The sequence below is a fragment of the Peromyscus eremicus genome, chromosome 19 (genome assembly GCF_949786415.1).
Source record: "Peromyscus eremicus chromosome 19, PerEre_H2_v1, whole genome shotgun sequence".
Lineage (NCBI taxonomy): Eukaryota > Metazoa > Chordata > Mammalia > Rodentia > Cricetidae > Peromyscus > Peromyscus eremicus.
In genome coordinates, this window is record NC_081435.1 from 33,129,182 (window position 1) to 33,191,714 (window position 62,533).

The 62,533-nt window shown below is 40.3% G+C and overlaps 1 protein-coding gene and 1 non-coding gene across 2 annotated transcripts; one reads left to right on the forward strand and one right to left on the reverse strand.

Moving 5' to 3' along the window:
• The first annotated feature begins 37,893 nt into the window (after positions 1-37,893).
• Positions 37,894-52,304, forward strand: Myot (myotilin). The gene is made up of 9 exons (XM_059246686.1): positions 37,894-38,246; positions 42,623-42,797; positions 43,723-43,824; positions 46,069-46,115; positions 46,656-46,788; positions 47,667-47,874; positions 51,143-51,308; positions 51,824-51,957; positions 52,132-52,304. The coding sequence occupies exons 1-9, from the start codon at positions 37,894-37,896 to the stop codon at positions 52,302-52,304; spliced, it is 1,491 nt and encodes a 496-aa protein (XP_059102669.1).
• A 5,381-nt stretch (positions 52,305-57,685) lies between these two features.
• LOC131896243 (U6 spliceosomal RNA) lies at positions 57,686-57,793 on the reverse strand. The gene has a single exon (XR_009375404.1). It is a non-coding gene; the product is annotated as a U6 spliceosomal RNA (small nuclear RNA).
• Positions 57,794-62,533: the final 4,740 nt, after the last annotated feature.

The window sequence follows — 62,533 nt, forward strand, 5'->3', positions numbered from 1 at the left end:
AAGTGTTTTGGAACTAGGTGGTGTTTTTTACTACATAATGGATGTATTAAATGCTACTAAACTTTCCTTTTGAGATGGTTAATTCTATTCTATATTACATGAAATGCACCAAAATAAGTTTTATCTTCCACATATTTCTTCCACATATGGCCAAAAAACAAAAAAATTTAGGGGTGTATGAACTACAAGGCTTAGGCATTACAGAAATCTTGGTAAATGGTGACCATACCTATTCTTTTTATTATTATTATTATTATTATTATTATTATTATTATTATTAAGAAAATTTCTGTTCATTTTACATACCAACCACAGGTGCCCCTCTCCTCCCTCCTCCCACCACCCAGCCTTCCCCCACAACCCACCCCACATTCCCACTTCCTCCAAGGCAAGGACTCCCATGGGGAGTCAGCAGAGTCTGGCACATTCAGTTGAGGCAGGTCCAAGTCCCTCCCCCTGAACCAAGAATGTATAAGGTATCCCACCATAGGCACTGGGATCCAAAAAGATGGCTCATGCAGCAGGAATGATCCTGATCCCACTGCCAATGTCCTCTTAAGCAGGTCAAGCTAAACAACTGTCTCGCCTATGCAGAGGGCCTAGTCCAGTCCCACGGAGGCTCCACAGATGCCCATACCTGTTCTTAGGCCGGGAAATGCCTAATAGAACATATAGGAAGCTTTTGTTTTGGACTAAAAGACAAAAACCAAGATGGAGCAGCTTGTACTCTATGTGATCAGACTAAGATTTTTAAATAAAGCCACAAATCTCTCTCTCTCTCTCTCTCTCTCTCTCTCTCTCTCTCTCTCTCTCTCTCTCTGACTATAGTTCAAGATGTAACTCTTAGCTACTGCTCCAGAACTTGCCTGCATTCCATCCTGCTCCCTGCCAAGATGATAATGGATTAAGCCTCTGAAACTGTAAGTAAGCCCCCATTAAATACTTTCTTTCACAAGAGTTGCCTTGGTCATGGTGTCTCTTCAGAGCAAGAGACAGTGACTAACACACACACACACACACACACACACACACACACACACAATTCTGCCCATAGAGCAATCATTTTATAGAATGCAATACCATCCCATCATGAACCACTGATGGACACCAATCAGATGTTAAAATTTGTTGAAATTTTAATTCTTTATGCATTTAGTATGCATGTGTGTTCATGTGCATACACATTCCACTGCATATGTGTGGAAGACAAAGAACAACTTGAGAGAATGCGTCTCTCATTCTACCATGTAAGTTCCTAGGAGCAAACTGAGGTTTTATGGCAATGGCTTTTACCCCTTTAAGCTGTCTTGCCTGCCCAAAATTTTATCCCTGACTTTAAGCTCTATCATAGAGTTATAGTAATAAAAACAGCTTGGTATTGGCATAAAAACCAACATGTGGACCAATGGAATCAAATTGAAGACCCTGATATTAATCTGCACATCTATGAACACCTGATTGTTGACAAAGAAGCCAAAACTGTACAATGGAAAAAAGGAAGCATCTTCAACAAATGGTGCTGGCATAACTGGATATCAACATGTAGAAGATTGCAAATAGATCCATATCTATCACCATGCACAAAACTCAAGTCCAAGTGGATTAAAGACTTCAACATAAATCCAGCTACACTGAACCTGATAGAAGAGAAAGTAGGAATTAGCCTAGAACACATTGGCACAGGAGACCACTTTCTAAATATAACACCAGTAGCACAAACACTGAGAACAACAATTAATAAATGGCATTTCCTAAAACTGAGAAGCTTCTGTAATGCAAAGGACACAGTAAATAAGACAAAATGACAACCTACAAAATGGGAAAAGATCTTCACCAACACTACATCTGACAGAAGGCTGATCTCCAAAATATATAAAGAACTCAAGAAACTAGACACCAAAATACCAACACAATCCAATTAAAAAAATAGGCTACAGATCTAAACTAAGAATTCTTAACAGAAGAATCTCAAATGGCCAAAAGACATTTAAAGAATTGCTCAACATCCTTAATAATCAAGGAAATGCAAATCAAAATGACTCTGAGATACCATCTTACACCTGTCAGCATAGCTAAGATAAAAAACTTATGACAGCTTATGTTGGAGAAGATGGGGAACAAGGGGAACACTCCTCCACTGTTGGTGGAAATGCAAACTTTTATAGCCACTTTGGAAATCAGTATGGTGACTTCTCAGAAAATTGGGAATCAATCTGCTTCAAGATCCAATGATATCACTCTTGGGCATATACCCAAGGAATGCTCAATCATACCACAAGGACACCTGTTCAACTATGTTCATAGCAGCATTATTCATAATAGCCAGAACCTGGAAACAACATAGATACCCCTCAACTGGGGAATGGATAAAGAAAATATGGTACATATACACAATGGAGTATTACTCAGCTGTAAAAAAAAAAAATAATGACATCATGAAATTTGCAGGCAAATGGATGGAACTAGAAAATACCATCCTGAGTGAGGTAACCCAGATTCTGAAAGACAGACATGGTATGTACTCACTCATAAGTGGATACTAGATGTAGTAGATAATCAGGCTACAAACCACAGCTCCAGAGAAGCTAGGAAACAAGGAGGACCCTCCGGGGGATGCATGGATTGCCTAGGGAAGAGGAAATGGATGATATCTCTATGAGTAAACTGGGGACAAAGAGGAACAATAAAGGGGAAGGGATGGGAGATGAGAACATGAGGGAATGGGATGATCGAGCTGGGGGAGGGACAGAGTGAGAGAGCAATGAAAGAGATATCTTGATAAAAGGAGACATTTGGGGGCAAGGGAGAAACCTGGTGCTAGGGGAAAATCCCAGGAATCTACAAGGATGACCCCAGATTAGACTACTAGCCATAGTGGAGAAGGTGCCTGAACTGGCCTACCCCAGTAATCAGATTGGTGAATACCCTAACTGTCATCACAGAGCCTTCATCCAGTAACTGATGGAAGCAGATGCAGAGATCCACAGCCAAGCACCAGAATTCCAAGAGTCCAATCAAAGAGAGGAAAGAGGGATTATATGAGCAAAGGGGGGTCAAGATCACGATAGGGAATTCTACAGAGACAACTGAACAAAATTCATAGGAACTCACGAACTTTAGACCGACAGCTGTGAAACCTACAAGGGACCGAACTAGGCCCCCTACATATGGGAGACAGTTGTGTAGCTTGGTCTGTTTGAGGGGCCCCTAGCAGTGGGATCAGGATCTATCCCTGGTGCATAAGCTGGCTTTCTGGAGCCTATTACGTATGGTTGGACACCTTGCTCACCCTTGATGCAGGGGGGAGGGCCTTGGCCCTGCCTCAACTGAATGTACCAGGCTTTGCTGACTCCCCATGAGAGACCTTACCCTTTTGGAGGAGGGAATGGGGGTAGGGGAATGCTGGGCGGAAGCAGAAGGAGGGATGAGAGGGGGATCTGTGATTGATACGTAAAATGAATAAAAATAATTTAAATTTAAAAAAAAAGAAAATATAAAAAAATCTTGATTTCTTTCTGCTAAAGGATAATTTTTGAAGTTAAATTATGACTACCATACATACAAATGTAAATAAAGCCATGTCAAAAGTTGTATTTAACTCATTTAGTTAACAGAAGGACTGTAACTGACATACAATAGACTTTCCTACACTATGCTGCTGTGTGAACCCTGTTCCCACAAAAGTTTGCTTACTCTCCTGGGGATATGCCTCTGCCTGCCCAATGAATGCAGGGGCACAATGTTTGCGTTCCTCACTTCAGCATAGTCAAGGGCGCTGCGCAAACAGCCCCTGTCTGGCAGTGAGACTTTCTATCCCCTGAACACATCTGGTGAAAGTGTTGAGAACTACTCAGTAGGTTTATCATTGCTTCTCTGTCCCAGCTTTGAACCCTGAGCTGTCCTGGAATTAAAGCCTCAGAGAAGCCCAGTAGAGGGCTCTTGAGCAGTATGACCTACAGTCCCTCCTCCTGGTGAATCTCGAATTCTACTTCAGTTCCTCTGGGTCATGATAAAGGACTGTGACGTTTAAAACTGGCTAAGATGCAACTAGAAATGCTGAAATCGATTTAATAGACACCAAACAAGTTTCCTGTGTGTACAGTTGGAGCTCAGTTATACTCAAGACCACATCCATCTGTCATTTCTATTGATAAGGAAACAGTCTCACCACCACCTTGAGGTTAGGTCATTCAAAGAAGTGAAAGACGAAGGCATGAGACACACACGGTTGGATGGCCCACAAGATTTTCATGTCAATGCCCAGTATTCAAGGCACTCAGGAATGTCTCGCTGTTCTTCCAAGTTTCACAATAACTCACACCATGGCAAAAGGCTTCTATTCTCTGACTTTGGGGTCGCATTTGTTCGTTTTTAAAGTTTCATGGAAGCAGGGTGTAGTGGCTCAAGCCTCTAAGCTCACCTCTTAGGCGACTGTGACAAGAGAAGCAGTGTCCGTCCTTTGGAGGCCTGGACTAGGGTTTAAAAAGGAGCAAAAAAGCCTGAAGGCAGCACGGGTGACCTGAAGCTCTCCTTGAGAGTGGACAGCCTGTTGAGAAGCTGCTTCCAGATGCTGAGTCACACATTCCAGCAGGTAGCAGATCTCTGTAGGCTGTCAGCCCTCGTGATCACGTTGCATAAACCACTGTCCTTGGGCTAGGACGTGACATCCTTTGGGGAGGGAGCTGCTGTGTTCTCAAATCATTCCAGGAAGGTTTGCCTTTTTTGTGTGTTACCATTGAAAGTGGCATAACACCAAATCCTCCCAGCTTCTGTCATGACCAAAAAAACAGTTTCGTTCTTTTTAAAGTTATAACAGTTATATAATAGTGCATAACAATTGTCTTAATTAAAAGGTTTCACTGTGGCATTTCCATCCACACACCTCATATCCACCCTTCCCCCTCCTTTTCTTGCTCTCATCCCACTGCTTCCTGCCCCCTTCTCTCTCTTCCCTAATCTTTATTCTCCTACTTGAAGATTTTTGTTTTGTTTTGTTATTTGAGGCAGGGCCTCTCTGTGTAGTTCTGGCTGTCCTGGAACCCACGATGTAGACTAGCAATTCTCAACCTCTGTGTCTCGACCTTTTTGGGGGTCAAACAACCCTTTCACAGAGGTCACATATCATATATCCTGCAGTTCAGATATTATGATTCATAACAGTAGCAAAATTATAGTTATGAGATGGCAATGAAATAATTTTATGATTGGGGTCAACACAATGTAACTGTATTAAATGGTTGTAGCGTTAGGAAGATTAGGAACCACTGTGATAGGACAGCCACAAAGATATATTAAGGGGTGCAATGGAAAACAGACTCACTAATACAAAGCAAGGTAGAGGTGCTGTGGATCTGCTGCTGACCCAGCTTCTGTTCTCCTCAGGGCCGATGAGGACCAACTACAAGCCGCTTTCTGAGGCCCAGTCTCCTCACCCCAAGAGAGAGGGCGACCCTTCTCTCCCTCCTCTTTTGTTTTAGTTTTTTTGTTTGTTTGTTTGGTTGGTTGGTTTTTTGGGTTTTTTTCTTTGTTAGTTGGTTGGTTGGTTTTTTGAGACATGGTTTCTCTATGGAGAAACTCTCTTTTGGAGCCTTTCCTGGACCTCACTGTGTAGACTAGGCTGGCCTTGAACTCACAGAGATTCACCTGCCTCTGCCTCCCGAGTGCTGGAATTAAAGGTGTACACCACTACCACCACCACCAGGCCTCTCCCTCCTCTCAAGCGATCACATGCACAGACAAGACAATGCCCATAGAATCAGATACCCCAAAGCCATCAGTTGAATGGAATGGATTCCCACAACACCACTGATGTAGATCCTGCAGGCTTCCAACTCACAGAGACCTGCCTGTCTCTGCCCCCTGAGTGATGGGATTAAAGGTGTATGCTACCAGGCCCAGCACTACTTGAAGTTTTTTTTTTTTTTAATTCTCCCATATATTACATTCTCTCATATATTTCCCCTCCCTCCCCTCCCCCAAAGTCTCTCCCCTGAGTCCACTCACCTCCATCTCCCTCAGAAAAGAGCAGGCCTCCCAGGGACAGCAACCAAACACAGCATAATATGGTACAATAAGACCAGGCACATATCATCACATCAAGGCTGGACAAGGTGACCCAGTAGGAAGAAAAGAGTCCCATAAACAGGCAAAAGAGTCAAGATTTATTTATTTTATGTATATAGATATTTATATTTATAAATATATTTATTTTTAGATATTTATATTTATAAATATGTATATGGGAATTTATTTACTTACAGGCTGCAGTCCAACAATGGCTAGCTGCGAATTTGTGAATGGAAAGTCCAAGAATCTAGTAGCTGCTCCGTCCTCACAAGGCTGAGTATCTCAGCTGGTCTTCTGTACGTGCTGGGGTCCTGAGGAAGTAGACAAATGGCAGTGAAGGAATGGATGTGCTGACAAGGCTCGAACAAGCAGGTAAAGAAAAAAACGAACAGAACCCTTCCTTCTTCCATGATCTTACATAGGCTTCTAGCAAAAGGTGTGGCCCAGCTTAAAGGTGTGTCTTCCTGCCTCAAGATCTGGATCAAAAGCCTGTGTCTTTCAGCCTCAAGATCCAGATCAATGGCATTTTGTCTTCCTGCTTCAAGATCCAGATCACAAGTGTGCCCTCCATTTCTGTACTGTAGTTCATTCCAGATATAGTCAAGTTGACAACCAAGAACAGCCATCACAAGTGGCTTTATTTCATTCTTCTTTATAGCTGAATAAAATGTGTGTTTGTGTGTGTGTGTGTGTGTGTGTGTGTTATCCATTCATATTTCCAGATGTACCCAGGCTGATTTAATAGCTTAGCTAATGTGACTAGAGATGAAATAAACATGGGTATACAGATATCCTTTCTATCTGATGAATTTATTTCTTTCAAATATATATGTTAGTTCAGATATTATATTATATGTTAGTATTTGAGGAATAACCGTCCTTTCTTCTTCCCCATCAACAGGATACAAGGGTTCTCTTTTCTCTGTATCCTTGCTAACATTTGTTATTAGGGGAGGGGGCATAAACAATTGACTGAAACTAGAAAAAAAATAGTTTGACATTATGAAGCAAAAGTGGTCTATATAAGACATTTAAAAATGCCAGCCGAGGCAGATGGCTGTTGAAATGTTTACAACATGTTCTACTATACTTAGTTTGCAAAAAGAGAAGCTAGAATTTTTCCTTTTATCTAGTCTGTCATCACACTCTCCAGCTGCTGAATGCTGGATGCAGGTACGTCCTTGTTCAAAGTTTGCTATTTAATCCTGGAAACTACAGGGAGTAGAAGCTTCAACTTCTCACAGAAAAATCCAGCATGTTTGGGACGATAGGAACTTTGTGAATGTATTCAACCTGTTTTCTCTTTATTTCAAATGCGCATCTAGCAGTGGGTTGCCATTTGAATGCAGTGTCTTCACCAAAGTTCATGTGTTGAAGACCTAATCCCTTGTTAGCACCTGAAAAGTGATGGGGTCTTGGTGGTACTAACTTCATGATGGACGAATCCACTGATAAATGTATAACTGAATGGACTAGTAAGAGGTAGAGCAGTGTCTCTGGAGGGTGTATCTTGTCCCCAGACCCTCCACGGTGAACAGTTCTTCTCCACCACGCTCTGCCCCCATGGTATTCTGCTTCATCATCTTGGGCCCACAGCAATCAAGGCAGAGGACTATGGACTGAAGTGGCATGGGTTCTCAAAGGATAACTTGTGGGCATGGATGGGTTCTCTCCTTCTACCATGTGACTTCTAGAGATCTTCCTCAGATCATTAGGCTTGGCATCAAGCACCTTTTCCTGCTGAGCCACCTTGCCAGTCCCATGGTCTGTCTGGTTTTTTGAGATAGCATCTTTTGTAGCCAAGGCTAGCCTCAGCTGACAATTGAATAAAATATAATAAATAAAATAAAATACAATAAAATCTGATAGTTCATTTTCTTTTTTTAATTAAGAAAATTTTTTTTTCATTTTAGATACCAATCAGCAATTCCCCTCTTCCCTCCTCCTACCTCCCCATTCTTCCCCCTCCTCAACCCAACCCCCACTCCCTGCCACAAGAAGGCAAGGCCTCCCAGGGGGAGGCACATCCAGTAGAGGCAAGTCCAAGCCCTTCCCCCTGCCTCAAGGCTGCACAAGGTGTCCCATCATAGGTAGTAGGCTCCAAAAAGCCCCCTCATGGGCCAGGGATAGATTCTGATTCTACCACCAGGGCCCCCCCAAGCAAATAAAACTACACAATTGTCTCGCCATGCGGAGGGCCTAGTCCAGTCCCATGAAGGCTCCATAGCCATTGATCCAGCTTTCATGAGTTCCCACTAGTTTAGTTTGGTCATCTCTGCAGGTTGCCCCCGATAGTTTGTTTTCAAATTCAAAGTATTTTGAGTCACATTAGGTCCAGCTAAAGATGACGAGAAAACACTTAGGAGTCTACTAAGCTAGTTCCCCCAACCCAAACTCTGTTCCACCCACACAAACTCTAACTTAGAGGAGAAAATTACCCACAGCTGAACTTGCCTGACAACCTGTAGATGTGACAAGGCCATGAACCTGGCAAGTTTTAAAATAAGCAAGATGTAAAACAGATAAACATATGCATCCTATGTGGCAGAGAGGAAAATAAGACCTATATGACCTGTAACATGGCACCTCCTGATTCCTGAGACAAAGAGGAAGGAAGAGGATTGCATTCGGACTCTGAAAATTGTTCTCTGTGCTCAGTTAGGGTGCCTGCTTTCTAGGCTGAGATCCAGTTGTGCAAGGTCGTAAAATAAGCTACCTCATGTTCACTACACTGAGTTTCCAATGTTCTGATCATAAAGTGAGGCTCTATATTTTTTAACCTACGTAGCTGAGTATGGCCTTGAACCCACAATCATCCTCCTTCCATTTCCCAAGTGCTCTAAGATTATAAGTATGTGCCACCACACCTACTGTCATATGCAATTATTTGTCAACTAAAAATAAAGTCTGTCATGCCAGGGGTGCTGAACAAGCTCATGAAGCAGAGGCAGTAGGATCTCTAAGTTTGTGGCCAGCCTGGTCTCTGTCTCAAAATTAAAATAAAATGAAATCAGGGGCTGGGGAATAGTTTAGTTGTTACAGTGCTTGCCACATTAGCGTGAATAACTGAGTTCAATCCTAGACCCATGTAAAAAAGCCATGTACTTGTAATTTCAGAGCTGGGGAGGCAGACTCAGGTGAATTCCTGAGATTACTGGTTCAGCCTGGTGTAATCATCAAGCCCTAGGTCCTAGTGATGAGAAAACCTGTCTCAAAAGTCAGGGTAGATGATTCCTGAGGAATAACAATGAGAGTTGATCTCTGACCACCACCCAAATGCACAAACTTGCATGTACACACACACACACACACACACACACACACACACACACACACACACACACTAAAATCAAACACTAAAAAAGACCTGTTCTATGAAGATCTGCTGGATGAATTTAACTAGAGAAAGAGGGAAAACTAAGTGAATCAGGCAAGGGGTAACAATAGGTCATCAGGACAAGAACTAAGGATTTTACTAACAATTGGATGATACCCAAATCTGTCTCTCATCCAGGCTCCAATTTGCATAGTGCATTAGGAGATGATGTCAGCAGCCTTCCCAGTAGACTAGCTATCTCAGCACTCCACCCTTGGCAGGAGAACCTGTGCTTTGATTTATATTTAGTGCTTTTCTACTTTGGTAATCCAGTCATCTGAAGAAGAGCCAGCAGCCTGACTATTCTGTGACCTCACTACCCAGATTTATTCCTTAACAACCAGCAAGTTATTTAGTCACCTGAGAAAAGTCTAGAAGGGGGTTGGGGTTCCCCCATCTACAAACTCTCAGAGGTCACAGGGTCTTGTTATGCCAACCCAGGTGGAAGTGTGGGCTTCACTGTTGGTAGCAATCTCATATTCAAGGGAGAAAGACAAAGGAAAGGTTGCTACCAAATCAGGTATGTACGACCTATCGTTTTACCAGCAGGGTGGAGGATGGGGTGAAAAGCCAGAATCTCTTCTGCCTTTTCTGAAGTATTGAGCTTTAACAAGATCAGGCCCATGCCCTGCTAATAGTAAGCCTCAGGTTGTTTTCTAGGACTTCATGGTGGATAGTAGCCACCAAGATGCAGAAGGTGAAACAGCAAGAGATGAATCAACCATTTCCCTATCTTTACATTTGGATTTAACCTCAGATATTTAATTTTGTGTCAGCCTCATCCAGCTTGTAAGGACAGATTTATCCAACACCAGCTGTCCACACATTTTAGAGCTGTAGCACAAAGATAAAATTAGAATCAAGTGAGGATCATATTCCTCAGCAAGAATTCTGTTCCATGTCCCACTGATGCCCTGAGCCACAACTGTCAAACCCAACACCAGCATTATTGTTGTTTTTTCTAGGACTTCCTAAATAGATACAGTTTAGAAACTGATTATATCACCAGTAGAAGTATGGGCCCTCAACACATACGCACAGAATTATAGTCATGGGTACAAATTTATTTCCAAAGTTATTCTCACCAAAGTGGGGGGAAAGCAACATTTTAACAGAATTGGGAGAGAGTAAAGTCAACTACACAATTCTACCCCGTTGGGGAAGTGTTTTCTGCTTCAGGAATTTTCCAAAATTGCATGAAAGCAAAATAGATTGAAGCATGGATAAAATGCAACTGTTCTTTCATTTCAAACAGGAAAGATCAAATGTCATCATCTTGGTGATAGATATAAGATACAACAACATATTATCTTTTTAAAGGGAGAAAAGGAGAATTTAATCTCAAAATTTGATTTGTTAAATACCCAATTTACTGTGCTCTATAAAATCATGTTAATGTTACATTGTAAAGATACATTGTTAATGTTCCATGTTGAGTGTGGTAAATGAAGGGGAAGCATAAGTGACAATAACTACAGAAGAGATGAATAGCCTCCTCTATGAGGAAAAAGCATGCACTCTAACCAAACAATAAGAGAACGTATTGCATAGATTATAAAGAACCTACAGTCAAGTAGCTGCTGAGAATGTAGCAATTGAGGAAAGGGCAATTTTTTTGGCCATAACTATTGAAGTGGAAAATGTGTTCATTTTCCTGTTATACCCACTACTATAGACAACAATAAATCATTCAAAAGCACATCAAAGCTTCCCACTTAGGTTTGTTTCTAAAAACCCACATATATTTCAATGGGGAACTGATTAAGCCAACTATTAAAAATCATGTAAACATCCTGTGCAGTTTAGACTTGCTCATATCTTCATGTGCTATTTTCAAATGATCATATATGAAATGTTACAAAAAATGGAAACGCTGAAGCACAGATAACTAGAGATATATACATATGCCCCATTTACAGAAAAAAATTTATATACATAACTACTTGTGCAGACATATTTTCTGGAAATATATGCAAGAAATTGGAGATTAGAAAGGGTCAACTTTACTTTCACTTTATACTTTCTAGACTCTGAATTTCTAGAGCTTTTGCCCTTCATCTAAGACAACTTTTATTTTTTAAAGTTCTTTCAACACTAAGAAGTTGATTCCAGTTCTCTGGAAAATTTGTCATTGTGTGTATAATGCCCAAGTCCATAAAAATGTCTTTATTCATTGCAGAGTGTTAGAATTTAATTTCCTGAAATGTCTCCAGTAATTTATTTCCAAGGTTTTGATATAGAATACAGTGTGGGGATGACTTTTCTGTCTCTTACAAAATTGCCTTCAGAAACTAAATGTTTGCTCATCCTTGCAACTACATTAATAATATGCTTTGAGACCATTTACAACTGTGTACTCAATCTATTTTTCTACTGTGTATTCAGCTTGTTTAAATTTAATCTGCCTTTAAGAAAGCCATGTAGCCAATATTACTATGCTTTGGACTTCCTATGTAATCAGCTTTTAGAAGCTGGGTTGAATTCATAGCTTTAACTTAAACTAGGCCCCCTCTTTCTCCCTCATGATCCTTCCACACTCTGACCCAGAATAGTGAAAGAGAGAGAGTTAGGTCTAATGTCATTCTCTGAAAGCAGCAGGTTGAAAACAGTCTTGGAAAGAAGAAATACCCATAATAAATGCTAGAAGCAACATGTGGATAAAGGTTGATAACATCTGTTCATGATTTTGAGTACTTTTCTGGGTCAGTAGGGGGTCAAAAAAGTAACTGCCTCCCTTGTAAAGCCCTGGTAAAAAAAAATTTTATAATAATAATTTATATATTTTTATTTCATTGTATTGGTGTTTTGCCTGCATGTATGTCTGTGTGAGAGTGTCAGATCTTGGTGTTACAGGCAGCTGTGAGCTCCCACATGGTGTTCAGAATTCAACCCGGGTCCTCTGGAAGAGCAGTCAGTGCTCTTAACCGCTGAGCCATCTCTCAAGCCCCATAATAAAAATTCTTGAAGACAAGAACTTCTGCACTCCTTTCCCATACAGCTTTTAATGTGCTATTCAATCGTGAGGATGGCCTTCTGTCCACAAGGACAAGTGAGAAGTGGGCAGGGTAGGGCAGGGCAGTTTCCTGTTGGTTTATATGACTCCAAGAGTTAGACTCTTTCTTTAATATGGCACAGCCATGATATTGTAATTAGTAATACAGTATCTTTATATACTACATTAGTAATTAGTGATATAGTATACAGTAAATATTTAGGTATATATTCAATTTTCACATTTATTTACTGGTTGTGTGCCTGTATCTTCGTGCATGTGGGGTTCAGAAGGCAACCTGTGGCCTCTGTGGACTCAGCTCAGGCTTGGCAGCAAGGGCCCTCATTCACTGAGCCATCTTACTACTCATTCACTTGCCTGGGCTAGCATTGAACTCACTCTGTAGCCTAGGCAGACACTCACTTGGTACCTAATCTGAAACTTTTAACCCATCTGTTATATGCATGATAAGAAATAAATATCACTTAAGTACAGATGCTCTCAGACACTCTACCCAATACAGAAATTGGCAATGAATTCTTAATCTGGGATGTCATTTAAATCCTTACCCTCTCAAGACTCTTTGAGAGTTTATCCTAACCAACCCTTCCTGTTAAACCACTTACCACCATGCGGCTTCTGTAGCTCTGAAGATTCAATAAATGTTGTCAGAGACATACATAAACAACACACACACACACACACACACACACACACACACACACACACACACCTCAGTACCTCAAACTCACCTTGTGGCTCAGGCTGTCCTTGAACTTACAGTCATCCAGCCTCAACCTCCCAAGGTCTGGGTTAATAAACCCGTGCCACCACATCTAGCTTCATACTTCACATTTTTCCCCAATTTAAGACTTCGTTCATGCTAGTTTTCAAAGTGTTGTCTACAGACAGGCAGAGCAACTTTCACCCCCAGTTTTGAGAAATGACTAAAAATCTCAGGATCCACCCCCAGTTGTACTTAGAATCTGCAATTTAACAAGATTTTGATGTTCGTATAGATCTTAAATGTTGAGGCCTAATGTGACACTATCAAACAATGCTTTTGACTGTATTATTTACTTCCCCATCAGACTTGTGGGTGCCTTCCCAGACTCTTCTGTCTGCATGGGTATCCTTTGCCACAAGTCTCCTGCCCCAATTTCCTGGCATTCCAAGATGTTCCTTGACCCACAAGCGACCTACAAGCATATCATTGTCCCATTTCTCTACCCTACTCTGTACCTCAACCACTAAGCCTCTCACACCGTTCAACACTGCAGATGTGGCGCTGAGCTACACTGAACTATGCTAATCGAAGAAAGTTAGGAAGGGCTCTAATGCCTCATACCATCAGCCAGCTCCTCCTCTCTTGGCGCTATGCCTCAGCACTTTCCGAGAACATGGTCAGCTATCCTCATATTCTGTAGCATCAGGGCTGGATCCAAGCATAACTGACTTTCTGGCTTGTGTAAATATCTTTATCTCTTTATCACACAGTGTTGCCTTTGCTAGGCCTTGTGTGTGGTTCTTCAAGGCTTTGGCCCACAGCTGTTTCACATCCAAAACCTGGAATCAACAATCTCATCATCTGTTTCCACTGTATTTGACAAACAGCTTTTTACACACCAACACTTCAGTTCATCTCAATACCACACTGATTTCATAACACATCTATGCAACAAACAAATAACACAGTCAGAGGTAAGTTTCTGATCTGATCTTATGTATGTGAAGGCTATTGGTAGGCATATCTGTGTGGATACTTATGAGGTTGCTTCTAAATTCAAAGGTAATTAAGAACTTTGGACTTCTTGTCCATGCCTAGGCCTGTTTTCCTACCTGTATGGAGTATATAGGAAAGATGTGCTACAAGAAGTTCTCACAGAGAGCAGATGGTAAGAGCTTACTGCTCTAAAGGTAGATGGTGATGATTTCATTGATGTCTTTGCCACTCACAATCAGTGTGGCTTTAGGAAATTGTTTTAACCTCTCTAAGCTTGTTTCTTTATTTGTTAAATGAGAATAATAGCCATACCTCTGCAGTGAATGACATTATGTACATAAGGTGTATATAGAGCATGTGCCTAGATGGTTATGTACAAAGAGCAGTGCCAGAATGGTCAACTTTTACAGCTATTAAAAATCAAACTTGAAAGTGAACGTTGGGCATGATCTTTTCTCTTTAATTTGCAAAGCCTGCTTAATGCATGGCTTCTCCTCCTCCTTAGTCCTCTAGTTACATGGCTTTGGCACTCCTGACAGTAACACGACACCCCAACGAGACTATGTGGTCTTAGCTGTCCCTGTGCACAAAGTATTCATCTTGGCAATACCTGCAAATACTGTGTGTGTGTGTGTGTGTGTGTGTGTGTGTGTGTGTGTGTCTGTCTGTCTGTCTGTCTGTCTATCTGTCCTTAGGGCAAACAGAAATGGAACAGCCTCTTAAAAACTGGACATGACTTTATAATATGAAAACTTACATACTAAAATCAATAGCGTTTCTTTTAAAAAGTCATTCTCTTTTACTTATAATATAAATATAATATAAATCACAGGACATAGAAGTTTTAGGATTAAATATAAAGTGTCTTCTGTAGGATGTAAAGACATTAAAAGGGATCTTACTTTCTCTTTTTAGAGGTGGATTTTTTAAAATCTTTTTATTATTATTTAATTTTTTTTTCATAGAATATGTTTTGGGTATGTTCTTTCCCCTCCCCCAGTTACTCCTAACTCTCCCTTACCTCCCTACCCCACCAACTTCATGCTCTCTCTCTCCCTTCCTCCCTCAGCAAAAACAAAACAAAAAAACTATAAGAAAAAACAACAAAAGACAAAAATACTAAAACAAAATTTAAAAGCACACTAAATAACATGAAATTCATTTTGTGTTGGCCAACTACTCTTGGACATGGGGTTTTTCCTAGAGTGTCATTGATACACCCATTGTTACTACAGTGAAGAAAACTGATCTTCCTTTCTCAGCAGGTAACACTCATGAATAGCTTTTCGTTTAGGGGTGGAACTTGGTGTCTATGTTCCCTTCTCCACCTGGGGATGTTTCCTGGTTTGGATTTATGCAGATTTTGTGCGCTATCACAGTTTCTGTGAGTTCATATGTACATCTGTCCTATTGTGTCTGAAAGATACTGTTTCTGTGGATTTACCCACCACTTCTGGCTCCTACAATCTTTCTGCCTTCTCTTCTGCATAGATCCCTGAGCCTTGATGGGAGGGGTTTGATGAAACATCCCATTTAAGACTGAGTACTCCAGAATTTCTCACTCTCTGCACATTGTCCAGTTGTGAGTCTCTCTGCTTTTAGCATCAACTGCAATAGGAAGCTTCTCTGTGAGGGCTGAGTGATAAGTCATTTCATTGCTATGTTCCTTTAGTAGAATAATAGCAGTAAGGTTTCACTTTTGTGCTGTCAAGTATGAGTTCCATCTCATGGAGTAGGCCTTAAAACCAATTTTTAAAAATAGTTGGTTATTTTCATAATATCTGTGCCACTATTGCGCCTGTATATCTTGCAGACAGGTCACTGTTGTAGGTAGCAGAGTTTGTAGCTCATTTGAATGATATTAAATTTCCCCTCCCATAGCATGCCAAGTAGACTCTAGCACAGTAAATGCTCATTACTAAGGATAAAGCTTTTAGCTGGTCACAGGCTCGATTTCTCCATGTTTCATGGCATAAATAAGTGGGGACTTTAGCAATATGTCTGACCTCAAGTTAGTTGTAGAGGGTAATCAAAACCCTGTGATGTTTGTGAGGGGGTTGTCTATGGGACCCCTTTGGCTAATGACTCAACAAAATGTATCCCATTCCAGTCACCTAGTCCTGTACACAGTCACACACACACACACACACACACACACACACACACACACACACACAACAGTGTTTGCAGGTATTGTCAAAATGAATACTGTGTTCACAGGAACAACTAAGACTACACAGTCATGCTATGGTGTCATGTTACCATCATGAGTGCCAGAGGTATGTAAGAAGTTGTAGTTGGTGGCCTAGGATGTCTAGCTGGGGTATTGTCTCTCCTGTTATATAGTGACTCCATTTAATTTCTCATTTGAACATCTGGTTCCCAGTGGTGGGATTGTTCAGGGAGGTGTTGCACCTTCCCGGAGGAAGTATATCAGTGGGGATGGACTTTGAGAGTTCATACCCTCACCCTACTTCCAGTGTACTGTCCCTGTTTCATCTTTGCTGTTGAGAATGTGATCATTCCACTTTCAATTATAGCCACCTGCAGCCATGCCTCCCCCACCATTGTGGACACCCCCCCCCCCCAAACACACCCAAACTATAAACAACTTTCTTCCATAATTTGCTTTGGATCTTGTTTTATCAGAGAGAAGTAGCTAAAATAGAGGAGGAAGAGGGCAGCAGTAGAGGTGATGTCCTCAGTCCTATCCTTAGCTATAGTTGAAAGTTCTCTAATAAAACAAAGTGAGAAATGGCTTACTGTTCTATTCAGAAGAAATTCTATTAGATCCAAGTCCTAAGGTCTGAGCTTTTTTTTTTTTTTTTTTTTGGTTTTTCAAGACAGGGTTTCTCTCTGTGTAGCTTTGCGCCTTTCCTGGAACTCACTTGGTAGCCGAGGCTGGCCTTGAACTCACAGAGATTCACCTGGCTCTGCCTCCCAAGTGCTGGGGTTAAAGGCGTGCGCCACCACCGCCCGACCCCTGAGCTTTTATGTGGAAGAATTCTATAAATTAGGTCTTTTCAAATTAGTTTATATGTTGCTATAATTCTGGGTCCAAGAAATCATAAACACCACAAAGTGAGGAAACATTTTCTTTAAAGAAACAAATGGCTGTTGGAATACTTGCTTTCAGAGCCATAAGCCTCCATGTAGGAAATTCAACTACTCTATAGGCACAATGCTGTGAGAAGTCCAAGTCACATGGAGAGGCCCAGAAAGGTGGGCTTGTATGTGGAGAGTGAGATGAAGAAATAGTGACAGAAACTCAAGTGTCAGACATGTAAGTGAAGTAATCATTTTTTATATGCAGTACCTACTTCAAATGTTGACACATGGATTTGAGACTAACTACCAACTACTTTTAAATTCTGGATTCTAAACATCAAGCCACAGGAGAACAGCCATATGCCCCTGCATTCATCAGGGTGCTCTCAATGAACAGAAGTGATAGATGAATATATATCTATTCAAGAGTATTAGATTGGCTTGTACCAGAAAGACTGAGAATCCACAAGGCCATTTGACTCAGAATTCCCAGTCTGCTGATAACAGCCTGGAGGACCCCTAGAGAGTAGGTTCTAATATCGTGAAGGAATGCCTCAGCAACAGGATGGATATGAACTTGCCACTAAGAGAGAGGACCCCAGGCAAAAAGCAGCTTCCTCCTTTCATCTCCTTTTATATAAACTGCCAGTAGAAGCTGCTGTCCTCATTTAGAGGGGCTGGTCCTGTTTCAAATAATCTAGTCAAGAGAATCTCACCTAGGAGTGCCTTGCTTGTGTTTTAGTGGACTCCAGATATAGACAAATTGACAACCAAGATTAGCCATTGCTGTAGAATATTATATTAAGGTGTGTTACTTTTGTTTATGCTCTGGAACATTTGTTTAGTGATGCAAAGATATATTTGATTAAATAACGTTCACCTGCAGTGAGGAAGCTGAGTCAGCAATTAGTTGACAGGAAGTGGAAGGGAGGAGCCAGGTGGAGAAGGGTTTTTAAGTAGGGGTGAGGAGAAGCACCAGGGCTTTTTTGGAGGATGCAAGCATTGAGAGGAAGTGAGCTACTTGCTATTCAGCCTCTCGGAGGAGCAGAATTCCACTTTAACTTTGAATCTTGAGTTCTTTAGAGGGACAGAGGTTTAATTAAGTTCCCTTCATAGCTTTGAAAGAGTCAGTGCCTGAGGGAACAAAATTCCCTTCAGCTGTGCAGAGGCCTAACCACTACTAGTGGTGACAGCGTTCCAGTTGCCGATTCAGACAGCTGTGGCTTAAAAGACAGCAACAATTTTCTTAAAGGACAACAATTGGCACCCCACGTTGGGTGCCAAAATATTGTTGGCTGTTTTTTCTCTTTTGGGGGCCCACCACCCAGCTCCCAAATAAATCACACATGGAGGTTTATTCTTAACTATAACTGCCCAGTCTTAGCTTGGCTTGTTTCTTGCCAACTTTCCTTAAATTATCCCATCTATCTTGGGTCTCTGGGCTTTTCCTATTCTCTTACTTCTGTAAATCTTACGGTTACTCTGTGGCTTGCTGTGTAACTGGATAACTGGGTCCTGGAGTCCTCCTCCTTCTCTGGCTACTTCTTCCTTTCTCTTCCCAGATTTCTCCTTCTATCTATACTCTCTGCCTGCCAGCCCTGCCTATCCTTTCTCCTGCCTTGCTATTGACCACTCAGCTTTTTATTAGACCATTAGGTGTTCTAGACAGACACGGTAACACAGATTGACAGAGTAAAACAAATGCAACAAACAAAAGTAACACAGCTTAAAATAACAATCCCCAACAAGCCATCACAGTCCCAGACGAGCCTCACAGTTAGTATCATTTTAAAGTAGATTTTGATTATTTTCAAACACAGTAGAGTATCAGCATCAGGGAGAAAGAAGCAGTAACATCCATAACTCATGACTAGGCACCATGTCTCTTGATGGAGAAACCATAAAAGAAAAGACTGTGGACAATGTGGGTCTTAGGAACAAGAAAATAATAACAATAAGGATTGAGCTGCAGAGATATCCAAATAGAACTCTATGTGCTATTTAGAAAATAAGTGTTCTTTTATCATCACTTCATAGAGTAAATGGTTCTGTATTAAATGCCTCTTAGCTCTGGTGGGAACCATAAGAATCAGGACTTTAAGCATTTCACACTAAAGGAGGTATAGATGATCAGTAATGCCTACCTTCATGGCACTGGACAAAATCAAGAAACATAAAGAAAGAAGAAAAAAAAAGAAAAGAAACATAATGAGACACCAAGGAGAAGGCAAAAGTCCTTGTGTGTGGAAATAAACTTTTTTTTTCTGAGACAGGATATTACTATGTAGCTTTAGCTGTTCTGGGACTCACTGTGTAGACAGGCTGGCCTGGAACCCACAGAGATCCACCTGCCTCTGCCTTCCGAGTACAGGAATTAAAAGCATGTGCCACTATGCCAGTGGCAATGAACTTTTTAATAATCTACAAAACAGTGCTTTAGTCTTGGCATTAGATTGCTATGTTAGATCATTTTGAATTATTTCTTTTTCTGAAAAAAGAGAGATTGAGGAAAAGAGACAGAGATAGATGTAAAGGCCATAAGGCAAAGAACCAAGAGATTAAAACAAACAAACAACTAAATCCATTGTTCCTAGAAAATAGTCTCACTAAACTAGGAAAAAGGGGAGGGTGCACCTTGATGGTTCTCATGTTTCAAAACATCAGACATTTTTTTTAAAGCCATCATTAAAATATTCAACTGGAGCTAAGAGTGTGGCTCAACGGTAAAGCACTTCATACTTGAAGTCCTAAATTCAATCTACAGTAACACAATCACATACACACACACACACACACACACACACACACACACACACACACACAGATGGGGGAAGAGAGAAAAGAAAGAAAGGGAAAAAAGAAAAGCACACATAAGTTAAAAACAAAAGTATATATGATATAATTTTTAAAAAATTCATTATATGTATTGCTTTGTGAACAAGTTAATTATCTGAATAAGTCAGAGAATAAATTAGAATAGCATGTTAAACTTCTCCATCAAATCAAATGAACAAGACTTAAAATAATGTATCAACTTTAGTTTATTGTATAAATCCAAAGTGTTCTCAATCATCTGATGTTTTAGAACATAAAATATTGTACCTCATTAACTTTATTTCCCTTCCTCTCATTTTCCCTAGTGGAGCTTTTATCAGATCCTTCCACTCTTCACTCTTAAATAAATATCACGTTGTATTTTTTCAAAGCCCTGAGCCTACACATTCTCCATGAAGCTAGTATAAGCAGGCATCCTAGCCATTCAGGTAATATATAAGGGCATCACCATTGTTCATTTGTATTATGCCCATGTATCTTTTCATCTTTCCAGGGTAAGACTGCCAAGATCTTGGCTCTTCATTTGGTGGAGTCTAATTCTGTTTCCCTACAAAGAGGTAGGGTTACACTAAGCAAAGGTTACCATTTACGTGAAACATGAAGCCTGCTGTCATAACTCATCGCTGAGGTAAAGTTCCTGGCTATTTATTGTCTCAAGGACATCCCCAGTGCTACTACCTAGAATCAGAAGCCACATTTCAAAGTTGGTTACATGTATTACCCACATAGCCTCTCCATCCACGTTTTTGTTTTAATGTTGCAGGATATTTTTTTTTCCTTTCAAAACTCTCCTTTTCTATTCCCTAAAGGAAAATGCATGAGAATCCAATAAAAAGCCAATAGGGAGAGCCCAAATGGTTAAGGGAAGTATTCTTTTAGAAATGACTCATTTGCATGCTCAGTTTTGTTCTACCACTCACTCAAATGAGTCTGAAAGAGCTGTTACCGTAAACAAATAACATTTTAAATGCTTTTGTTAGCTCTTTATCTTCCAGACTTCTGAATTATGGGTGTCACTCAGTGCTGACTCTTTTTGCTTTGGGCACCAAAGATCTTTTTTTTTTAATCCTCTGTTAAGTTTCATCAGCTTTGATATTTTAAGGATGAGGGAAAATATGCTCAGACCCTCAGCATTGTCTCAGTGTTATTTGTTGCTCTTGTTTGGTATTGGCCGCCCTGGGAATTGAACTCAGAGCCTCTGCCATACTGTACAAGTGCTCTACTGCTGAGCTTTGCCATCGGACCACCTTCCACTGCTCTTTATTTTCAGACAGGGTCTCATTAGGCTACACGGGATTGCCTTGAAATCACTGTTTAGCCCAGGCTGGTCTTGAACTTGTGGTCCTCAGCCTTCCAAGAAACTGGTATTACAGGTTTGCACCACCAGACTTGACTCTAAAAAATGTTTTAAAAGAGAAAATGTTAGACCTAGAAGAAACCTTAGGGAGAATTTCACTTCCTACTTTCATTGGACAGGAGGCAATTGAGCCCACAAAGTCCTAATACAGGGCAGATCTAATACTATAAATTTAGACTTGCTTAGTGTGCAGTGAGTGGTCTCTACTTGTGGTAGCCTGAATGAGATGTCCCTGAAGCATGATCCTAATTAGTCTCATTAAATAAAAACCGGGAGTCGCCGGGCGGTGGTGGCGCACGCCTTTAATCCCAGCACTCGGGAGGCAGAGGCAGGCGGATCTCTGTGAGTTCGAGGCCAGCCTGGTCTCCAAAGCGAGTTCCAGGAAAGGCGCAAAGCTACACAGAGAAACCCTGTCTTGAAAAAACCAAAAAAAAAAAAAAAAACAAAAACCGGGAGTCAGATATTAGGGTGAAAGCTGAAAGACCAGAGAAGCAGAGCAGCAGCCATTAGAAACTTCTTACCCCTACCAATCTGATAGAATGGGGGCCGAGATCCTCTCTCCACCTACCTTATGTTCTTGTCTCCACCTCCCTAGTGCTGGGATTAAAGGCATGCACCACCACTGCCCAGCTCTGTTTCTGTTTTAGACTGGTTCAATGTGTGTAGCCCAGGGTGGCCTTGAACTCCTGATCATCCTGCTTCCTTCTAAGTGCTGGGATTAAAGGTATGTGCCACCACAGCCTGGCCTCTCTGGTTAACTAGTGGCTAGCTCTGCCCTCTGCTCTCTAGGCAAGCTTTATTTGTCAGAACACAAACAAAATATCACACAACATGTCCCCAGTGGTCTCAGACAAATTCTTGGTGCCCAGTTGGTGGCACCACTTTTGGAGGTGTAGGAGGAGTGGCCTTGTCGGAATGAAGCATGTCACTAGAAGTAGGCTTTGAGATTTTAAAGAGTGGCACCATTTTGAGTTCACTTTCTCTGCATCTTCCCTGTGGTTCAAGATGTGAGATCTTAGCTACTCCAGGTGCCATGACTGATGCCTAGTGCCACAATTCCCTGCCACAGCTGACTCTTGTCCCTGTAGAGTGATAAACTCAAATAAATTCTTCTATAAGTTGACATGGTCAATATTTTATCACAGCCATAGAAAAGTAACTAACACACTTCCTGTACTACTTGTCTCCATGTATCTATGCTGTGTGGCTTCACATCAGCTCAATACAAGCTCCAGGCATTTGGGAAGAGGGAACCATTGAGAAATGCCCTCACCAGCTTGGACCGTGGGCAAGCCTGTGGTGCACTTCCCTGATTGATGGTTGGTGTGGGAGGGACCAGATCACTGTGGGTGGGGCCACACTTGGACTGGTGGTCCTGAGTGCTGTAAGAAAGCAGACTGAGCAATCCATGAGGACCAAGCCAGTAAGCAGCACTCCTCCGTGGAATCTGCTTCAGTTCCTGCTTACAGGTTCCTGCCATTAGCTCCCCCAATGACTGCCTTCAGCCAATATAAACCTTTCGCTCCCCAAGTTGCTTTTGGTCATGGTGTTTTATCACAACAAAAGAAACTCTAACTAGGGTAGTATATTATCCCCTTTTCATGATCTTCAGATATAGTTTACCTGAGCAGCAGACACTGTCTCAGGTATTGATTGTATTAGCTACCACTGTTTCTTGTCACTGATTCGGTAACTGGGTATGGGATAGGAGGTCCTGCTTGGTCCTCACACCATGGGCAAGATGATAGTACCTGCCACTTGGTGCCCTGTGCTTTAATTTTGATTATGCTTAGAACAGGAAGCATCTTGAATGTTAGGGAACCCCAGTTTAAGCACCCTTTATGAAGGTTATTTTTTCCTTTTCCTTTTTTTTTTCCTCATGGAAAAGGATCACAGACAAAACCTGAGTCCCACTCAGCGCTAACACTTTTTTGCTGGAATTTTCCAACTTCTGCTCTGAGGCGCACCAGGGAGCTTAGAGGAAATTTTAGCCTCCTGTACTAACTGACCTTCTATTTATTTATAAGGCGTGTTTCTTCCAAGAAGTTCCAGAATTTTCCTACACACTCTCCTCCTTAATCCTCCTCTTCCCATGAGGGGAAGCATTGCATTTCTCTCTTCCTGCCATAGCCTGTTTCTCTGCTGTTTATAGGTTTCTCTCCAGAGTTCACTGCTTAAAGGGCAGACTCTTTGGAAGCCACAAAGGTTCTCAACTGATGTAGTTAACAAGGCAAAGTCGTTCACACGGATGCATTTATTATTAGTCCTCTGTGTACCTGCCATGGCCCTAGGGACAAGGGATGCCACAGGAAACACCACAAACTAGCACTCTGATCATCTGCTCCTTATGTCACTGAAAATGGATCATTCTATTAACCAGGGAATTCAGAAACATCAATATTCTTTATCCTAAAAAAAAGAGGAAAGGTGCCCACATATCAAGTTTAAATGGTTTATGCATTCCAATTGCTGCAGACCTGCAGGAATTGCACTTAAAGACAGACCTGAATTCTAACCTCAATTCTTCTACCCTGGTTCCTTAAACACTTAAAAAAAAAGTCACTCCGTGGCTGATATGTAAAATTAAATTTAATAAATAAATTTTAAAAAGTCACAATTTACATTAAGGCATTGGATGGTGAGATTGGGAACTATTAGATAAACTTAATACTAATGATGAAACACAAAAGCAAAATATTTTCTAGTGGGAACTAATTTTTTTTCACTAAGGCATTGTAATGCTAAGTAATTTTTAGGGCTTAGATTTCTCAGCAATGGTTAAAATTTCAATCCTCTGCTTCACAAACCAATGACAATTTATTATCATTCAGGTTAACTTACATCTTTCAATGTATCTGTTCTACCTGAGTCGCATAAGCTCTGCATGAGAGCATGGAACCCAAGTGTTGGTTTGGGGAAATAAATCACCACAGATACAGTTGTGGTTTTGCTTTTGCTGTTGTTTGATTTGGTCATTTTTAAGGATCTGGTTCCAGTTTGGGGACAGCCTCACTCTAATCTCTGAAATTTCTGGCTTTAAAATGAGTTCTAAACTATCAAGCGTCCAACACAGAGGGGAATGTGGCCACTATTAAAATCCCCAGTGTCCATGAAAAAGAAAAAAAAAAAAAAAAAGATCCAGCAGCCTAAGAAAAGCCCAGTTATTCCTCATCCTGACAAAATCATCACGGAGCTAATATGAACACTGTCATCTTCTATGCTCTGAAGGTGGATGTCTCCCTAAAATTTCTGTGTTGGAACCTCATACTTAGTGTGATGATATAAAGAGGTAGGGCCTTTGAGGCATGATTAAGTCATGAGAGCTCCTTCCTCACAAATGGGATTAGTGTCAGTACTGGCTGGTCTTTTGTCAACCTGACACAAACTAGAGTCATCAGAACAGGGGAGCCTCAATTGAAAAAGTGCCTCCATAAGATCAGGCTGTAGGCAAGCCCATAGGACATTTTCCTAATTAGTGTTTGATGGGGAGGACCCGCCCATTGTGGATGGGGCCATACGTGGGCTGGTGGTCTTGGGTTCTATAAGAAAGCAGGCTGATGGGGTTGGGGATTTAGCTCAGTGGTAGAGCGCTTGCCTAGCAAGCGCAAGGCCCTGGGTTCGATCCTCAGCTCAAAAAAAGAAAGAAAAAAGAAAGCAGGCTGAGTAAGCCATGGAGAGCAAGCCAGGAAGCAGCACCCCTCCATGGTCTCAGCTCCTGCCTTTAGGTTCCTGCCCTGTTTGTGTTCCTGTCCTGACTTCTTTTGGTGATGAGCAGTGTTGTGGAAGTGTAAGCCAAATAAATTCTTCCCTCCCTGAGTTGCTTGGGTCACAGTGTTTCATCACAGCAATAGTAACCCCATCTAAGACAGTGTCCTTATAAAAGAGACTCAAGAGGGTACCCTCATCCATATGCCATGTGAAGACACAACATCCAAAGGGCATCATTAATCACAAAAGAACCTTTACCATGCTCTAAGTCTGGCAGCATATTCATCTTTAGCCTCTTAGTTGCCAGAATTGTGAGCAATTAAATTCTATTGTTTATGAAGCATAAAGCCTATGGTACATTATCACAGCAAGCCCAACTGGCTAAAACAGCATCCTTCATCAAAGTAGGAACAGCAATGTGCTTCAGTAAGTTTCTCACTATAATTATACTAAGGACTTGAGAGAAAACCACAAATTCACAGACACTGTCTATGCCTTCTGTCTAAATCTGTTGCTAAAAAATAATACATGAGCATGAGTAATTTATAAAGAAAAGAGATTTATTTAGGCCCACAGTTCTGGACGCTAAAAAGTTCAAGACTGGGTGGCTACTTCTGGCAAAAGCCTAATGCTGCTACACAGCACAGCATAAGTTAAAGAGGAAATTAAGTATGTGCAGGAGAGACAAAAATCCAAAGGCACACTTCCTTTGTAACAACCTAAGTTTGTGGCAATTAATCTAATCCTATAGGAACTGGCCCAGTCCTATGAGAAAGGCATTCATCCCTCTTACAGGCACACCTTTTACCTCCACCGTATTGGTCATTAAATTTCAACTTGGGCACATGCAGTGTTCTCTACAAAACCACCTAAAGTGTTGCTTTGGAGAAACGATTCCCTGTATTTTCTAGGTACAAGTGCTATGGCTGCACAAAAGCAAGATCTGGGTTTTAAATACTGAGACTTTTTCACCCTAAGTGAAGAAACAAGAAAACTAGACTAACAAGCTGTAGGTAACTAACTGGTATACCCCACGATAAATATAATATACTTGAACTAAATTTCACTAAATCCTGATCACAGTGAGACAAAAAAAATTTTTGGTTTTCTTTCTCATGGGTTCCAGGGAAGGCAAGTAAGGCAAGTTCTATACCTGGGGTTATACTTGGGATGTGATCCAGCAATGTCACAGTATGTACTGGATCACATGTGCACATGTATTTGTCACACAAAATATAGGAGAAACCCCACTTAAAAAACAAACTAACAAAGGAAAAAACCCTAAGACTTCCAGGAGGAACTTGGAAGCAATTGTTTAGCTTGTTTCTTCTGGACAATTTAAGCAACTAGAAAAAAAGGAAATTTAAGTGAAACTATTAGAAGGCACAATACATCAATAATTGCTTAAAAGGGGAGGGGAAGACAAAGGAATTATTAATCAAATCTAGAGTAAAATGAGTTTAAAGATTATAATGCGTTCTGCATTCAGACACAGTGGGGCTTTTCCAAGTCGCCTTCAACATGCCTCTTAATAAAACCATACACAATTTGAGTTTGTTTCCTGCACAGGATGAAGAAGAAAATTCCACCAACTCCCTAGTTAATGAGAAGACCAACATCAGATCAAGTTATTCTACAGCAGTTCAACCACTGTGCATTGACTCCCACTGGAAAGGTTTCATTTTTAAGCCCTCTGGGAGGGTCCCAGTGATGGAGACATAGGCCCACATAAGATTTTTTTTTTAAAGTGCCACTGGAAAATGTGCATGAGAAAATCCTCCCAGTGCATATCATTTAAAAGAAATTCCATTGGTCTCTGGGAGTTCTATGGCTGAGTGCCTGTGTGCCAGACGAGGACAGACAGGGTATTCCAACTATCCAAAGAATGAATTCACTTTTAATTCCCAAGGCAGGAAGTGTTCTTTTTTGGAAACTCAAACATCCAACAAGAGCAACTGTATAGGGGAAGAAAATGTTTTACTCAGTAAAATTTAGAAGCTATTTAAACCTTGACTATGCAGTCTTTAAATACTTCCCAGTACCCATTTCTCAAATGCAGTTCCCTTGTGTATCTTAGCATCTCAACTGGAGGCATGACAGAGAAGGAAGAAGGTACGGGGCAAAGCAGCAATTTCAAGCTGAAATTTTAATCAGATGCTTCATACTTTTTTTTTTTTTTTTTTTTTTTTGGTTTTTCGAGTCAGGGTTTCTCTGTGTAGCTTTGCGCCTTTCCTGGAACTCACTCTGTAGTCCAGGCTGGCCTCAAACTCACAGAGACCCGCCTGCCTCTGCCTCCCGAGTGCTGGGATTAAAGGCATGTGCCACCACAGCCCGGCCATACTTTTCATAAGTAAATTTAAGGTATGGTTGGTAACAGCTTAAACGGATCCACTTAGTTGATCAGGTTAAGCTGTTACACCTGGGATCTATGGAGAAATGATTCCTTGTATTTTCTGGGTATTTTTCTATGACTGTGTAAAGGCAAGCATCTGGATTTTAAATACTAAGAGTGTTTCACCCTAAGTGAAGAAATCAGATATTCTCGACTAACAGGCTGTATGTAACTAAGCACCTGGGTTTGGGTATTAATAATATGGATAGTAGTACCACATTCTCTTTTATTCTTTAATAAAAGGCAGAACTCCTGTAGTAGCTTGCCGGGATCCACTTGTATAGCAGCCCCTGTATTTACCAAGGTAGCCTATTCATACTGCACGATAGAAGCCGGGGTTTATAGATTAAACCACAGACTTTATAAAAGAGTGTGAAGAAGGTACTGGGAAGATAGAAAGTACTCCAAAGAGTGTTATCAATTGATACATGAGGCTAAGAAAAGAAGGGTTTGCTCAGTGTCGCAAAGCAACTCATGGTTTATCCTTCTCTTTGCATGGATTTCTGCGGCAATCCTCCTCCTCTGAGGAGCAGTATTTAACATACCCTCAAAATTCCATCAGTTCTTCTCTCTACAGGCAATTGTCAATGATTGTAGGGCAGTAGCTTACATAACAACCAGAAATGGACACCTCCCTAGCAACCTACTGGAAACAACTGAATTCAATCACCTTGGTCACACACAAGCTAGCACTGAATCTTCTCTGGATTTTGACTCCTGGTTATCAAACTCAACACAAGTAGACCCTCAGCCAAAGGAAGCCAAGTCATTAGCATAAGGGACATTGCTACTGATTCTGGAAGCTCGCTTTCCGCAGACGCTATCTGACACACTTGTCTAGTCTTCTGTAAGGTCCTCCTACTACATTTGTTCCTGTAAAATGCACATATGAGAAGCAGATCTGAAGGAACAGGAGGGTCCTATGTCTCCTTTAGTCCTACCTGATGGAATATAATGCCTTTTGATCAAATTCACCCCTCCTTCTCTCTCACTTCTTCTCCTATGCCCCCTTACTTTTCCCTCTCAAATTCATGTGGGATCTTCTTTTTAAAACCCACCAAGTCCACTTAGTACTGTCTGTGTGTATATGGATGTTGGACCATCTACTGGAGCATGAATACCCTTTCAGAGGCCTCATCCTTAAAGAAAGCATCCTCTAACAGGCATCAATAGCTAGGGGTTGGATTTCACGAGCTCCTCCTCCATCCATGCTGGAATTTCTGCCGGCTTTACTTTGTTTGGGTCTTGTGTAAGCAGTCACAGCTGCTCTGAAGACAAGTGTGCAATAGTCCTATAATGTCCAGCAAATATGTCTCACTGCAAATGTTTACTGCTTCTGGCTTTTATACTCTTCCTGCTTTCTCTTCTGTGATGATTCCTGAGCCTTGGGAAGAGGGGTGTAAGAGATGTCCTACTTAGAGCTGACCACTCCATAGTCTCTTATTCTCTGCATGTTGATCAGCTATTGGTCTATATTCATTGTCATCTATTTCAAGAAGACACTTCTCCTCTATAGGTTGAAATCTGCTACTCCATATGCCACTCTATGGGAATAAGGACAAGAACTTAGATGTCAGTTTATTATTATGCCCATTTCTCAGAATAACAGTATTAGGCTCTCCACTAAGGTCAGTGATCTCACCAATCATGGGGTTTTGGCTCAGTTAAAAGCACTCAGGCATGGATTCCATTTTACGGTGCAGGTGTTAAAGTCAATCAGAAAATTATTGGTTACTCTCTTAACACTCTGGTCGCTATAGTGCCAATATGCATGCCTTAACAATCTGGTTATTATTGGGGCTCACAGGGTGTGTAGCTGGGTAATATTGATTGCCTTTCTCCTTCAGTCACCTGCATAGCACCTTGCAGCACTGTGAGAGCTAGCTACTGGGGATGAAGCTTCCAGGTCAGTTCCAGTTCGCTTTCTCCATGTCTGATGATTCAAGTGTGTGGTGTCTTCAGCAATAGGGTCTTACCAAGTTCTAGAGGGTCACCAAGAACAAAGGCAATATAAATAGCCTGTAATGTTTGAGGGCTTATGAGATCCTACTGACCAACAACCTGAAAAAAGGTAACCCATGCCTGAAAGTGGGCTTTTCAGTGTGTGTGTGTGTGTGTGTGTGTGTGTGTGTGTGTGTGTTTTAATCAGTCTTGCTTGTTGCCTCACTCAAATGATATTCCTGCCTCCATCACTCAAGTGACTTAAATTGCAGAAACATTCCACAGCACTGAGCTAAGTGAAAATTTAGTAACTGTGAAAAGTTTATTTTTATTCATTTAATTATCCAAATTATTTTAATAGGCTCTTCACATGTCAATGAAAAGAAATATGAAACAAACTTATTTCTTAAGATGTAAAGTAAAATGGAAGCACAACTTTCAGGATATTTTATTGCATAATTTTCCTGAAAAAAAATTAACCATGAGAGGGCACCACATATGATCTAAGATCTACCTTACATGAAACTTTATGCTTCTTAAACAAGTCTTCATTTAATCCTGATTTTCAGACAGTGCTATAATCTCCTATTATTCTATTCTATTCTATCTATTCTAGTCTAGTCTAGTCTTCTCTACTCTGCTTCACTCTATTCTACTTTGAGACAAAGTCTCATGAGGCCCAAGCTGGCCTCCAATTCATACATAGTTGAACTCCTAATCCTTCTGCCCACTTTCCAAGAGCTGTAATTACAGACATGTAACACTACACTCAGTTTACAAAATTCCATATGAAATACTGGGAACTTAGGGCTTCCACATACTAGTAAAACACTTTACTGTATTCTGCTGAGCTCTAGCCCCTACTATCCTTATTTTGCAACTCAAGAATGTAAACGCCTTGTTCAAGGTACCAGAACTAGTAAATGCTGAATGAGTATTTCTACATCACGTTTAGCCAGTAACATCTCTTTGTTATCCAAAAGATATGATTTTTTTTTAAATTATATTTGGCAATCTGAAGAAATGGTTCAGTAGTTAAGAGAACATGCAGTCTTGCAGAAGAACAAACTTTGGTTCCAAGCAACCATGATAGGTGTTATATAACCTCCTGTAACTCCAGCTCCAGGGATATGTGGTGACTCTGACCTCTACAAGTACCTGAACTCGCATGTACATACTCACACAGAGACTTACACACATACACATGTATAGCACAACCCCTGCACCTAAGGCTCAAAGGACATCACTGAAGAGAGGCCCAAAGATTGCAAGAGCCAGAGATTAGTGGACCTGGAACTGTATGTGCTGTGTGTAGTAGAAAAGTCATAAACTTAGTCCCTGCATCTTCCATAAATCAGTTTGAACTGCCTTGTTCTTTTAATGAGGATATGTAAATCTCTAGAATGAACCTACATCTGTATTTCTGGGTTGGTCTCTTGGGCTCAGCTAGCTTCTGGGATCTCTAAGTAGGTGGGGAGTACCTCCCTCTACAAATAAAGATGCTTCATAGAGTCCTGAATGAATGGGTGTGTGGGGCATAACTAACACTGACATTTAATAAACAAATTTATTTAATAAACAAATATTTATGTATATTCTATATCTTTGTTTCTATGCCAGACTTTCTGGATGATGACCAATACTTGTTTCCAAAGCTTTTCTTCATGGGTATACATCTTTAGTGTAAACCATTAATTGTTTTAAGAATTTCAAAGTTATAATATCCTTAATGATAAAATCATTTGTAGAGAAAACTATTAGGTAAAATTCTTTAAAAGAGCCGGGTGGTGGTGGCGCACGCCTTTAATCCCAGCACTCGGGAGGCAGAGCCAGGCGGATCTCTGTGAGTTCGAGGCCAGCCTGGGCTACCAAGTGAGTTCTAGGAAAGGCACAAAGCTACACAGAGAAACCCTGTCTCGAAAAACCAAAAAAAAAAAAAAAATTCTTTAAAAGCTAATATAAATTTTCTATGAATATTACTGTTCCTTCCTCACAAATATCCAAATCTAGTTCAAGAGGAATATCACACCCACAGTAAAGCCTGTTATATTATTTCTCATACTGATCTATGAGCAGCTTTCTGATTTAAGTGGGTAACCGAGGTATTGTCTTTATGTCGCAGTTTTCAAAACTCTAAGTATCCTGTCTAAGACTGTGCTACAAGTGAGTAGTAGAGTGGGCTCTTACTTGGGTCTCCAAAATATATAGCAAAAAAAAGGTTAATGTGTCTACAAAGTTATTGAGCACATATCAAATTAATGCTGTCATTATTACTCGTTAAGCACAAACTCATAGGATCTACAATTATTTCCTACTTGAGAATGTAAGATCGAGCTGAATGCTAGAGTAGATAGTTCAAGTCAAAAATGTTATATCATCCTTCTCACTATATATCCACATAGAATGTCAATAATCATCATGACGTGTGACCTGACACAATTTTCTTTACTCCTTATTCCTTTTATCCTCAATGGGACATTTTTCTTCTCCGTTGATAGCACAGAAATGAGCTTCATTAGACACTCAGCTCAGCCTTTAGAAGCAACTCTCAGAATCATTTTTAGGTACTTTACATTTGAAAGACAACAATGCCTATATGTGACAGGGAGGGGGGAATAAGTGATAGTTAAATAGCTATTCTCTTTCTAGGAATGGTAGGGCAAGGAACTTCCCTAACCTGTGGCGGGAAAGGTTTAAGTACCATAGTAGAATGTAACTAAATTTTGTGAGGCACTAGGATGATTATGTGAGGAAAGACATGTGACAAACTCTCTTTTGTAGATCAGCAAGAATAAGGTTCACCTCCCTGGCATCTTAATGATTCTTTTGGTATAAAGATTCCAATTTTTTTTTTTTTTTTTTTTGGTTTTTTTTTGGTTTTTCGAGACAGGGTTTCTCTGTGTAGCTTTGCCACCACTGCCCGGCAGATTCCAATATTTTTGTCAAATAAGCAATCATTCAAATGGATACAGATGTGAGGAGGCCTAAGATACCACTCAAAAGAGGCAGGAAAAAAAGTTCATAATTGATTATTATTGATAAATAAAGATCCTTAATTCCTGGAGATGGTATCAGAAAGGAAGACTGACTTACTGTCTCAGTCAGAGTTTCTATTGCTATAAGCTGTAACAAAACACCATGACTGAAAGCAAATTGGGGAATAAAGGATTTATTTTGCTTACTCTTCTATATCACAGCTCAGCATCGAAGGCAATCAGGCAGGAACCCACACAGGAAGGGGACTTAGAAGTAGGTGCTGATGCAAGGGTCTTGAAGCAGTACTACTTACTGATTTGCTTCTATGGCTTGCTCAGCCTGCTTTATTTTAGCATCCAGGACCACCAGCCCAGGGATAACCACTACCCACAATGGGGACTGGGCACTATCTCATCAATCACTAGTTTAGAAAATACCCCTGAGGCCCCTGGCAGTGGGACTAGGATTTATTCCTGGTGCAAGAACTGGCTTTTTAGTTTCCTACAGTGGGATACCTTGCTCAACGTTGATGAAGGGGGAGGGGCTTGGTCCTGCCTGAATTTGATATGCCAGGCTATGTTGACTCCCCATGGGAGGCCTTACCCTCTCTAAGAAGATGAGGGGGAGGGGGAGGAGGGTAGAAGAAGGGGAGGAAGGGGGAACTGTGGTTGGTATGTAAAATGAAAAAAGATTTAAAATAAAAATAAAAAATAAAATTTAAAAATATAAATAAATAAATTAAAATCCTAAAGAAAAAAGAAAATACCCCAAATGCTTGCCTATAGCCAGATCTTATGGAGACATTTTCTCAATGGAGGTTCCCTCCTCTCAGATGACTCTAGCTTGTGTCAAGTTGACATAAAACTAGCCAGCACACTTACCCTTTCTAAACTATGCCTTGATCCTCTAACGTAGGATGAGCTTTTTGTCTTGAGTATAAAGGTTATCACATGTATCACATCTTACAAACACCTAGCCACAAGAGCAGGCAAAGCTTGATGGCTACAGGGGACAAATGCTTTCTCAACTACAGCACATTAGATGCCACTCGGTTGCAACACTAAGGGTAAAGGGGTCGACCCTTGATGTCTTCTGCACTTGGCTGGTAAGATATATCTCAAACGTTAACTCTGAGACACCTCCAATCTAATGGCTCCTCTTCCTTGGTCAAATCATGTTTTTCCTCAGGCAGAGTCAAATGTCAACCACTGATAGCCTGTTTAAAATGCTTAAAACAATCTCTTACAGAAAACGCTGTATATTCTTGGTCTTCTTATTTTTATGCAACTCACATTTTTATGTCTTGATACTGTGGATATGTCCCTCTTGAAGGAATTTGAGATATCAGAGAGCAGGTGTGTTTAAATATTTTGGGAGATTCCTGAAATAAGACTTTGTAGGCAACCACCTACTCATCAAGTCCGGCATTTCTACTAAGCAATGGCCAGGTCCTGAGACAGTAATTACCCAATTTTCCCTGAACAGCAATGCAAGGCACACGGACATGGTCAGTTGTGGAGAAGTTTTTTAGGCTGTTTCTCACTTTGCTTCGTAAGTGGCCTTAGCAATCTTCTCATCTCATCCTCCCCAGTAGCTAGGACTATAGGTGCATAATATCAAGCCTGGCTATTAGGAAGAATTTTATATGACTCACATGTGTCCAAGCATGTATTTTTTTGAACCCTAACACACATGTTAATCAAAACGAGTTTTGAGTGCCTACTTGTGATCTAGGAAATTTGAAGCCATCAAAAGGAAATAATCCTGATTGATTGGCCTGATCCTCAGGTCACCTACCTCATTTGCCATTTCTGTTAATTAGATTTCTTCTTCTGTAGTTATTTACATGCCTGCACAAAAATGGAAGCCTAAACACAATGGTCTCCAAGACAATCAAGAAAGAAAGAAATGAAGGAAGGGAGGGAGAGGGAGAGGGAGAGGGAGAGGGAGAGGGAGAGGGAGAGGGAGAGGGAGAGAGAGAGAGAGAGAGAGAGAGAGAGAGAGAGAGAGAGAGAGAGAGAGAGAGAACTCTGTGTTGAGTGTAAAGTGAGATGGGGCAAAAAAGCATTGACAGACTTAGTCTTATTTGTTTGGTTGTTTAAGGATTTTAAAACTCTCTGAAAATAAAAATGCTAAGTCTCAGGGACATATGCCAGGCAGAGTCAGAATACAGTTAAACCAAATGACACTTTTCCTCTTGTCAAGCTTTGGGTCAGATGCCACCATGACTCTGCCTTCTGGCATCTGCCCTGACCACACCTCCTCCTAAAATGCACTGTTTGGATCAGACTCCACCCCCATTCTTATTAAGCAAGCGAAAAAAGAGAAAGTCTCAAAGGCAGGGTGGTGCACACATCAATCTGTAGTCTTTCCCCTACTGGTCCTCTCACTTGAGAAGAAAAACTCATCCTCAGTTTTCTCTCTCCTTTCGTCCTTGTCTCACCAGTGGGGAAGAGCCAAACTCCCCACCTCAGCACATGTACAAATCAAGTTTTCTTCCCCTTTCCCCTTTTTCACTCTCGCTCCATGCAAACTTGCCAGCTTACAGTCAAAACCCACGTCTGAAATAAAGAGGCCTGCAGGAGACGCTCATGTAATCCCACTCCTGAAATATCACCAAGACATCTGAGATATTGTTTAGATTGCGGACTCTTACTTTGGCATGCCAGCATAGGTAGAGAGACAGGAAGCACATCAGATGTCACTGTTTGGCAGCTGATAAAAGTCAGGGCGCTGCGATACTAAGCCCAGAGCCACAGCAGCCTGAGGGAGGGAGATGCAGCTCCCTTCTCTGCAGTAGTGGGTTGAGCAGAGCTGGCACCCTCTGAACTCAGGGTAAGTGTCTTGATTATTTGTGCTGTAGTTTGAGCTTTTGTTTGTTTGTTGGTTTGTTGGTTTAATGCGGGTCAGAGGCATATGTACAAGGTGATCTTCAGATTTAAAAGGGAAGAGAGAAAGCTGGCAGTTACAATATGAGGATGGTGCTGGACAAAGTTTCAAAGAGAAACGAGCCTGGGCAGTCCACTGAAACTGAAAGGCTCGTGCAGAGGACACAAGCAAAGAGAATTTTGCATCCTTAGGTTAAAGCATGACTTTTCCTTGGAAAGGTTCATTTGATCTGACTACAATCATGACCTTGTACTGTGGCCTCAACCCAGTCTTCTGTGAAAGTCTATGTCATACTAGAGGGATTTTTTTTTTAATGGTTAAGATTAGCAAATATTAACTATTAAATTAAGAATTTCTAAAGTATTATTTTTATATATGAGATGGCAGGATACTTTGTTTATAGTCTTTAAAACTGAAATATCATTAATAGGAATAGAAAAACACTTAGAATCTAATAGAGACCTGAACTGTGGAACAATCACGACAAACAAGAAGCGAAGTTGTCTGGGGAAATATATTGTTTCATCAGCATTTTGTAAACATCTATATGAAATGTTGTGGTGATATGAGTAAAACTTTTGAAACAGCCTAGCTGTACCTAAGCTTTAAAAATACAATATTATCAACTAAGGAGATGGCTACCAAAACACTTAAGACGGTTGACATTCTGAAAATATATTTTTTTAAAAAAAATCAGAAACTCTTGTTGAAAAATATCTCCAGCCTGTGTCTTAAGCAGTTGGTCCTGAGTAACTGTCCTGCCCAGAAATAAAATTAAGAACCAAACTCTAGATTCATCAAAGAGCTCTGTTGCTATAAAACCAGTTGTCTTCAAATAAAGCCTTTTTATTTCAGGAAACAAAGGTTTCTATTAAACTGGCCCCACCCTCTGGACCTTTCTCCCTGACAATTAAAAGGCCTCAAATAGTACATTTCTACGATGCACTCTGGTTGAAGCATTTGGACTCATAAATTTGAAATTAGGGAATATATAAATTTTCAAGTATTCTTTCTCCACAGAGCCTTTTTCTATGCAGTTCCTTGAAGCTCTGTCCTAATAATAAGCTAATATTAACTTAATTCTAGCCTGCCAGCAAATCCTTAGGATGAGATGACTTGGTCTGGGTGAATCAAGAACAGTATTTTCCTCCAGACTGCAATACAAATGATTGTAGAGCACCCAGTTTCTATGGGTAAACAATTTGGTGAACTTTGCAGATAAACATTTGATTTATCAAAATTTCAGAGTTTCTCTGTATTATGTAAATCAAAATAATATATTTTAAATTAAATCATCTGATATTTTTAATGAAAACAGTGGGTATTGCAGTAACTTGCAAGAGCAGTTGCTCTGGCCTTTATCTAACATGGCAATGGGAAAAATCAGAGGCAGAGATAAATAACGCTGAGGGTGGATTTTAACAGCAAAATGGGGGGAAATGGGGACCTGCTGTAGGGAGACAGAAAGGCCACTCACTCCAGAGATGAGTAAGAGTAACAGCATCCATCCTTCCCTTATTGACAGGCTAATTTAATGGGTGCTTTATTTACGTCTATACTTACTGATTGCTGTTGAAAATAACAAGTAAGAGGAACTATAATTTCAACACTAGCCTAAAATACATATTAAATAAATAAAATAAACCAGATAGTTAGGAGACCACTGAGATCAATAACTAGAAATCTAATCTAAACATAACAAGAAAGATGACATTTGGCTTTACAAATGCAGTCTGTAATAAATATTATACATATAGAGACAAGCAAGTCCACAGTCCTCAGTCACCATGTTCTTTGGTAGTATAATCAATATTGAATCAAGGGCAGAAAAAGAAGCACTGAGTTATTAATGGTAAAAAAAATTCAAAATTGGCAATAATAAATTCATTCTACTTTTTGAAATTGAGAAAAAGCAAATGGACATTAATGTTAATTGATGTACCAAAGGGGATATTCATCTACTTTGATAAGAAATGGGGAGAATTTGTCTTGATGAAGACTGACATGCATTAACTGCTACTGATTTTAAATCTTTACATCTCTGAGCGTGAGGAATCTGCGAGGTCTGGATGAAAGCTAATCACAAGGCTCTAAAACTATCACATCGGGTGACATCAAAAGTATTTCTTATCAGAAAGTGCTCCTTGGAAAAATTTGTGGTGTCTGTCTTGAAACTTCTACATATGCTTTCACCCAGAGATGAGCAAGCACATGGAATCCTTTTTACTTATTCTAAACAGAAAAGTCACCTGGGCAAAGATGGAAGCAAAGAGAAAAGACAGAAGGCGGGAAAACTCTACCCTTGGGGCGACCCTAAAAGCTCATAAGCTTTCGTTGACAATGTCAACTAAACAATAAGTATGGTTTAGACTAAACTTGTAACTGAATCACTTTTCCCCTTTTCAGAAACAACATTCTTCAAGAAAAACCCACCAAAGCCAGGAGTACAGTATTCTTGAGATCTCGGCAAGCAGGGCCAGATTAAGGTTGCTTCTGGATTGCTGCAACCGCCTCCAACTCCGGTTTGCAGCGCCACGGTCAGGACTCTACGCGTCCAGGAGCAAATCCGTCTTCCACATACCAGCTAAGCATGTTTAACTACGAACGTCCAAAACACTTCATCCAGTCCCAAAATCCGTGCGGCTCCAGACTGCAGCCTCCAGGACCGGAAGCCTCCAGCTTCCCTAGCCAGACCAAACACTCTTCCATCGTCATCCAGCCCCGCCAGTGCACAGAGCAGAGGTTTTCTGCCTCCTCCACCGTGAGCTCTCACATCACCGTGTCTTCCTCTGCTTATCCTGCTTCCCAGCAGCTTGCTGGCCCCAACCCAGGCCAAAAGGTTACTGCCACCTATAACCAGTCCCCGGCCAGCTTCCTCAGCTCTATATTACCATCTCAACCTGACTACAGTAACAATAAAATCCCATCCACTGTGGACTCCAAGTAAGTGAATCTTTGTATACTGCATGTGCCGTGCGCTTTAGCTGAGGAGATTTGAGGACGAGATGCTGTTGTTCTTCCGAGTGGAAAGCAGCAGTGGGAGCTTCATTCTCACTGAGTCAGGATACTGGAAATAAGTCATCTAAGCATTCTCCAATGTCCAGGCTGAGCGGAACTCAAATTATCTACTATTGCACACAGTTACATCCCTATTATTTATCATCTTCAGAAAGAAAAAAAAAAGTGGATTTCTAACATACCAGGGAATGGTGAACTTTCTGCTTAAGTCTAAGCTAAGTTCCTCTTACTGCAAATTTAATTCCTCTGAGGTCTGGCTTGGCTGGGATGCAGAACACCTGTCTGCTCCTCTGTGGCTAGGATTTCCTCCCTCATAAGCAAAGGCTATTAAGTTTCTTCTCATAGTCTTTTCTTCCTACCCACTTCTCCCTCTAATCCTGACTATCCACTTGGCTGATATAAATTAAAATTAACACTTTTTAAAAGTCTGGCACTCAGACGGTTGATCACTTGCATACATGGTCCTTACTGGGATCAGAAGGGAAGCTGGAGCAGATGAAGCTTCATGGCTTTAAGGTTTGTGTTGGTAAGTGAGGCCATAACTTGGTGAACTTTCTTGGATGATCTAAATCCAGGAGCAAATACCTACAGCCTTATGCAAGCATGCACTGTATTTCCACAGCCGGAGACTGTCCTGGAAGAACTCAGTCCGAGGAAGGGACACCATGTGGATTGGAGCTTTTTTTAAAACATGAACTGAATACTTTGTACTTATTTAAATTTAGGGCTATCAGTTGTCATATTTCTTGGCTGGAGAGAATATCTGAGACTAAACTGGAGGCATCTCAAACATTGTCTGGTGGGCCATGTCTTGTTGGAGTCTTACTGGAACTTTTGCTAATGTTTGTCTTCTCTAGAGATTTGTTTGATGTTGAACAGAAAAAGGACCTATAAATCAGTGTAGACGTATGAGGTTATCAAGTCCTGATACTCACACAGTCTACTGGTATGAATGATGAGAGTGTTAAGCAACAAGATGACTGAACTAGTTTTTCTAAAAGTTATATTATTGGTTGAAATTCCAGAAAAGCAGCTGAAATGACCACAGCGGTTCAACTTGTAGCGGAACTTATTTCCTACTTTAAAAAATAAAAACCAGGACACTCAGAAACACGTTGGAACCCTGTAGATATTAAATGGAATTATATATAATGGCTGATGACTAATGGTTCATGCCCTGGAATATGTAACATTGTCATAGCTTTGACTTAATATTTCAAAAGGATATCTTCCTCCCCAACTCCCCACAAATTCTCCTTGTATTCATTGGATGTGTTATACTTCTTTCCTGTTCATAATTATTAATATGAGCATTCTCCATGTAGCTTCTTAGTATTTCCAAGTTTCTTATATCAGTATTTTTAATATAAAACCTACTCTGTAATATTTTTCCTAATAAAGTCTTTCGATCCTATTCCAATTCTGCTCAAAAACAAAAAGTTATCAAACAAATATTCACAGAGTCTCAACCACAAACCTAGCTCTGTGCAAAACTAAGAAGAAGAGAGACAAAAACAGAGACTAAGAAAGCAAGCCTAGGAGGTCCCCAAACCAGAGATCAAAGGTCCAGCTTTAGCTGTTCCATTTTCAGCAACTGTAGATAAGTCTTCTAATCTTACCATCGCTACTTGACACCCATTCTGAGTCCAGCTGTACGGGGTGGAAAGGCCTGGCCCTTTGAACATTTGTGCACAATTCTCTCATTGTTATGATGGGCTCAGGATTGCTCCATCTTCTAAAGTAATCTCTTAGTTTCTGACCTAAAGACTCTTGAAAGCCTTATTTCACTTCTCAAAGATGGGAACTTTTTAGGCAATGGTTTTAGCAGTTGATCGAACCACACAGTAGAAAGTGGGGGAAATTCTTTAATTCTAATTATTCCTTCCAAAGAGCTGGCCATGAGGCATTCAGCAAATAGCCTGCTGGGTGATCCAGTTTTCTGAGCTGTATCATATTTAATGATCAGGATTAGCAGTGATAGGAGAAAGATCTATAAAGCAGTGTGGAAACACAACACTAATTTATAAGTAAGAACATATGAGTCTAGTACATGTGCCACCTGATGTGCAGACAATAAGGATATGTAGTGAATCAACTAACCGAGGCTATCTTGTGGTTCTCAGGCTTGGCTATCATTAACAGTCCCTCAGGCTTTCTATGAAATATAATGATGAGAACAGAATTGTCTGATTCTGATTCACTTTACCAAGCACATGGGACTCTCAAACAGATGGGACTCTAGAACTGAAGACATTATAGGCAATTATCATTGCATATACTACAGGAATATTAAAGGACTTTAATATAAAGCCATTTAAAAGGCTTTAATATTCCTTAATTGTGAACAAGAAATTAATAATTGTGAATATGAACATATTGATAATTGTGAATGAAAAAGAAGGCCACTGCTTTGGACTAGGAATTTAATGAAGGGAGGAGACCTCACTAATTACTTACATATTTGATTGATTTGACTATTCACTTTATCAAACATATCAGACTTTAGTTAAGGATTGATATAGACTACTGGAAAACCCAAATATCTAAAATGTAAAGGGAGAATGGGTACCATCAGTTTCTAAGACAGTGTATCTTGACTGTAATAAAATAAACATCCATTCACTCAACTGGCAGTATCTCCCACAGCTATGCTTTGTAGTGGTGGGCATTGAGTGGCATGTGATGAGTTATGGCACCTGTTACTTGTCAGTCTGTTTACATTCGGCCCTGGGATAATCACCAGGTCCCCCAGCCCACAAAGGGAAGACTCTGCTGGACTCAGGCTTCATTTCCTCTGAATCACAAGTCCTTTTATGAATCTTGAGCTCATTTGGATGTGGATGACTAGAGAACATTTATCATGATCATCATAAAATATTCATTAGAGCAATGGCCAGTTTCCCCATATTAACTAGAATGATACAAGTTTGCCCCTATAGGTTCTAAATCAGCGAGCTAAGTTAAACAATGTGAAATACTAGGAAAACTTTGAGCCACCTAACAGCTAACAACACAGGATGCCTTAATTGCTGCCCCTGCTCTTTACTAATGTCAATACAGAAATCTGGAGAGGGCTCAGGATACCTTAGATAAACATTTAGGGACAGAATATGATATAAGACCTTAAACTCTTCAAATTATTTTCAGATTGGTGACATTTTTTCCAAATCCATTTTTTTAAAGTTATGTTTCATGCTCTATCTTTCTCTAATTATCCTTTTCTTTCTCTACCAAAAAAAAAAAATCAGTTTGGCAATACTGAAGAAATCATCATTACTTTAAAAGTTATTTTTATGCAGCAGATTGGACCACTTGGGGTATAAATATAATTGGAATTAGAAATTAATAGGAAAGCTGAAGATCACATTGAGGAGCAGCAGAGCATTCACAATACATGGGTGGTGTGATGGTCAATTCAGCTATAAAAGAAAGAGCCATGATTGGCAGCATTTACCAATTTCCCTGGTATAAAGACTTTTACACCATCAATTTCAAGCCCTACCCTGAGATCACATGTTGCTAGAAAGAGATCCTAAAAATAAAAAATAAAAAAAAAATCAGCTCTCTCAGGACCAGTAGAGGCAGGTAAAAGACACCACTGCCTGATCTCCATCTCTCCATCACACAAGAAACCCAACAATCAGGCTGAAAGAACTAGAAAGCTCCCTTTAACCATCACATTCTTTTTTTATTTAAATTTTTTTTTTAACTTTATGTATCAACCACAGTTCCTCCTCCCATCCCTCCTCCTGCTTCCCCCCTCAAGACCTCCCAACCCCCATCCGCTCCTCCAAAAGTGTAAGGCCTCCCGTAGGGAGTCAACAAAGTCTGGTACATTCAGTTGAGGCAGGACCAAGGCCCTTGCCCTGCATTAAGGCTGGGCAAGGCATCCCATCATAGGTAATGGGTTCCAAAAAGCCACCTCATGCACCAGGGATAGATCCTGATCATACTGCCAGGGCCCCCTCAAACAGACCACACTACACAACTGTCTCCCACACACAGAGGGCCTAGTTTGGTCCCATGAAGGCTCCACAGCTGTCAGTCTAGAGTTCAAACCATCACTTCAGGGAGGATTTTTTAGATGTCCTCCTTAGGTCTGAATTCTTCTTCCCACTATATAGTCTCCTGCCAAGAGAGAAGATAAAAGCAACAGCCATTTTTATGGCATCCTTCTTGACTGTAATCAGGGTCATTGGTGTTCTCAACAACACTAGAAATTCTAAGTGATAACCTCTATCTAAAGATGGCTTACCAAATGAATTCAATTCTATAATTTTCTTTTTTTTTCTTTTTTAAAGCTATCAACAATCTTCGGTTAGCCAACCAGTAAATGCCATGCCATCCCCAACTGCAAATGCTAAGCCCACTCCAAGGACTCCTGACCATGAAATCCAAGGATCAAAAGAAGCATTGATTCAAGATTTGGAGAGAAAGCTGAAATGCAAGGACACCCTTCTTCATAATGGAAATCAAGTGGGCAAGCTATCTGTCTCATATAGAAGGCCAATTAAACCATTAAAAATCTAATTCCAATAAGAAAGTTCTGAGGCTGAGAATACAGCTCACTGGTAGAACACTTACCTAAGACTGATACCCAGTACCACTGCACAAACACACACACACACACAAAAAAAAAACCCACAACACAAATTACTTCTGTCTCTCATAGATCTATGCCCATAGAGGCAGCAAGAAATAGAATTCATTTTTTTTTAAAAAAAAGGAATATTTGCTTGCTTGCAATTCATTACCACTCTAATATGAAGTTTACCTTTTGGGTTTCAGTAGTAAATGGATGAAGCATCTAAAAAAAGAAAGAAAAGGAAAAGAAAGAAAAAAAGAAAGAAAGAAAGAAAGAAAAAAAGAAAGAAAGGAAGGAAGGAAGGAAGGAAGAAAGAAAGACACCCTTGATAATAAATGAAATTTTTATCTTACACATTATTTTATCAAAAACTCAATATATTGACAGATTTATTTATCCCTTCCCTTGGGGTAGGAAGAGTAGAGGCAGGAGGATCAGGAGTTGAAAGCCAGCTTTGACTAGATGACTTCAAAGCAAGCCTGTGCTCTATGAAATCTCTCAAAAAGATAAAATAACCACTACCTTCTCACAAAATGTCTGTCTACCAAGTAACTAATGGAAAAATTTACCAACTCAACTTTTTTTGCACCTTAGTGTATATTATCTATGGACAAATAAAAACAGCTGTAATTATTCTATATCTCTTAATATACAGTTGAATTAGTTGCTCATCGTTGAAGACAAGGCTCTTTGGGAAACATAGAAACTATAGTTCAAAAAGAATAGGATGACAGTTTGAAGTTCTGGCTTAGAGTAATGGTTTTCGGGGTGTATCCCTTCAAATCCCTCTTACTAAATCTCATCACCGTCCTCTAGAGACTGACTTATGAGGAGAAGATGGCTCGCAGGTTGCTAGGCCCGCAGAATGCTGCCGCTGTGTTTCAAGCTCAAAACAGTGATGCCCAGGATTCTCCACAGGTAAATAAAAATAACTGCTATGTGACTGTGGCCTTTGTTTTTCTTTTTGACACAGGATCTTCAGCCCTAAATGTGGCTCAATCAAGTGTCCTTTTTCTGCTTGTTAGGTCCTTAAGTACCTAGAACCATAGGGACACACAACTGTGACCAGCTTCGGTCACGGTTTTTTTGTTTTTTTGTTTTTTTTTGTTTTTTTTGGTTTTTTTTTTTGCAATTTTTAAGTTGTTTGGTGTTTTAAGCTGTGTTTGTGACTTTCTTCTGTAGTGATCCTGAGTTTAAAAATGCCTCTTATTGAACAAACTAATAAAATTACTCTATTGGGTAACATCTCTAATGAAAGCTCATTTTCCAAAAAAAGGATTAACTTCAGGATACAGTGAATACACACAGACTTGCACTTGACCAACTTAATTGTAACAGGTAAATTAACTGAAAAACACAATACAGTGGGAAAAGCAAACTGAAGGGCTGTTACCCTTTTGGTCTCCCTCTGTAAGCTGCCTGCTACACCCTCTTAAATAGTCCTCAAGGCTATGAGCAACAGAGATGGAGCCGGGAAATCATTGAGAAAATAAATTTGAAATAAGGAGAGATTTTTTTTTGTTTCTGGCAAAGGCAACTAGACCAACTAGAAAGGATGGATCAGGGTCTATGGGGTGAGAACTAGATCTCAGACATTGAGCAGTCAGCTCTTTCATTCATTCATCCATCCATCCAACCAATTTACATGGAGCATCTACTGTGTTGAACTCTGGTCATGGCATAGACAGCTACAGCCAGAATAAGACAACTCCATCTCTACTAGTAGAATTACTCAAAAAATTACTTAATATTTATGACAGTGTTTGAAAGGAAGATGATAGTGCCAGGGCAAGAAGATAGCAGCAGAAACATAATGAAGGCAGAAAGGGTAAATCTTCCTATTTTAGACACTCAAACATTAATCCTAGGTAATACGAAATGTTGCCCAATTACAGTGTAACGAGAAACAGAAATACATCTCTGCTGTAATTGAAATACTCTATTTCTGAACTAATATGTTAAAGCCAAAAGTTTTTTTAAAAACAACAACAACAAAAAACCTTACTTTTAGCTGGGCAGTGGTGGTATACCGCCTTTAATCCTAGCACTCAGGAGGCAGAGGCAGACAAATCTCTGAGTTTGAGACCAGCCTGGTTTACACAGCGAGTTCCAGGATGGCCAGAGCTACACAGAGAAACCCTATTTAAAAAAAAAAAAAAAAACTTATTTTGAAGATTTTGAGTTTTATAAAATTATTAGGTTTGATTTTTTCTTTCATTTATTTATTTATTTATTTATTTGCTAAAAAATAGGCTGTTTGCTGAATTGATAAGTTGTTTTGACATTTTATTTAAGGAATCTTAAGACTAGCCAAAATTTTTTAGATTGTTTTAAAATGCCAAAGGGATTTATCCCAAAATAAATGCTTGTACTCAGATTTTCTGTTCCTGTACTTTGTACAGAGATATTTAGGCTGAGACTGCATTTTCTACTTCTTTTCAATCTTCCACTGTGCCAAGCAGATGCCAAACATCTATGAAAAACAGCCACTAAATATATAATCAATTAATTCAATTATAACGTTCATCAATTCCTCACTTTATTCTCAAGTAGAAATAATTTTCCAGCACTCAATATAAATCATGAAATGTAAATATTCCTTTATTTAGCAGGAATTAATTCTTGTTTCAAATTTTTTTTATAGTTTTATCCATATTTCTAATGGTGCCCAACAGGATTTTATGCCAGGAGCTAAAAGGAGAAGTATTTTCCAGTCTAATATGTGTTTACTGTTGGTGGTGGAATTGCTCAGCAGTAGCTTGACACCCACTGCCTAGTGCCAGCACAAGTGACCTCATGTCTATTCCTGCTTTGCTAAAGTACAACCTGTACTGTGTCCCCAAGTCAAACACATCAGAGGGACACATCATCCTTTATCATAAAACAGTCGTCTGAAAAGTAAACTACCATCAGTTTTGGGTCCAGCTGATCTTTATAAATCACACCTGTGAAACTATCCAGTTAATTCTCTGGGGTTCTTACTAAGGATAGAGGTGGTTCGTTGGCTCTGTTTTAAATAGTAGATATATAAAGCCAATCACAACTGAGGTAACACATCCAAAACAGAAACATTCCTCTCAACTACAATTGCTTACTTCTGCTTCATTTGAAAGGATCAATTGCGTGTTAACTTTCTCATCTTTTTTTTTTCATCTCAAGCAGCATAACCCAGAACATGCACGGCTGCAGGTCCCCACATCACAAGTAAGGTAATTTTGTTTAATTTATAAAGAGAGATGTATTTTGCTATCTAAAATGTTTTCCACTAAAAATATACTATGTATACGTAGCCCTCACGCGTACTATATTTTTTCAAAATACAGTGTGAATTTTTAATGCCAAAGATGATAGTGAAAAAGTGTATGTCAATTATCAGAGCTATCTCAAAGGGAGATTTTTAAACATTAAATCCAAATAGTCAGGACCATGCCTCCATGTTAAATAACTTTGTCACAATAAGGGAATCCCAGTTACCAACTATGAGGTACGCATTGATAAGTTTAAGGAACTATTTTTAAGAAGAGGGTTATTTAATATTTAATTTGTACCAGATGTATCTAAATTGATATATTTCTGCCAGTCATCAAATAAGCCACTGAATACATCACCCTTAAGGTCAGTTTCCATTGTCTCCATGCCATCAGACCAAAGCAGGGACTCTGGACTTTCTAGCGTGATGGCCAAATTGTATTGTGTGAATGGAAAAGCAAAGACATTAATGCACAGTCATTACTAAAATATTGTTGTAGAAGTAGATCATCCTCCAGAGCAGAGGCAAATGACCAGGATGCCATCCAGGAGAAGTTTTACCCACCACGCTTCATCCAAGTGCCAGAAAACATGTCAATTGAAGAAGGACGGTTCTGCAGAATGGATTTCAAAGTAAGTGTTTTTAAATATGCTAAAGACACATTAGCAATGGGACCACAAGTTTGAGGAAACGCCTCCTTTCCCACACCTTTAAAGCTTGCCCCACAGCTTGAAAAACACCATGTACAAGGAGAAGGAACACAAGTTCTGAAGCTGAGTTGACACAAGTCACATCCTAGTTGTGCTACTTTCCAGCTGTGCAAGCTTAGACAAGTTAGTTAACCTCCCTGGTTTTTTTGTTTGTTTGTTTGTTTGTTTTCTCGTCTGTGAAATGGGACTAACAAATAGTACTTACCTCATAAAGTTAGGAAGATTAGCTTAGTAAACAGATGTACTGGATACACACACACACACACACACACACACACACACACACACTCACTGATATACAGGCTGTCTCAAGTATACACCGTAGTTGTCCATTAACCACTTAAAGCTACTCTGCTCTCTTCCTTCCTAGCTTTTTAGGCTAGATCAGTGCTTTAAAGGAGACCACATCATATTTTGATTATCCTCATTCCAAGAACTTTCCCTTGTAAAATGTTTTTTCCAGATTCCCTAAAAATGAAGGTTGAATGTCTTCACACAAAAACATGTAAACAACTCATATTTATGTACAAAACTGTAGCTTCCATATTCCTTGAGGGATATAACACATATAATGTTCTAGATGTAACCAAAAGAAGTCTTAAAGAGTTTAAGGTTGTATTTGAAAGAATTAGGTGTGGTCTGAAATAGTCGAAATACAATATATTAATCTCAAGTTTTTAATTTCAAGGTAAAAATTTACAATAAATGTATTTTGAACTCCTGCTTTACATTTTCAACCCCAAATCCAGACGACAAATTGTTAAAATCACAAAGAGAAAGCTGCCGTGTTTTGTTTCTAGGTGAGCGGACTGCCGGCCCCCGATGTGTCGTGGTATCTAAATGGGAGACCAGTTCAATCCGATGAGTTGCACAAAATGATAGTGTCTGAGAAGGGTTTTCACTCACTCATCTTCGAAGTGGTCAGAACATCGGATGCAGGGCCATATGCATGTGTGGCCAGGAACAGAGCTGGAGAAGCCACTTTCACGGTGCAGCTGGACGTCGTTGGTGAGCCCCCAAAGAGATCCTTCAAAGGCAGCATGCTGAAAAAGAAAGAGTATTCTAAAAGAAAATATTTCAGAGAAAAGCCCAGAGGACTTCATACTTAATGCTAATATCTACAGAACCTAGTGCAATGCCAGTTTATACTTAAAACAACAAAAAGACATTTTAGTGGGAAACAGCAAAGTTAGAATAACAGATCTACCACTAGTTCTTTCCCAGAAAGGCAATAAGGGGATAATATAATTTTATTTTAATTTAATTATTGGGGGAGGGGTGAAGAAGCATTTGTTTTACATGTCCCAAGTCACAGTCCATTGGAGGGATGCAATGCAGGAACTGGAGTCAGGAACCTAGAGGCAGGAACTGAAGAAGAAGAACAGGACAAAGCTGCTTCCTGCTTGCTTCCCAGGGGCTTGCTCAACCCACTTTCTCTTTAAAAAAAAATGTCAGTTAAAAATATAATTATGTCATTTCTTCCCTTCCCTTTCTTCCTTTCAACCCCTTCCAAATCTCTTCTTCCAGACCCTCCTGTGGCCCGCCTTTCTTCTCTCAAAATTATGGCCTCTTTTTCTATGATTATTTTAGATAGATAGATAATATAGATGGATAGAAAGCAAGATAGATATAGATAGATGAAAGATGATATGATTGATTTATAGATAGATAGATAGATAGATAGATAGATAGATAGATAGATAGATAGACAGAGTCTGTTTAGTATTGCTATTAGTATGTATGATTTCAGAGTTGACCATTTGCTATTTTATAACTAATTAGGGGGTTCATTGCTGGGGTAGACCTCTCTCAGCAGACATTAGTTACCTGTAGTTTTTTTGTCTAAGGGTGGAGCCCTGTGAGATTTCCCCCTTCAATATTAGCACATCTGTTGGTGCCCTCCTTGTTCAGGTCTTGTTTAGGCAACTATTTGTTAAGGTGTCATGGGTGAAGGTTTCCTATTATTTCCAGTCTGTGCTGTGAGACACAATCTCACAGCAGACCTCTTGTTCTTGTGGCTTTTAAAATCTTTCTGCCCCCTTTTCTAAAATGTTCCCTGAGCTTTCAGTGCAGGAGTTGTGGTGTAGATTTATCCATCCAGGCTGGGTACCTCACAGTCAGTTGTTTTCTATAATTTGACCAGCCTTGGGGTTTTTGTTATGGTCTCCACCTACTGTAAAGAGGAGCTTCTTTGATGAGGGTGAGAGCTACACTTATCTGTGAATATAAAGAAAAGTATTTAGAATGCAGTGAGGATTTAGCTCTAATGGTCTGGTAGAGTGATAGCAGTAAGTTCTCTTCCAAAATCCATGAACTCACTACTCCTAGGTAGCTGGCTAGGTTTCCAGTACCAGGCATGGTTTCCCTTCTGTTGAGTCAGCCGTAAGTCCAATTAGAGAGCTGTTGGTTACTGCCAACTCATGGCCACCACTATTGCACCCTTAGGTGTATTCTTGCAATGCTGCTCATTGTTCACCAGAGATAGGTAGGACTATTGATTACTTCACCCTTTTACCAGTTCGCACAGCTCCCTTTGGTAGTGTGAAAGCTAGTCCTTAGAAGGAGACTTTCTATCACTTGAATCCTGCTATTTCTCCTCTCTAGCCTCCCCCCATTATTTACTTTCCTGGTTTCTACAGTTACTGCCAAGTTACATGCTCACATCTTAAGACTTAGATCTAGGAGTCATAGATAAGAGAGAACACAGTAAGTTTTTTTCTTTCTGGGTCTGGGTTATCCCACACAATATATGTTTTAAATTCCATCCATTTACCTGCAAATGTCACTATTTTATTTTCCCTTCCAGCTGAATACTATTTCATCGTGTATATGTACACATTTTCACTATCCATTGGTCAGCTGAAGGACATTTAGGTTGTTTCCATTTCCTAGCTACTGTGAACAGGGCAACAATAAATGTGGCTGAGCAAGAATTGGTTGAGAGAATATTATATAATTTTAGAGGGAACATATGAAATAGTACAAGCATTTGCTGATATAATTAACTAGAAACTTTAGTCTAATAATTTATCTGCTATATAGTCTGAAATGTTGCCATCTTGACTTATGATGATACAGAATTGTCATAGGCTGTCATAATGTAAACTCCTACTTGAAAAATGGACATTGGGTGTTAATTTTTAGCTATGCACTATGCTATATTTACTAGGAAAATTGTGTCTAATTATAATTAAAAATGCCTATTTCTTTGGAAAAACAGGTTCTGATAAAACTGTCACCTCACACTATGGCAGCATAGCTCTATAAAAACTCATGTCTGGTTTTTAAATTTTACTGTCTAAGTACTTTAAATACATCATATGTAATGCTTTAAACTATGGTATTATCTCACTAGAAATATTTAATGAATCAATGTCTATTATATAAAAGTCTGATCAGGGTAAAGGATGGACAATGCTCTTGAGCTTATACTCTACTTTAAGGGACCTCAGCCAAAGAAAAGAGGGAGTGAGCGTGGAATAAAGCACACAGGTGCACGCTCGTCCAGTATGCGCACTTCCCACTATTAAGCTCTAGGTAAATTGTGTTTGTGCCCGTGGCTTCATAAATACTGTTTCCTTCCAGCTGAAAGAGACCTTGGCTGGAGTCCATCCAGCCTCTTCATTTCTCCTCTAGAAAATCCAGCTTCAGTGTCAGCTCACCACTTCCCATTTCTTCTTGCTGTGATGTTGGTAGTTGTGATGATTGACATCTGTGTGTTATCAGTTTATAAAGCATCTTTCTTTCATATTCAGACAAGTCCATCACTATAACCTGGAGTTTGTTTGTTTGTTTGTTTGTTTGTTTGTTTTAAGGGTGTAGTTAGCAATAGACAAAACTGAGACTCAGAGAAACGAAACGAGAATTTTCTAATTTTACTTGGCTGGGGGGTGGGGGGCAATAGAGATTTCATTTTGTAGGGTTGAGGATCAAGGCCACAGCCCTGTACATGCAGGACAAACACTCCATTGCTAAGTTGCACCCCCAATAAGGATCTGAACCATAGTTGTCTACTGCTCTTCCCACCATGCATGCTGCCTTCCAGTCGATGAAATGACTTACTTCTTTAAATGAAACAGGGCTAAAATGTCAATACTCCATTTTCAGAATGCTGAATATAATAAAATAATAATGTATGTTACAGTATTTTATGTAAAAGTTAAAAAAAGTTTCCAATCCTGATGTTGCTTTTTAATGATTTAATGTCAGCATACAAGTTTCAAAATATTTTAATTTGGTTTAATATCATCTTTATCGATTTCCTATCAATCTGCAGCAAAAGAGCATAAAAGAGCACCAATGTTCATCTACAAGCCACAGAGTAAAAAAGTTTTTGAGGGAGAGTCGGTGAAACTAGAGTGCCAGATCTCGGCTATCCCTCCACCCAAGCTTTTCTGGAAAAGAAACAATGAAATGGTCCAATTCAACACGGATCGGATAAGGTGAGAGGAGACTTTCCTGACTGACGTGTGTATTGGCTGGATGAATCTAGTTATACTTTTTACACACATTATAAATTACACAATTATGGTCTTGGGTTGTCTGTTCTTAAAAATACATATTTAAGTCAGATTCAAGTAATCCTAAAAATAAGGCATAAAAAAACCTAGGGTTCATCTTTTGTTGACAATAAAGAGCCATGGCTGCAGGAGATAAATGATATAAAAAGAATAAAAGGGAATTGTTTGGGGGGAGAGTGTGTGTGTATATGAGTTTCCTAGAGATCCAACCTAGGATCTTAAGCATGTTAGACAATACTCTACTGTGAAGTGATACCTCCACTCATAGGTGGGGTATCTAATTGTTAAAAATTCAATAACTACTCGGCATTGATTAGAGGCAGTCTTGGAGTGTTCTTATTAGTTAAATTCTATAAGGCAGCAATATCACTTAAACTCTCACCTGAAAGAAAAGAATTTTAATTCCTGGGTCTTAGTTTTCGTTTGTTTCTTTCCAGCTTATATCATGATAATGCGGGAAGAGTCACTTTACTGATAAAAGATGTAACCAAGAAGGATGCTGGGTGGTACACAGTGTCGGCAGTCAATGAAGCTGGCGTGACCACATGTAACACAAGATTAGATGTCACAGGTATGTCACAGAGCGGCTCAATTTAACTGGGAAGGTGAGAAACGTACAGCTCGGCATGGTGTGGAGTATGGGGGATTTTCCTCATAATCGTTTTCTTTTCATCTCTGCCAGTGACTACTAAGTTCAACTTTGTGTTTTAATCTACTCTTCTAACTTAATTTTTATTTATTTCAGCCCGTCCCAACCAAACACTCCCAGCCCCCAAGCAGTTGCGTGTTCGACCAACTTTCAGCAAATATTTAGCGCTTAATGGAAAAGGTTTGAATGTGAAACAAGCTTTTAACCCGGAAGGAGAATTTCAGCGCTTGGCAGCTCAATCTGGACTCTACGAAAGTGAAGAACTTTAATAACTTTGCCCGCAGTGGGAAATACAACTTCAGTATTAGCAATATATCTGATGACATTGTGAAAAAAAAAATCTATGGCTGTATTAACAGCTTACGGCTTTACTTAGGTCGTATAACTAACACACATTTAAAACATTATTTACCCTCTGACTCTGGCTCAGCCTGTCTACTCCTCTGACCTGTGAGGTCAACAGTCAGCTGAGTGTGTGGGTTTGTATTCTAAGAGACTGTCTTAAGTCACAGTCTCTTAGAGCTTGAGTCATGCACATTTAACAACAAGTTATGAATCAAAAACTTTTTTAAAACCGCTAATGCTTGCAGTAAAGTTTATGGGTATTGCTTAACACATATTGGTTTATCTGTTTTCTTTTGTAGGAATACTAACATGATATAGATTATCTGAGTGTTCCACAATTTCATGTCAAAAGAGAATAAAATTCGAATAGTTAAAACAGACGTCTCAACTTCACAGAAGTCTAGAATGATGTTCAAAATCAAACTTCTGGGGTTTAGGGACTTTTGGTTTTGTTTTTTGTTGTATTTTTTGTTTGTTTGTTTGTTTGTTTGTGTTTTGTTTTTTTCAAAACAGGGTTTCTCTGTGTAACAGCTCTGGCTGTCCTGGAACTCACTTTGTAGACCAGGCTGGCCTTGAACACACAGAGATCCACTTGCCTCTGCCTACCGAGTGCTATCATTAAAGGTATGTGCCACCACAGCCTGGCCAAATTTCTGGATTTTATATGTGAAAGAACACTCATCAAAACCTGTGAATAACAAGTTCTAAAACAGAAGTGTCGTTCCCAAGAAGAGCATGATGCTCACAGCGTAGGCCATTCCTTTTGAAAATGTCTCCCATGACTTACAATTCAAAGGCAACCGCAGCAAGGCCAATGATAGTCCTTAGCTGTGATGTTATTTATGCTGACTGAAATAACTAATTCAGTGGAACAAGAGCCATCTCAAAAGGTCATCTCCAAGTTCTGTATATCTAGCGTAAATTTCAAGACTGTTTGTAAGTTTTGCCTTCCATGGTTTCCAAATCGAATAACTTGCTATGTTAGACAGTCTAGTTTTGTGAGCCCCTGAGAGTGTAAGCACAGGAAGATAGAAATCCTTCAGGAAACTCTCTTAAGCTAGAACAATGGCTTTTTCTTTGCCTCAAGCCACTGCCTGTGGCCTTTGCATGGTCTCTTCTGTTGCTCAATGAAAGAGTGTTTGACCCTGGCTACTGTGTGGCCTAGTTTTGCTCTATATCTGCACATAAACATCATTTATCAACATCCCTTTCCACTCCTTTCAGGGCAGGAACAAAAGTGGCTTTATCTTTTGCTTTCAAAACAGCTCAGTGGTGTTCTCTGTCAGCTACTGTTGAGAACTCTGGACATAACTCCTCCTTAGCTTCCTCTTTTACAGCCTTAAGAATCCCTCCTGTCCTCCATCCTGGTGGGTTTGAGCTTCCTTAATTCACAACCAACTTTTTTTTTTTCTTTTCTACAGTTTGTTTATGAATCTTCTCATCCTTGCAAAGCTTCTTGGCAAGATGTAGGTCTGGGCTCCCAGGACTACTGTCAACTCCTGTCATATACTTACAATTCTTAGTGTGTTTATGGATGGGAACACACACATGGCGGTCAGAGGCCAACTTACAGAAGCTGGCTCCCTCCTCCCTTGTAGGTCCCAGGATGTAACTCAGGTTGTCAGGCTTAGTGGCAAGTGCCTGCTGATCCACCTTGCTGTCCCCAGCAACAGCTATTCCAAACAACCTGTTGCTGCCAAGTAGCAGGCAGGGGCAGCGAGGCATCACAGCAAAGCATGTGGGCTTTGACATGCACGGACTTCGCTGCAACTTTGGGTAAATTATTTAATCTCTTAGCGCTTTGGGTTTCCTTAGGCTCTAGCTGAAAATGAAATTAAACATACAATCAATGTTAACAGTATTCGAAAAAGAGAAGCCCACTATGATGAATTATTATGACCTTTCAAGCTCAAAGTCAGAAGCTGATGTCCAGGTGACAAGAGGCGGATTACCCTTGTATGAGAGAGACCTACATTCTCTGCCATTCATTTTGCTAGGCATGAGGCTGTCAGGGAAAGGATTCATCGCCTAACTGAATTGGACAGTTTACTTGGATATTTCCACAGCTCCTCTGGGCCTTTTTCTTCCCTGGAGACAAGAACCCTTCTGCTCTCCCTTTCATTTGCTTCATAAGATCTGCTTTCAGAAGAGTCTGAAATACACTCATAAAGTACGACCCAAGCCAAGGCATTCACATATAAAGAAGGAGCAAACCTTAAAGCAAAGTTGGGGCTGGAATGACTAAGTGTGTGTGTGTGTGTGTGTGTGTGTGTGTGTGTGTGTGTGTGTGTGTGTCGTCGTCGTCGTCGTCGTCGTCGTCGTCGTCGGTCTCCAAACTTAACAAAATACATCAAGAGGACATAAGTAACTACATTTTCTATACATTTTATTTTCTGAGGAAAACGGCTGTTCCTTAATTAGAGGTGAACTATAGCTTTCATTTCTATGTAGCACTTACTATTGACTGCTGTGGTTTGTTCATATCCCCAGAGTTTGTGGCCTAGAAACTTGGCCCCCAATGCAGTGATATGAGGGGGTGGGGGCTCCAGGAAGGGATCAGGTGATTGGGAGCTATTTTAGCATTATTGAAACTACAGATACACATACTCAGTTGTAAACAGAAGCTGAGTTTTCTGTCCTAACCACCCGGTCCCAAATAAACACACAAAAGCTCACATTAATTACAAAATATTCAGCCAATAGCTCAGGCTTACTGCTAACTAGCTCTTCCATTTAAATTACCTCCAGCACTCGGGAGGCAGATCCAGGTGGATCTCTGTGAGTTCGAGGCCAGCCTGTGCTACCAAGTGAGTTCCAGGAAAGGCGCAAAGCTACACAGAGAAACCCTGTCTCGAAAAAAACAAAAACAACAACAACAACAACAACAAAACCACATTTCTATCAATCTATGCATTGTCACGTGGCTATTGTTTTACTGGTCCTCTGGCATCTTGCTTCTTGGGCAACTCAAACATGTCTCTCTTGATTCTGCCCTTCTTCATCCCAGTCCTCAGTTTGATTGTCCCACCTTACTTTATCCTGCCTTGCTATAGGCCAAACAGCTTTATTACTAATCAATGAGAGTAATATATATTCACAGCATACAGAAGGATCATCCCACAGCCTTCAGTAATCATAAATATATACCATAGAGAAACTCTTCCAACAAGAACATTCTATAACCTGCCTGACAGATGAAAATGTCTAAAGAGACACCTGAGTCTCCCAATCTGACTATCAGACTGTTGAAATAACCAATCCCACAGAGATGGGGATTCCCCAGGAATCGCATTCTGAGAGAAGGAGAAAGCCCCAGCCAGAGGGGAAGCTTATTACTCAGGAAGAGATTTCACGGAGTTGGAACTCCCCCTTTCAGTAAGAGTCTGAAGCCCCGATAATGGTGGGTCGATGGTGGGAGAATGCACTTGACCAGGACTGCTCAGATGTACGTGTCCTTGGCCCTCTATTTAAACTTTAATTTCAGACCCCAAAGATGGAGTTGAGAGGTTCACTGGATCTCGTTTTCCTCCTTCCCAATGTGGCCAATTTGAATAAAATCTCTTTTTTCTGCTATGCACTATTAATTTGTCTCTTTTAATTGCATTGTTGAGGATGAGTAGCCAGACCTGACTCGGGGCAAGGCTGTGACTCCCATATTTAATACTGATTTCTCACATTTTTTTTTTTTAACTCTGGAAAAGCTGAAAGTACTTTAAGTCTGCATCAATAGGAAAATGCATTTGCCGGCATTAACTTTTAAGCAGCAGTTAAAATAAATGATCAAGAGCACAGTGTAAATGAGATAAATTATGAATATATGTTTGAAGAGGAAAGAACGTGTACAATAACGAGTAGAGAAAAACAGCATTTCAGTTTTGGACTGGGAAGATTGCTCAGTGTTGGTAAAATCCTCAGTCCTCCGTTCTTTAGTGTGTAAGGACTGGAGTTCAGATCAGGTACAAGAAAGATTGCGCCCCCTCGAGTCTGTACGGGACACACCCTGACACCAAATTCTCAGCACAAAGGAGATTCATTACCTCTGAGGAGCAATCAGGGGGTTGGGGGAACGTGTGTGGGGAAGCTACAAAGGCAGACAGCAAGCAGCAGAAGCAAGCAGGTGTTTCGTTTTTCGTTTTGTTTTGTTTTGTCTTTTTACAGGAGTGGGGTTTTTAAGGCAATAAAGGGGGCGTCTTGCTACGGTGAGTTGGTAAATCCTGATTGGACATATTCATTATTCACACCAAATAATGACTTTTGATTATAGGACCTTGGAGTTTTGTCTCAGTAATGAGCCAGTGGCCAAATGAGAGAGTGGACCTTGGGGGTCAGCTTTAGGAATGTAGTCTAAGGATTTTCAACAAGAGGGAGGGAAAAGGATAAAAAGTGTCGGTGCCATGTTTGTCCCGCTCAGGCCCACACTTGCCATACTCAGGCCTGCTGGAACCCTCCACGTGGAACTGCCCGACGGCCTGTGTGTGTGCGACAGACTTCCTGGGGTGATGTGACTGTGGTGGTTCGAAAGAAAATGGCCCCCCAAAGAGAATGGCACTATTAAGAGGTGTGGCCTTGTTAGAGAAAGTGTGTCACTGTGGGGGCGGGCTTTGTGGTCTCTTTTTCTCAAGCTTCCTTCTGCGTGACTGTTAGTCAATGTCCCGTTGCCCACAAGATGCAAGATGCGGCACTCTCAGCCCCAGCACCACATCTGCCTGCACGCTGCCATGATCAGAATGGACTGAAACTTCAAGCGAGCCACCCTCAATTAAATATTTTTGTAAGAGTTGCTGTGGTCATGGTGTCTCTGTTCCCAGCAATAGTAGAACCTAAGACAATGACACACCCTTCAACTCACCCCAGAAAAGGAGTCTATGACAGACCAAAGTAAAGATTGCACCCATGGCCAATTTGGTGAAACTAGTGGGTGTTTTTATTGGGTTACTAACAGGAGTTTGGGTGAGAGGTTACTTATGAGGGACAGGCATGACTCTTGCTTCACCAGAAAGCCCACCCCAGCACAGGTGACGACTTCGGACTTCTGTAAATTGCAACCCGGGAGCTGTTGAGGTTCTCCGCACAGCTTGCAGCAGCTCTGCAGCTGGATCTGACTCGCTCTCTGCACAGCTTGCAGGAGCTCTGCAGCTGGATCTGACTCGCTCTCTGCGCAGCTTGCAGCAGCTCTGCAGCTGGATCTGACTCGCTCTATCTTTCCACCATTGGGCTGCTCAGAGTCTCTAGCCCAGCAGCTTCTTACTCTTTTTTATACTGTTGAAAGGGGTCTTCAAGAATCTTCCAGGTTGTTGTTGCTTTTATAAATATGGAATGCTTGGTGAATTTGCCCGTCATCCCTTGCTCAGGGGCCATGCTCATCTTCTCTGTATCGTTCCAATTTTAGTACATGTGCTAAGGAAGCCAGCACTCAGTTTTGACTCTCTACACATGTGGCCTTTTGTAACCTCTCCTTCCCTCTTGGAGGAAATGTTTCAACATGGAAAAAGTGTTGCAATTCAGAGGAAAAGGCCATACAACAGCATGGAAACCCACCTGGAATTCCAGCACTTGGGAGTTGGAAACAGAGGATCCCTGGAACAAGCTGGTTAAGGAGAGTAGCATATGGAGACCCTGCCTCAATAAATGAGGTAGAGAGTGGTCAAGAAAGACACCTAAGTTCAGCCTCTGGCCTCCGTATACACATATGTGAACTTGTATGTACCCACACATTTGAACACATATATACAGCACACACATATACATGCAAGCAATGAGTTTTATACACACTTCTGACAGTCAAGCTATATACTATTGTAGTAAAAATCTGAAAAAAAATACTTGAGGATTATATATAACCATATATAGAATGGTTGACCAAGAGATGGAGAGCGGGGCTCCTAATATTTTTCAAACCACATTATAGCATTCTGATAAAGTGCAAAGCACATTTTATAAATGCTAAGGCTAAATTTATAGTCACTCGAATGGCATGCATAGATGAATGCTATTAGTTTTATTGATAGGATGGGGAAGTTCCGTCAACAAAGCAATGATCTATATTATCTAGGAAAGCTGGCAGTTGGGAACCACATGTTGGTTTCCCTAGATTATTCTTTGTCCTTGCATCAAAAGAGACCCAGACCAAGTTTGCATGGCTTAGAATCAATCAATCAACTGCTCTACGTAACTGAATGTCATATTTGCAAGTTCCGGAAGAATGTCCAAAATGAGTTGAAAGCATCATCTGTACTTTCAAAGAATTTAAAATCTTATTCTGTAAATGAGACCAACAGAGAAGGACAGAGCCCGGTGGGAGCTAACTCCTGTATTTTGTGCCACAAGGACTTCGAAATCTGGAGATCCGAGCAGACTGTAGCAGCACTTGGCCAAGCATCATGAGTCGAGATCTGAACTAGGATTGTAAAATGAGGAGAATGCAGTCTGTTGTGCAAAAGAAATTGAAAAGCAAGTCTTTCCTCATGCTTGAAGCTGAAGAGTTAGCTCAGCCTTTAAGAGCCCTTGCTGCTATGGCAGAGGACCTAGGTTCAGTTCCCAGCACCCACATGGCAGCCCAAAACTGTCTTTAACTCTAGTTTCAGGGGATCTGATGCCCTCTTCTGGCCTCTCTGGGCACTGCATGCACTTGATGCATGTCCATATGTGCAGGCAAAACACTCAACACTCATAAATTAAATGTTTTAAATATTTAAAAGTAAGGCTTTACTCATGCTACATTATTGTTCCAGTCTGAGAAATATGCACTTCCATCGAGTCTCAGCACTGGATGTAACAGCAGCTTCACTTATGAAACATTTGGCCAGTGGGGAAGTGAAGGCTTTCAGAACTCATTACTTAGCTCCTTCCCTGCTCCAAGTTCTGAGCAAATAGAACACCAAAATGAGGGTAAGGATGCTATCTGGTCCCTTAGAGTCTCATGTCACTTGTGAGAAGGAGCAAGACCTCACTCAAGCGTGCAGAGAGGAAAACAGGATCTCACTGAGCACTCACTAAGCCTTAGTAGCTGTCAGTAAGTTGCAACGGCCAGTGACTTGGAAAGACAGAATTGGAACCCACGTTCTCTGCCTTTCTCATTTCTTGCTTTTTTTTTCTTTTGTTTTTGGCCTGTCTCTTCTCTGTGTTGTGTGGCTTCCTCTGTGTGCATACATGCACATACCCTGTAATGTTAGTTAACATCCATCGAAACTCTAGGTATCGTCTCCTTCTGTGTTTACAATCCGTTTCTTGAACTTTACACTGTCGGGACACACAGAAATGAGCAAAAGTGAAATGTAAAGACATATTCTTGCACACCTGAAAGCAATCCAAATGTTCAGTAACCTGCTCTGTAGTCTCAGTGAAGCAGAGTTAGAGAAACATAGGTAAAGCAGGAAGTAAGAGCAGACTCTCTGCAATGAGAAGCAGCTTCTCACAGACGGTTCTATGAGAAGAAACTGGCAAGAAGACAGAGGGCCAGGTGTCCAGAAAGGAACAATAGGGAACAGGGGAGGGCCCAGGAACCCTATAAAACACCTAAGCCTGTGTCTGTTTACAGGACATCCAGCCTTAGGTTTTCCCTCCCTGAATGTATAAAGTTACTACTTTTCATTTCTCCGTGGCTTGATCTTCTGTATTTCCCAGATGTCCGTTTTGTTGCTGCTGTTGTTCCTGCCAAGGAGGACACCTGGCAGTGCCCTGGACAACCACCGGCTCATTCCTCCCACCCCCACAGGTCAGTTACTTGAAAGGTTAGGGAAGGAGAAGAACTTCAGTCCAGGATTCAGAAACAAATGTGGGCAACACAATGGGAGCCAATGCATGAGTACATAAATGTGAAAAGCTAGGAATGTAGCTTGGCGATAAAGCACTTGCCTGGCGTGCATGTGTCTCCGAGCTCCATCCTTGCACACTGCTGAGTTTTGGAAACAAGGCTTTACTATGTGGTCCAGGCTCACTGGAATCATCTTGCCTCAGCCAAACATTGGCTTTTCCTTTTCCTTCTGAGTATGATGTGTGTGTGTGTGTGTGTGTGTGTCCATGTGTCTGTATGTGTATGTGTGATTATATATATATATATATATATATATATATATATAATTATTGCAATTTGATATGCCAATGTAATTTGCTTTGGGAAGCATTTTGGGAGCCCATAAAGAGTGTCTCTTCTGCTTCAGCAATTGTAGGAACACATCACGATGGAAGATAGTGAGATGGAGGTGGCTCAGCCCCTCAGCCACCACAGGGAGTACCGTGTGGTGCACACGAGGTGATCTTATTTTGTATTAGGTCACCATTTTGATGCTGCTTGCTATAACAGCATAAAACCAAGACCATCTAATAACAATAGGCTATCCACTCAATAAGAAGAATGAGATAGGCAGATAGATGTGTGTTCAAATTACAAATATCCAGATATATTCAATGAAAAGGGGACATAACCATATATAAAATTACTATTTGTGGATTTAAAAAAACAAAACATTATGGAGGGATCAGGTAAGGCAGAAACACTCTTTAAGCTCTTACATATTAAATGATACAAATATAAACATAACAAATTAGGGCTGGAGAGGTGACTCAGCATTAAGAGCATTGTCTGCTTTTGCAGAGGACCCAGGTTCAATTCCCAAAACCCACATGATGGCTCACAATCCTCTGTAACCCCAGTTCCAGGGGAACTGATGCCCTCTTCTGGCCTAAGTGGGCACCACACATGTACCAGACACACGTGCAGGCAAAACACCCAAACACATAAAAAAATTTTAAGTTAAACAATAAGATATGACAACTAGAGCAGTGTACATCTTGCATTGGCTCCTGGGCCAGAAACAAAGGTATTTTATTTTTTTGGCTATAAAAAATATTAGTGGGATAGTTAGTAAAATTTGAATAAGTATATTGACTTGTTCAGTCTTATATCCTAATCAAATGTTTGTAGTTAGAACCAAACATGAGTATGAACCAAAGAGTAATTAATGTGTCTAATTTGGAAATGTAAAAAAGAATGAGCGCCCTCTGCTGGTAGCAGCTATAAAAGACTCGTGGTTTCCTTTGGGGAGCTGGCTGAGTCTATGCAGGGGAGGCCTCTGCATGGAGAGGTGGTATCAGCTGTGCACAGTTAGGGCAAGCCCCTGCTGATTATCTCAGCAGTCAGTGATTTGAAGTATTTCTAGGTTTTGCTTGCTGTTATTAAGTAGGAATTCTTCTAAAGAATTCAGTACGAGGTATTACATGACAATCTCTTTTCCCATTTAAAAAGCTAACGGTTAAGAAGTAAAAAAACAGATCACATCTAGGATCCTAATTCGACAGCAAAATTCACTCAGAGATTTAGCAAAACAGTGTCAGTAACTTGGTTTCTGAGAGTTTATGCAATCAATAAAAAGAAATTGATGAGAATAAAAATTCTGTAGAGATTGGATTTCTGGTTTTAAAAATGATATTGTCACTTTTAAAAAAAAGTTCTTAAATATCATTTTTTCTGTTGTTTTTCTTTCACATAAAAGAAGGTTTTTGCCTGTAGTTAAGCACTTTCCTGCTTCTGCGCTTTCTCTGTCAACTGCTTTGGCTCCAAGCACACATCAGTGCATTGGGGGTAAGACGAGATAGGAGGAAGAAGCGGTAGATGAATGAAAAGGAGACAGTTTAGAGTCTTTCAGTCATTTTATGCAAACATATGCTTACACATTTGCCTTTATTTAATGCAGGAATTTATTTTGCATTTTACTGTATTGAGTTCTGAGAATCAACACCAGGAACTTTCACAGACAAGGCAAACTCTACAACAGATCTACATATACCCTCAGCCTGGTATTTTTACAATTTGTATTTCATTTATGTTATAGTTCAAATAGGGGGTGTCTCCTTAAAGGCCGTGTGCTAAAGACTTGATCTCCAGAATGGCACCATTAGGAAATAGGGGAACCTTTAAGATGGATGGCCTCATAGGAGGTATTAATGGTCATTAGGGAAGTGCCCTCAGGGAGATGATGAGAGCCTGGTAGCCAGATTGGACTAGAATTCAGTTTTTCTAAATTCACAGCAGGAATTCTGTTGTAGGGAGAATGACACACAATAATTATTAATGCCTATACAGTAATTTATAGGAAAATATTGTTTTAAAATATGTCTAACAACAAAACAAGATCTCGTCAAACTCTAAAATATG

Excerpts from the sequence above, each read along its gene's own strand:
- Myot (XM_059246686.1), top strand. The coding sequence starts at position 37,894 with ATGTTTAACTACGAACGTCCAAAACACTTCATCCAGTCCCAAAATCCG. Across the intron at positions 38,247-42,622 it reads CCATCCACTGTGGACTCCAA|CTATCAACAATCTTCGGTTA; the intron begins GTAAGTGAATCT and ends TCTTTTTTAAAG. Across the intron at positions 46,789-47,666 it reads TCTGCAGAATGGATTTCAAA|GTGAGCGGACTGCCGGCCCC; the intron begins GTAAGTGTTTTT and ends TTTTGTTTCTAG.